Source organism: Sander vitreus, chromosome 3 (assembly GCF_031162955.1).
Source record: "Sander vitreus isolate 19-12246 chromosome 3, sanVit1, whole genome shotgun sequence".
NCBI classification, from domain to species: domain Eukaryota; kingdom Metazoa; phylum Chordata; class Actinopteri; order Perciformes; family Percidae; genus Sander; species Sander vitreus.
This window is the reverse complement of record NC_135857.1, coordinates 35,598,658-35,669,223: the sequence shown is the minus strand read 5'-3', so window position 1 is coordinate 35,669,223 and position 70,566 is coordinate 35,598,658. Positions and strand designations below refer to the sequence as shown.

Below are 70,566 nucleotides of genomic sequence, written 5' to 3'. Positions count from 1 at the left end.
CGGACAAACGTCGGACTGAGCAGTCTCCCCAAACTGGTCGATGAAGTGCAGGCCTTTAATCATCACAAAGCATCAGTCTCGGCTTGAGCGAAATCAAAGTGAAATACAAAGTGACAAAACTAAAATATTAAGTAAAAATAAAGTAAATTAAAAGTCCTGCATGGGAACGTCTACAAATGTCAGGCCTACATGAGCAAAATGTCCTTAAAAATCACCACGTGTGAATATGTTACCTGGCAACAACATGTGAGACTCTTAACGTCTAACGTATCAACAATCCACGCGACTAACTGTATGCACTCAGAGTTAAATGTGTTAGGCATGTGTGCGTGCATTTGAAAAAATGAAGTATTCAAACCTCATAATTAATAATTACAAAATGAGGGGAAAAACTGCAAAAAGGTCCACTTTTTGAAACAAAGGACCCCTCCTTCCACTAGTCTGGCTACAGGCCTGAACATGTGGCTGTTTGCTCATTCTCATGTTCTCAATGAATAAAAAAAAAAAACAACCCACTGCGTAGATACTTTAATATACTTCATACTGGTAGAATGAGGTAGAACTCTAAAACTTGTTTTCATATGTAGCTGTCCATCCATCCATCCATCCATCCATCTTCGTCCGCTTATCCGGGGTCGGGTCGCGGGGGTAGCAGCTCCAGCAGGGGACCCCAAACTTCCCTTTCCCGGGCCACATTAACCAGCTCCGACTGGGGGATCCCGAGGCGTTCCCAGGCCAGGTTAGAGATATAATCCCTCCACCTAGTCCTGGGTCTCCCCCGAGGCCTCCTCCCAGCTGGACGTGCCTGGAACACCTCCCTAGGGAGGCGCCCAGGGGGCGTCCTTACCAGATGCCCGAACCACCTCAACTGGCTCCTTTCGACGCGAAGGAGCAGCGGCTCTACTCCGAGCTCCTCACGGATAACTGAGCTTCTCACCCTATCTCTAAGGGAGACGCCAGCTACCCTCCTGAGGAAACCCATTTCGGCCGCTTGTACCCTGGATCTTGTTCTTTCCGTCATGACCCAGCCTTCATGACCATAGGTGAGGGTAGGAACAAAAACTGACCGGTAGATTGAGAGCTTTGCCTTCTGGCTCAGCTCTCTTTTCGTCACAACGGTGCGATAAATTGAATGTAATACCGCACCTGCTGTAGCTGTGTTTAAATTAATTTGAGATGCTTTTGCAGGCCGACGGCCAGCTGCCGCCACCAGGGAGCGCCCCATCGCAACTGCCCCCACCGCACCAGACATTGCACAGCCCATGTCAGCTCCTGGGATGTTGCCTAGGGTAGCGACTGTCATCCTCAACCCAGACAAGACTGCGCCGCGCATACTGGCAGCTTCTGGTGCCTCAGCTCCACTTGTTCCTGCACCTGCTGCTCCTGTGTCCCGGTACACGCAGGAAATATGCGAGAGGGGTCACCTACAATACCTGTAGCCATTGCTGGCAGCCCAAAACGAAGGAGTTTGGGCATAGTCGTCACGACAGTGCCACCTTCTGCTCACGTGCCTCAAATGGCATAATCTCTTGAAGAGTGGTTGGCAGAACAGACAGCAGTAAAATAAGTTTTTAACTATGTTTTGCTTGTATATATTGTATATTGTATGCTTGCGTGTATAGTTCCCTGAATGTATATAGTTTTTCTGAAGTGTGTGTGTGTGTGAGTGTACATTTTCAATGCTTGTTTATTTCTTATATCTTGTGTTTTCCTGAAGAGTGTGTGTGTTCATTTCAATACATGCTTATTTTACATCCTGTGTTCAGATCCATTAAATCTGATCATACCAACATTTAAGACTCAGCCTGTGCGTCATCAAAAAAAGCTCCATATTGTCCCACAGTCGTTGAAAGCCCCCCAAGTCAGATGATCTTAAAGCCAAAGCAATGTTCTTCATAATAAACACAGAAGAAAAAAAAGTATTAATCAATACAATGACATGAAATTTCATGGCACACTTTTTTTTAAAATTATAAATAGATCAATATAAACGTTACTAGTAATTGGGGGCATATATCTTAAAGCTAAAGCAATGTTCTTAATAATACACACGGAAATAAGAAGTATTAATTAATACAATGACGTGAAATAACTATAGGATTGTATGACATACTATTCTATGACTTTTTTACTTCTTTTGACATACTATACTATGACTTTTTTTACTTCTTTTGACATACTATTCTATGACTTTTTTCGACATACTATACTATGACTTTTTTTACTTCTTTTGACATACTATTCTATGACTTTTTTACTTCTTTTGACATACTATACTATGACTTTTTGACATACTATTCTATGACTTTTTTACTTCTTTTGACATACTATTCTATGACTTTTTTACTTCTTTTGACATACAATACTATGACTTTTTTACTTCTTTTGACATACTATACTATGACTTTTTTACTTCTTTTGACATACTATACTATGACTTTTTTTACTTCTTTTGACATACTATACTATGACTTTTTTTTACTTCTTTTGACATACTATACTATGACTTTTTTTTACTTCTTTTGACATACTATACTATGACTTTTTTTACTTCTTTTGACATACTATTCTATGACTTTTTTTTACTTCTTTTGACATACTATACTATGACTTTTTTACTTCTTTTGACATACTATACTATGACTTTTTTACTTCTTTTGACATACTATACTATGACTTTTTTTACTTCTTTTGACATACTATACTATGACTTTTTTACTTCTTTTGACATACTATACTATGACTTTTTTACTTCTTTTGACATACTATACTATGACTTTTTGACATACTATACTATGACGTTTTTACTTCTTTTGACATACTATACTATGACTTTTTGACATACTATTCTATGACTTTTTTACTTCTTTTGACATACTATTCTATGACTTTTTTACTTCTTTTGACATACTATACTATGACTTTTTTCGACATACTATACTATTATTTTTTTAAACTTTTGATCCATATATCTCACAGGGGAATTAGCTGAAATGGTGGAGCGCGTCACTTAGCAAAGAAGGGAGCTGATCTTTCCGCCCCCTCACCCCCCAGCTCCCAAGGGAAAAAATACGGGAACATGTAGATTAATGAAATACCAGATATATTTTTGCCTGTGACATCCCTGTGCGTTACGGACGATTTCTAGTTATATGTTTATCGAGGCGCCCGCCGTGAGCTGGATTCGAACCTGCAATCTGCCGGACAAGTAAAGCGTCCCCAAATCCTGAGCTATGACGCCCCCTAGTGATCAGAAATTCATTGTTGTTTGTATAATTAAGAACATTGCTTTAGCTCTAATATATACATATATTCCCCCCAATGATTAGTAATGTTTATATTAATATATCTATCTATAATAATAAAGTCTGCCATAGCAATGTCATGTCATTGAATTGATGAATACTTATTATTTTTGTGTATTATTAAGAGCATTGATTTAGCTTCAAGATATATGCTCCCCAATGACTAATGTTTATATGTATCTATAATAATAAAGTGTGCCATAGTCATTTCATGTCACTGTATTGATTAATACTTATTTTTGTGTATTATTAAGAGCATTGATTTAGCTTTAAGATCATATCTTTGCCCCCCAATGACTTGTGATGTTTATTTCTGTTTCTGTTAATATAATGATAATAACAATAAAATGGGCATGGGCTGTGCAATGTCTGGTGCGGTGGGGGCAGGTGCGATGGGGCGCTCCCTGGTGGCGGCAGCTGGCCGTCGGCCTGGCCGCAGAACAGGAGCCTGCCCTTCCAGATTTGGAAGGAGGTCAAATTGATGCTGTGGGCCTGATGCTGATGGAAGGAGCTGCAGTCGTTCCTTTGGTGCTGGAAGCTGGTGAGGTGCCACAGGAATCAGGTTGGTTGGAGCCATTCCCTGAGAAAGGACACTCAACTCCTGGCTCGTCTGCATCTTCAAAGCCAATATCCCACAATGCAATGCCGGTATTCATTCAGAGTATCGGACAGTGATCAGCGGGTCTTTAACAACAGTATCGCTTCAATGTACATATATATAATCAGTGGTTTTGTCACCAACAACACGCTGCTCATTTAATAATCTTCTTCTGACATTTTATATTCCCTGTTTGTATTTTCTGTGACTGAATGTGGTTTTAAATCTGTTGAGGTTTGTTCAGACTGAAAGCAGAGACACTGATGATGTCATACAAAGTCAGAAAATAGAAAGCTAACTGTTTCCAGCAGACACTAAAGAATGATGGAGCAGCAGGAAACAGACCAGGTCAGATAGTAAACAGCTGATTTATTCATCTGACTCGTAGAATAACCTCAATGACTGAATTGTTTTAAATGTCTGGGAATGTGGAACAACTAAATGCAAAATGAATGAAATAAAACAAGGTCACATGCTGATTATTTGTGACTTGATTTGATGGATTTATTCTTCCTGTTGTGTCTGTGTTTAAACTTCTAATTAAAAGGTAAAGTTTCCATCCACTAAAAGTTCTGTTGTTGCTGCTGACAGACTCAGATTATTATTCTAAGTGTCTGACAACATTATGAAAGGATCCCTACAGAGATAGACCTTTTAGTTAAAGAGGAAGATCCTTTTAGTTTAACATGAAACAGCCCCAAAATCACCGTCACCAAACCCACCAGACTCCATGTAAATAATCAGTACTTTTAGCGTGTATAGAGCCAGCACATCTCCACCAGACTCCATGTAAATAATCAGGACTTTTAGCGTGTATAGAGCCAGCATATCTCCACCAGACTCCATGTAAATAATCAGTACTTTTAGCGTGTATAGAGCCAGCATATCTCCACCAGACTCCATGTAAATAATCAGGACTTTTAGCGTGTATAGAGCCAGCATATCTCCACCAGACTCCATGTAAATAATCAGGACTTTTAGCGTGTATAGAGACAGCATATTTCCGCATGGAAATGGGTGAATTAAGAGTTTATTTAAACCAAACCAGAGTGGTGATTTGAACAGTGGAAAGATGAACCAAGACGGCTTTTTGATATATATTTTTTCTTTTTCTATCGACTATAAATGAAGTGTGTTTAATAATCATGAAATTGCTATTTTATTTAAATGGAGTCTGGTGGAAACATACATTTAAATACTTACATTATATTTAGTTATTTCTCTTCATACTTACAAATTGTTTTAATTATTTAAGTGCTGTACATTATTTAATACTCAAGTAAAGTACAAGTACCTCGAGTTAAGTCCAGTACTTGAGTAAATGTACTCAGTTCCAGTCCACCACTACCTGATTCATTAACTGAGTGTGTATCTGTAGTTCCCCTCCTGACCTCCAGGTGGACGCGTTCTTTCATTTTAAACTTTTAATCTGAAAATCCCTGACTTGGAGGAAACCGGAAGTCTCTTTGCTTCACTGTGCTCTCGAGCTGGCGGCGGGATAGTTGTGTTGTTTATCAGTGAGTTTTAAACATAGACAGTATAAGAACGGTTTTAAGAAGACAGAGCTCCAGGTAAACCCGCACACACACACTCAGGTAAACACTGTAATAACTGTTCTTTTACACGGCTATCAAAGCGAATAGAAGCCAGAGCTGCGCATGCGTTAGCTTCCCATTCTGCTGTTGTTACGATACAGGTAAACAGAACGTCCGTTGCTGAGCGACAGTCTGCTCCGTTAGTTGCTCCTCTGTAGTTCGGTGGGCTCGGTGACATTCGGGGCTGAAGTTGTAACGTTGTTGCAGTTTTCATTTGGTTCGGTTTGCGTCACGCTGCACGTTATCAAACGCAGCAAACACTGTAAACACACGTCACGTGGTGGAACCAGTCGCTTGTTGATTGGACAGAATATCAGAGGGAAACTCTCAGAACTAATGAAGCTCCACTACATTTCTACCGTGTTGGCTTCTCTGGTTCTGCTTTAGTGTTTGTAATATTTTAGAGGAAGGTGAACAATGTGAGCAGCTGACAGTGTTGGCTGTATCATTACATGTCTTTAGTTGTGTTAAAGAGGAGTTGGAGCAGAGTGTCTGTTAAAACCTAGGCCACTGTTTGGAGGTAACTGTAATATTACTGGAAGCTGACTCGCTAGAATAGACAAATGTTGTTTTTTTTTACCTATGACAAGGTAACATCGGTTTGGCGTTCTATCGCCCTTTAAGTACGCTTGTACGGTTCGCTGCTCTCTAGGTACGCATTTTGTTGCATTTTTCATTTCGCCGGTTTCAGTTTCTATGCAATCTACATCTATGACGTTGATTCTGCCGCTGAGCCACAGCGTGTAAGTGGAGTGAAAAGCTTTCGCCCAATCAGAGCTCTGTATTTTAACCCTCCGCCCACCTGCCCCTCCTAGCCAAATGCTTCGCGTGTTTAATTCAGTTCAGTGCCTCAAGCAGGCCAGGCTGGCCGGATAACTGTGGGCTTGCATGTCATGGCTGAACCGCCTCAAAAAAAGGGTTCGGAAACCACAGCGATTTGTTGACGGCTATCGGGAGAGATGGCCTTGCCTCCACATGTCCAGGCTACCTCATCACGCGTTCTGCACCGTGTGCAAGACAGACATCGATATCATTCACGAAGGGACAACCGGTAACGAACACAGTCCCACTCTCAAATACTGAGTCGGGTATGGCTGCAGCCTGGAGACCTCCTGTCTCATGCCTCGTACGCTCGCTATCTTAACCGTGACTTCATTTAGAAAATAATTCACGATTTCTTAAGCTATCCTGAACATCTGAGTTTACCGTTGGACATGCCCAGGCATGAGACGGGAGGAGCATGAGACAGGAGGTCTCCAGGCTGCAGACATAATGATATTAAAACTAAAAGGATGATAAGAAAAACACGTTCGTAGTGTCAGTAGGCTAGCCTGTCACACCCGCCATCCTTCCCATTAGTTGGGGGCAGTTAGAAAAGTGGTGGAATGGCTAGAAAACTAGAAGGTTTTAGACAGGCCAGATGCTGATTAACGTAAGATAAAGGTAACAGGCTATTTTTTTAGCCTAATTGAATTTATGAACATAAATAATGACCTTGACATCATAACTGGGAGTCCAGCTGTTACGAGCTCAGTTAATGATCCATAGCAGACAGTAGGGCTGTTTGCTAGGCCAATGTGATGGCGACTGACATAATGCAGTGTCACCCATGTCAACCTTTTAAAAACCTATCTGAAAATATCAGACCCTTGTTATTTATGAGACCATAATCATGTCTCTGCCAGGCTTCAATCTTGTGCTGTTTTAGTAGTTGCTTATGAGGAAATCATTACTTCGACTACTTCAGTAATCAGAAGAAGGCTCTGTGTTAACCTGGTCTGACTCTCATCTTTAACGCAGCAGTACTTAGACCTATTTATTAGCTCACTCCGCCTCCTATTGGCTAGACTAACAAAAATATATGGGCACAAAATATTGCACAGGATATAAGAAAACATTTGTGTAGTTTCACTACACCTACAGCCATTCATCCACTCCATTCCTCTACACAGTGATACTAGTTTATTGTAATCCAGGGGGGTTGTACTCATAAAAAGGTGGCAGGTCTGCACCTAGTCAGCCTCAACCTGGCTCGACCTAGTCTCTCCTCTTCATCCTGACTCGACCTAGTCTCTCCTCCTCCTCCTTACTCGACCTAGTCTCTCCTCCTTCCTCCTGACTCGACCTAGTCTCTCCTCCTCCTCCTCCTGACTCAACCTAGTCTCTCCTCCTCCTCCTTACTCGACCTAGTCTCTCCTCCTCCTCCTCCTGACTCAACCTAGTCTCTCCTCCTCCTCCTGACTCGACCTAGTCTCTCCTCCTCCTCCTGACTCGACCTAGTCTCTCCTCCTCCTCCTTACTCGACCTAGTCTCTCCTCCTCCTCCTTACTCGACCTAGTCTCTCCTCTTCATCCTGACTCGACCTAGTCTCTCCTCTTCATCCTGACTCGACCTAGTCTCTCCTCCTCCTCCTGGCTCGACCTAGTCTCTCCTCCTCCTCCTGGCTCGACCTAGTCTCTCCTCCTCCTCCTGGCTCGACCTAGTCTCTCCTCTTCATCCTGACTCGACCTAGTCTCTCCTCTTCATCCTGACTCGACCTAGTCTCTCCTCCTCCTCCTTACTCGACCTAGTCTCTCCTCTTCATCCTGACTCGACCTAGTCTCTCCTCCTCATCCTGACTCGACCTAGTCTCTCCTCCTCAGCCTGGCTCATACGTCAAGCTGGCGACCGGAGCAGGAAAGAAGGGCAAGAAGGCCGAGGAGGAGGAGCAGCCTGCAGCACCTCCTGCAGCAGCAGCAGCAATGAAGGAGGAAGAGGAGGAGCAGCCTGCAGCACCACCTGCAGCTGCAGCAGCAGTGAAGGAGGAGGAGGAGGAGCAACCTGCAGCACCTCCTGCAGCAGCAGCAGTGAAGGAGGAGGAGGAGGAGTATGTGGTGGAGAAGGTTTTGGACAGCAGAGTGGTGAAGGGAAGAGTAGAGTTTCTGCTGAAATGGAAGGGTTTCTCAGAGTAAGTATGACTCTATAATATTAATACTTGGTGTTTTCTATATATATATATATATATATATATATATATATATATATATATATATATATATATATATATATATATATATATATATATAGTATCTTGTTCATTTAAGAATTGCAGACAATCTACAGCATAAATTCCAGCATTGTATCATGTCCTCAAAGTTGAAGGTTTGGTATTTTGACTCTAAGTTGCAGACCATCAAATAATCTTACAAAATGACAATAGAAAAAAGGAATAATACCAATTAGCAATGAGAGTGAGAATGTATTGCCTAAAAACAAAGCCTGAGGAGATTTTCTTCTGTCTTCACTCACCTTTCCAGTGAGGATAACACATGGGAGCCACAAGACAACCTGGACCTCGACCTTATCACCGAGTACATGCAGAAACACAAGGAGAAGGAGGAGAAGAAGGAGGAGGGCAAGAGGAAAGTTGTCAGTGAGGCCTCGGGAGACTCAGAGGAGCGAGGGAGGAAGAGGAAGAAGGAGAAGGTGAGCCGAGGAAAGAGGTTACTCCAGACTGAAGAGTCCCAGAAATCTAATCTGAATATTAATGAATATTAATACAGCGCAAAAACAGGAGGAATTTAAATGATTTATTAAAAATGTAATAATAATAACAACAATAATAACTAGGGCTGTCAAACGATTCATTTTTTTAATCGCATGTTTTATCACATGATTACAATTCTATTATTTTGCATTTCAGAACAGTTTTTAAGTACATATTAACAATGGGAAGCCATTGTTACCAGAGGATCTTGATTGGGAATCAAATGAATGCAAAGAAAGTGACTTTATGAGCTTGACTTTTTTGTATTTGTATTTGTTTATTATGTATTTACTGTAAACAAAAGAACAATGTGTGAATCTGTCATTATTGCACAATTCCTCCAAGTCCCGAACTAAAAACTAAAGATCCCTATCCTTACCAGAGTCAATCTGGTGTTTAGTAACTCCTAAATAATGTTGATTCCTCACTGACGTCCAGTGGTCACCGGTTAATGAGCAGCTCATTTCTGCATAAGTCCGTGTTAACACAGCCCATCTCCACTCTTACCCGGCGACAGAGAAACAGGCTGGACGGTCCGCTACACTGTTGTTTCCACAACAACAAGAACACCGCAGTCTCTGTTGGGGCGTTGGGAGTTTCGTTGAAGTTGGATGTAGTCCAGTTTTTGTCTAATGAGCGGACACTTGCAAGCAGGATTGATGGAACAGGTGGCCGGCTAGCGTTAGCTTTCCACCTAGCTAGGTTATAGTCCAGCCCCCGTTCGCATTTCACCACTGAGGATGCCCCCCCCCCGTGATCGCCCGCTCCGCCCACCGCTGCTGCCCGCTGGTCAAACTAACCTGTACGGCGGGCCACAGCAACCTCTTATTTCCGAACATTCATTTCTCCCCCGCCCCCCGAGCATCTAGCATCACGTTAACTGTACTACTATGCTTAGCTCGTAGCTGGTAGCTCAAGCTTGACGTGCTTCGGTGATATTTTAATTCAGCTTTACACAACGTGCATATGGCTTTCGACTTGTCTACGAGCCGTCCGGGAGTTTTGGAAAATAAAAAAAACACTATTCAGAATTGTGTTGCTGCTGTCTGCAGCAGCAGCAGGATGTGTTACGAGGAAGTATGGCAGCTTGATGATAAGTAAAAGTGCGGCAAAGGGTCAAAATATCATCGCATCGCGATTGACGCGTTAATGCTGACAGCCCTAATAGTAACATAACAATAATAACTTATTTCACCAGTAACTTGCTGTTAAATGACAAAAACAGATGAGAAAAGGGTATTTTACAATAACTTTGAATGCACCACAACGTTTACCCGTTTCAAGTTAACACAACATTTACCATATATTGTGCAGCCCTAGCTACAACTGTTAATGTGTGCAAATGATTAGTAGCCTAATCCTTGAATGGTATGATTATGATGGTTTCAGTTCTGACCAGTGGTCAGTTAATGTATATTTTTAGGCTGCTTACACATTCAGTCGGTCCGTGGTCGTCTGTCACGCTTTCTCTCGCTGTTTCATTACAGCTGCCGTGTTTCCTTTTTATAAATAATGTGTTTCACGGTATCAGACTTCCACAAGAAGCTGCTGCTCACTCTGTATAAAGTATGAACAATGATTATTCTCCATTTTAGCATCAGTAAATCTGTTATCGACCTCGCGGTCTGGTAAGGAAAGCCATGAACACACATCTATCTGAATTACTTCAGCCTGGCTCGACCTAGTCTCTCCTCCTCTTCATCCTGACTCGACCTAGTCTCTCCTCCTCCGCCTGACTCGACCTAGTCTCTCCTCAGCCTGACTCGACCTAGTCTCTCCTCCTCCTGACTCGACCTAGTCTCTCTTCCTCCTGACTCGACCTAGTCTCTCTTCCTCCTGACTCGACCTAGTCTCTCTTCCTCCTGACTCGACCTAGTCTCTCCTCAGCCTGACTCGACCTAGTCTCTCCTCCTCCTGACTCGACCTAGTCTCTCCTCCTCCTGACTCGACCTAGTCTCTCCTCCTCCTCCTGACTCGACCTAGTCTCTCCTCATCCTCCTGACTCGACCTAGTCTCTCTTCCTCCTGACTCGACCTAGTCTCTCCTCCTTTAAAGTTACCATGGAATTTCTAACTGAAAGTAAAACTGAAGAGAGTGACCAAATGTTTTAGTTTTTAAATTACCAATCATTTGAATGGGGAAACTTGCCCGAAAAATGTAGAATATTTCTGAATATTCTATATATATATAGAATATATATTTCTTATAAAAGTTTTGAAAAGTACATTTGCTTCAATAATAACATGTCTGCAACCGACACATATTTACCTTCATTTTATCATAAATTATTGTATGAAGAGTTAAAATTGTGAGTGACAGCAAGTCCAGGGTTTAAGAAGGTTGTTCACTAACTCTCTCTCTCTCTCTGTTTGTCTGTTGCTATAGAAACAGAGAGGAGGCGAGGGACCCAAACGTCACCACTGTCAACACTGTGACAAATCCTTCACAACATCTGGATATTTAAAGATTCATCAGAGAGTTCACACTGGAGACAATCTACACAGCTGTGATCAATGTGGAGCAGCTTTCACACAACAGAGTAACCTAATAATACATCAACGCGTTCACACTGGAGAGAAGCCGTACTGCTGTGATCAATGTGGGAAAACCTTTTCTAACAGTGGTAGCCTAGAAATCCACCGACGTGTTCACACTGGAGAGAAGCCGTACTGCTGTGATCAATGTGGGAAAACCTTTTCTAGCAGTGGTAGCCTAGAAAGACATCAACGCATTCACACTGGAGAGAAGCCTTACAGCTGTTATCTGTGTGGTAAAACCTTTTCTCAGAGCGGTAGCCTTAAATCTCACCAGCGTGTTCACACTAGAGAGAAGCCGTACTGGTGTAAACAATGTGGGGGAACTTTTTCTGTGAGTGGTGCCCTTAAAAGACATCAACACATTCACACCGGAGAGAAGCCGTACTGGTGTGAACAATGTGGTAAAACTTTTACTGATAGTAGTGACCTTAAAAAACACCAGCGCGTTCACACTGGAGAGAAGCCGTACTGGTGTGAACAATGTGGGGAAATGTTTTCTCAGAGTGCTCACCTTAAAAGACACCAGCTCACTCACACTACCTCGTTGTGAACATGTTTCAGAGCCAAGCTGTTTCCTCCTGCCTCCTCCTCATGCCCTGATAGCTGTGTTGTTATTTTCTGATCTTCTCTCCAGTGCTTGAAGTGGAAACAAAGGTGCCGGTACTCTCTTGCATTGGCAAATCATTATGACATTTGAGATTTCTACAGTGAAAAACAAAACTTGGAGATATTGCTGGTACAACAACAATTTATTGTTATTTATTAATAATATAAATGTATGCATGTTTTTAAACAAGTTGTGTGTGTGTGTTGTGTCAAAACGGAACTCCTCCAAGTCTGCAACGGTGCTGAGATTGGAACTGTACAATCCCTAGGGACACACACACACACACACACACACACACACACACACACACACACACACACACACACACACACACACACACATACACATACACACACACACACACACACACACACACACACACACACACACACACACATACACATACACACATACACATACACACACATACACATACACACACACACACACACACACATACACATACATACACACACACACACACATACACATACACACACATACACACACACACACACACACACACATTTAATTACTAGCGCACACAACATGTTGACGCTTCTGTGGACACGAGACCGTTTATATGCTGTCTATGCCCGCGACTGACGGCCCAGATTACAAATGAAGGAAGACGAAAACAGCGAGGGGTCTAAGAGAAGAGACAGGCGAGAGAAAACGACAAAGTTTGGGATCATTTTAAGCTGCAAACATGCTGCTACATCACCTCAGTAGAAAACATCCAGGCTACTCATCTATTCCACGGAGAGAACCTGACACCAGGTAGCTAACTAACGTCTGCTGCTCACGTCCACCGCGCTGTTTTACACAACTAGCCTACAGCATGCTACTCTGCTAACAGCCATGTTTTACACAACTAGCCTACAGCATGCTACTCTGCTAACAGCCATGTTTTACACAACTAGCCTACAGCATGCTACTCTGCTAACAGCCATGTTTTACACAACTAGCCTACAGCATGCTACTCTGCTAACAGCCATGTTTTACACAACTAGCCTACAGCATGCTACTCTGCTAACAGCCATGTTTTACACAACTAGCCTACAGCATGCTACTCTGCTAATGGCCATGTTTTACACAACTAGCCTACAGCATGCTACTCTGCTAACGTCCATGTTTTACACAACTAGCCTACAGCATGCTACTCTGCTAATAGTGATGTTTTACACAACTAGCCTACAGCATGCTACTCTGCTAACAGCCATGTTTTACACAACTAGCCTACAGCATGCTACTCTGCTAATAGCCATGTTTTACACAACTAGCCTACAGCATGCTACTCTGCTAACATCCATGTTTTACACAACTAGCCTACAGCATGCTACTCTGCTAATAGCCATGTTTTACACAACTAGCCTACAGCATGCTACTCTGCTAACAGCCATGTTTTACACAACTAGCCTACAGCATGCTACTCTGCTAACAGCCATGTTTTACACAACTAGCCTACAGCATGCTACTCTGCTAACGGCCATGTTTTACACAACTAGCCTACAGCATGCTACTCTGCTAATAGTGATGTTTTACACAACTAGCCTACAGCATGCTACTCTGCTAACATCCATGTTTTACACAACTAGCCTACAGCATGCTACTCTGCTAACATCCATGTTTTACACAACTAGCCTACAGCATGCTACTCTGCTAATAGTGATGTTTTACACAACTAGCCTAATAATAATAAATTGAGTTTATATAGCGCTTTTCACAAACTCAAAGTCGCTTTACAGGGTATAGATAATAGAGACAAACAAACAAAACAAAACAAGATTCAGGCACAGATGAAAAGGGGAGGGGCGTGGGGCTAGGGATAGGCAGTGATGAAGAGATGGGTCTTGAGGCGAGACTGGAAGATGGTGAGGGACTCGGAGGTGTGGATCTCTTGGGGGAGGGAGTCCCAGAGCCTGGGAGCTGCCCTGGAGAAGGCTCTGTCCCCAAAACTGCGGAGGTTGGACTTTTGGATGCAGAGGAGACCAGCTGAGGTGGATCTGAGGGACCGTGAGGGTTGGTACGGGGAGAGGAGGTCAGTGAGGTATGAGGGGGCCAGATGATGGAGGGCTTTGTAGGTGAGGACCAGGATTTTGTAGGTGATCCGGTGGGAGATAGGAAGCCAGTGGAGTTTTAGGACTGGAGTGATGTGGTGCCAGGATTTGGAGCGGGTGATGAGTCGGGCGGCTGAGTTCTGGACCAGTTGGAGTCGGTTGATGTTGGTGGAGCTGATGCCGAGTAGAAGTAAGTTGCAGTAGTCCAGTCGGGAGGAGATGAAGGCGTGAATGAGTCTTTCAACAGCTGTGTGTGTGAGTGTGTCCTATTAAACTGGTGCTCAGGTGTCTTTATAAGGGACATTAAAGGTCAAGTCTCTCTCTGGTACTTAACTCCGTCCAGTGTTGTGACACTTTTCAGCTGATTACTGATCTGTTAGTTTAATCAAACTGTAAAAATGTGTTTGTGTGTCGAAGAGTTTAGTTTAGTTAGGGGTGTTAGTGTTAGGGGTGTTAGTGTTAGGGGTGTTCAGGGTTAGGGGTGTTAGTGTTAGGGGTGTTAGGGTTAGGGGTGTTAGTGTTAGGGATGTTCAGGGTTAGGGGTGTTAGTGTTAGGGGTGTTAGTGTTAGGGGTGTTAGAGTTAGGGGTGTTAGAGTTAGGGGTGTTAGAGTTAGGGTTGTTAGGGTTAGGGGTGTTAGGGTTAGGGGTGTTAGGGTTAGGGGTGTTAGTGTTAGGGGTGTTAGGGTTAGGGGTGTTAGTGTTAGGGGTGTTAGGCAAGGCAAGGCAACTTTATTTGTAGAGCACATTTCAGCAACAGGGCATTTCAAAGTGCTTTACATGAAAACAGATTAAAAAATTCAAAATAGATAAAATACGAGAAAAGAAAAAAAAAAGTTATAGTGCAGTATAAGAAATTAAACATTGAAGAGCAGTTAAAACAGTTAAATATATAAAAGCAGATAAAATAACTTTCCTGGACTCAGTGATCCAGTTTTTGGAAAGCCAAAGCTTTTTGAATAATCATAAATTCAATTCTATTATTTGTTTTAGGAATTTTTCTTTATGTGTTTATATAGATTGTTATACAGTGTCAACAATGCTTATTTAAAGAAAGGCAACATCAAAAAGAAGGTCTTCAGCCTTGATTTAAAAGAACTGAGAGTTGCAGCAGACCTGCAGTTTTCTGGGAGTTTGTTCCAGATATGTGGAGCATAAAAACTAAATGCTGCTTCCCCCTGTTTAGTTCTGACTCTGGGGACAACAAGCAGACCTGTCCCAGACCCCCTGAGAGGTCTGGGTGGTTCATAGTGTAGCACGCCTGTCCCAGACGACCTGAGAGGTCTGGGTGGGTCATAGTGTAGCAGACCTGTCCCAGACCACCTGAGAGGTCTGGGTGGGTCATAGTGTAGCAGACCTGTCCCAGACGACCTGAGAGGTCTGGGTGGTTCATAGTGTAGCAGACCTGTCCCAGACGACCTGAGAGGTCTGGGTGCTTCATAGTGTAGCAGACCTGTCCCAGACCACCTGAGAGGTCTGGGTGGGTCATAGTGTAGCAGACCTGTCCCAGACCACCTGAGAGGTCTGGGTGCGTCATAGTGTAGCAGATCTGTCCCAGACCACCTGAGAGGTCTGGGTGGGTCATAGTGTAGCAGACCTGTCCCAGACGACCTCAGAGGTCTTGGGTGGGTCATAGTGTAGCAGATCAGAAATGTATTTTGGCCCTAAACCGTTTAGTGATTTATAAACCAGCCAAAAGTATTTTGAAATCAATTCTTTGAGGCACTGGATGCCAGTGTAGAGACTTCAGAACTGGAGTGATGTGATCCACTTTCTTGGTCTTAGTGAGGAGTCGAGCAGCAGTGTTCTGAATCAGCTGCAGCTGTCTGATTGATTTTTTAGGGAGACCTGTGAAGACACCGTTACAGTAGTCAAGTCTACTGAAGATAAAAGCATGGACAAGTTTTTCCAAATCCTGCTGAGACATAAGTCCTTTAACCCTTGATATATTTTTAAGGTGGTAATAGGCTGACTTTGTAATTGTCTTAATGTGGCTGTTAAAATTCAGGTCTGAGTCCATGACTACACCAAGATTTCTGGCTTTGTCTGTTGTTTTTAACATTATCGTTTGAAGCTGAGTGCTGACTTTTAATCGTTCCTCCTTTGCTCCAAAAACAGCCACCTCAGTTTTTTTCCATTATTTAATTTAAGAAAGTTCTGGCACATCCTGTCATTAATTTGTTCAATGCACCTAGTCAGTTGTTGTATTGGACTATAGTCCCCTGGCGATAAGGTTATATAAATGTGTGTGTCATCTGTATAACTATGGTAACTTATTTTATTGTTTTCCATAATCTGAGCCAGTGGAAGCATGTAGATGTTAAACAGGAGCATATTTGTATGCTCAGATGTATAATTCCCTATAGACACAAAGTAGTCCCTATTCTTTAAATAAGACTCAAACCACTTTAGTACTGGGCCAGAAATGCCAACCCAGTCTTCCAATCGGTCTAGTAATATGTCATGGTCGACCGTATCAAATGCAGCACTGAGATCAAGTAATACCAAGACTGAAATTTTGCCACTATCTGTGTTTAAGTGGATGTCATTAAAGACTTTAACAAGAGCTGTCTCAGTGCTGTGGTGTGGTCGAAAACCCGACTGGAAGGCATCAAAACGGTTGTTTAGTGACAAGAAAAGGCTGAGTTGTTGAGAAACTGTTTTTTTCAATGATTTTACTTAAAAATGGAAGGTTTGATATCGGCCTATAGTTGCTCATTAGTGACGTGTCTACATTGTTCTTTTTTAAGAGTGGCTTAATCACTGCAGTTTTCAGGGCCTGTGGGAAGATACCTGAGAAAAGAGACATGTTTACAATCTGTAGGAGATCAGTAGCCAAACAATTGGAAACATTTTTGAAAAGGCCCGTTGGTAGAATATCAAGGCAGCAGGAGGAGGTTTTCAGATGTTGTATAATGTCCTCCAGGTTTTTACGGTTGATCGTATGAAATTGGGTCATATTGGCATATGTTTTGCCTGGACACTGTGACAACACATACCCTGTACTCGATATGGAAGCACTGATTGTTTGTTTAATTTTCAGAATTTTGTCTTTGAAAAAGGTGGCAAACTCATTGCAGGCCTCGGTAGATAAAAGTTCAGATGCTGCTGGTACTGGAGGGTTTGTTAACCTATCGACAGTAGCAAACAAAGCACGTGAGTTATTATTGTTTTTGGCAATAATGTCCGAGAAGAAGGACCCTCTTGCAGTCCTCAGTTCCAAATTACAAATACAAAGTCTCTCTTTATAGGTGTTGTAGTGGACCTGGAGATTAGTTTTTCGCCACCTGCGTTCTGCTTTTCGACACTCTTTTTTTTCTGTTCTTACCAGTATGGCATTTCTCCATGGAGATCTTTTCTTATCAGAGACAGTTTTTACCTTAGTGGGAGCAATGACAATTGAAATTGTCTACAAGCTCAGTGACTGAGACCCCTGAGAGGGCGGGTGTGGACGAGAAAAGCTGAATGAATGTTTCACTGGTGTTGTCAGTGATATACCGTTTTCTTATTAACTTTGTTTGGATACTTTTGTGCACAGAGATAGTGCCATTAAAGGAATGATCAGAGAGAGCAGCTTCAGTCACCACAACCTTGGAAATGTTCAAACCCTTCGAGATAATCAAGTCCAGAGTGTGCCCCTTGTTGTGTGTGGGCTCCGTCACATGCTGAGTCAGTCCATAGTTCTCAAAAAATACAACACAGTTCTTTGGTCCCTCTATCCTGGGGGTTGTCAACATGAATGTTGAAATCACCAGCAATAACTACACAGTTAAAGTTAATACAGATTATAGACAGCAATTCACTAAAGTCATCAAAGAAGGATGCACAGTATTTAGGTGGCCTGTAGATAATTAGAAATATAGGTTGAGCCGGGGACCTTAGCTGAAGAGCCACATATTCAAAAGAAGCAAAGTTTCCATAAGATATTTGAGTACATTGGAACGAGTCATTAAACAAAATGGTGACTCCACCTCCTTTCTTATTCGCTCTATTCTCACTCATAAAATTGAAGTTAGGGGGGAGCTGACTCTATAAGAACAGCATCACTGTTATTATGGTCTAACCAGGTTTCAGTTAAAAACATGAGGTCAAAATTGTGCTTAATAATAAAATCATTGATTAGAAATGATTTACCCGCCAGAGACCTGACGTTTAGTAATGCTGGTGTTAGTGTGTTAAAATAATTATCTGTCTCGTTTTTTGGGACAGGCTGTGGCTGACGAGGAATGGATGCTAAATTTGCTAAGTTGGCTGTCAAGTGCTTCTTTTTTCTTACTTAGCGGATTCACCATTCTTTTTCTATTACCTATCACAACATTGATTGACAAAGAATTGAATACACAGGGCCCAGGCTTGTCCTGGAAAGAGTCATGAGTGTCACTAGGCATGCAGCCTGGGCCCAGCACATATCAGTTAAAGCTTGTTTCATTTTGTACACAAGCATTCTTATCAGTCTGGTGAGAAGGAGTTAGCTGCCGTCCTTGAGGGGGGCAGAGGTGCCTGGCGTTTTACTTTCAGCGGTTTCAGTCAAAACAGGGTCAGTTTGATGCTGGGGGGCGAATGATGGGAGAAGGTAGTGGGGCAAACTTGATTCCAGCATCTACCAGCTGCTCCATCCGGTCAGTGAACCCCAACATGTGGCAGGGGGGAAACAGGGGGAAAAGGCGGATGGGGAGAGCGATGGATCCTCAAAGGCGTCGGTGTTGGTAAGGGGGTTTGAGGAGTGTTGGATGGGTGAAAAGGGAGGGGTTGAGATTTCTCGTCTCCGTTCTGTGGTCCTCCATGGTCAAATCTTTGCTCAGGTGGGGGGCTGTGGTGGATCACTGCCGCACTTTGTTGTGTCTTCCTCTTGTTTTGTTTGTTTATCTTGTCTCGTGTCCTTGGCCGAGGGAGTAGATGTGTGGTGCAGAAAGTAAAGTAGGCTAGAGGTGAACAGCTTTACTCCTGGCTTGTTAAGAAAAAGTCCATCTGCTTTAAAAAGATGTCTGCGGTCCCAGAAAATGTTAAAATTGTCAATGAACCGCAGAGAGTGGACGGTACATGCAGCTGAAAGCCATCTGTTCAGTGCCAACAGTCTGCTGAATCTCTCAGCTCCTCTTCTGACTGGCGGTACAGGGCCACTGATAAACACCTCTGAGTTTAGGGAGCTGACTGTGTTCAGCAGATCCATAAAGTCACGATTCAGCACTTCAGACTCTTGCTTTACAACATCATGTGACCCTATATGCAGTATAATGTTCTTCACAGTTGGGTGTGCTGCCACGATATCTGGGATTCTTCGGGCCAAGTCAGACACCATGTCTTTGGGAAAACAGAGTATTGTGGTGTTTTTATTGCTTTTTATGTCTTTTACAGCAGAGTCACCCACAATCAGAGTTTGGTGCCCAGTCGTTAGCTTTCCCTGTAGCTTTTTACTTTATGAATTGCTCTCAGTCCTTACCCTGCTGTGGGACGATGAGACGCAATCCAGGTCATGTCCAGGGTCCTGCAGCAGAGGAGCAAATCTGTTCTCCAGTTGCACACTCAGTTGTTGGGCAGGCATTTTGTTGCTAATTCTCCCTTTTGCAGCTGTCCACGGCTGTGTCCTACTGAGTACAGAGGTTGAAGAGGCGCTCTGCCTGGATGATAATGCAGGCCAGCTGGTCGTATCACAAATCTCAGGGTGCCCTGCCCGTTAGTCGGCCTCCCATTTCCCAGGAAAATGATTTACTCTTTGGCTTTGCACCAAACGAGTTCCAGGGAGGACTACCACTTGTTGATTTATTACCCATTTCACAGCCCTGCTGTTTGTTTGTAGTCTTGCTGGTGCTAGTTAGCCGTGTGTTGGCATGCTTTTGTCCATTGTTTTGGGTCAATGGTAAAGTGGTGTCATTTCCACATGATCCGTTCACTTCCACGTTTACTTCTAACCGGTAAATTTTGGTTTCCAGAACTGCAATCTTCTGAAGGAGTTTGTAGTAGTCCTACATGGAGAAGGGAGGCATCTTGCTGCTAATTACCTTTAGCTACAGTCACTTTAGGACAGGCTTGAGCTATTGGTAGGCCACGCTCACGCAGAAAAATGTTGAAATATGGCAATAGCCTACTATGTCTACAAAACATGCATAGTCCAGTGATGTATAAGTATCCAAGAGCCGCTGCTCATAGTTTCTCTCTGAGGAAAAGCAAGATTATCAGCAGAAATATGCAAGCAGAGGCAGGAGAGGCAGGAGCAAGCAGCAAAGCGTCTGCACTGTAAGAAGCAGGAAGAAAGAGCATGTTAGGGTTAGGGGTGTTAGTGTTAGGGGTGTTAGTGTTAGGGGTGTTAGGGTTAGGGGTTTTAGTGTTAGGGTTGTTAGTGTTAGGGAGTGTTGGTGTTAGGGGTGTTGGTGTTAGGGTTAGGGGTGTTAGTGTTAGGGGTGTTAGTGTTAGGGGTGTTAGGGTTAGGGGTGTTAGTGTTAGGGTTGTTAGTGTTAGGGGTGTTAGGGTTAGGGGTGTTAGGGTTAGGGGTGTTAGTGTTAGGGGTGTTAGGGTTAGGGGTGTTAGTGTTAGGGGTGTTAGGGTTAGGGGTGTTAGGGTTAGGGGGGGTTAATGTTAGGGGTGTTAGGGTTAGGGGTGTTAGGGTTAGGGGTGTTAGTGTTAGGGGTGTTAGGGTTAGGGGTGTTAGGGTTAGGGGTGTTAGTGTTAGGGGTGTTAGGGTTAGGGGGGTTAATGTTAGGGGTGTTAGGGTTAGGGGGGTTAATGTTAGGGGTGTTAGGGTTAGGGGTGTTAGGGTTAGGGGGGGTTAGTGTTAGGGGTGTTAGGGTTAGGGGTGTTAGGGTTAGGGGTGTTCAGGTTAGCATTAACAGAAACAGCTCTTAGTGTTCAGGATCACCATCTACTCTAACAACAGAAGCTAACCATGATGGAGCAGATTCCAAATCCATATTTAAGAAGTCAAGTGTAGCTCTGCTGACAAAGTGAGACAGGACTGGAGGTGATCCGTATTACTGTATTATAGCATATATTGATATTCTATCTTGCTTTTTTATATGATGTAGGCTACTAAATTATATCTGATATTTTATTGCTGCACTATTCTATACTGTATAAACTGATATATTGTATTAACGTAAGAGTTCTCAGAGCAGTAAAATGTCCCCTGTGTAATTTAATATTTGTTATGATGAGATTATTTTGATGCGTTCAGGAAGCACTGTGGAACAGAATGCAGCGTCTCTCGCTCCCCCTCCCTTCCCCTCTCTCTCTCTCACTGGTGTACTCCCTGCTCTGTGTGTGGGAACAGTCTTTTACTTTGACTTTGTCTCGCTGTGACGCAGATGTTTCCTCCACGTTAAACATCTGGTAAGTAACACCTTTCAGCTGATTTTTGATCTTTCATTAAACTGTAAAAATGTGTGTTGTTGGAGAAGAGTTTAGTTTGGTTAGGGTTAACTGTAACAGTTATCAACTCGTAACCCTAACAGCTGTGTTTAACAGCCACCGTGTTCAGGATAAGCCCGACCCTACCCAAGCCTGTGCACGTTGTGTCTGAGCCCCGCCCGACACATTAACTGTATTATGAGCCAGAGCCCGATTTAAACCTGACAATTTCATATGTGGGACGTTATAGCTGACGTTCTCAACTACAATTCGGACTTGTTTGAACTACAGTAATCTGTTTGGAATTATATTAATGAATAATGCAACAAGGACGAAGCATGTAAACTGCGCTGTTTGTTTATTCAGAATAGATGGATCGCAAATGGATCCGAATGAAGAAACGTTAATAGCTGAATAGTGAGGGTAACAGATCAAGGCAGCAACATAATGAAAGCCCTGGAACCATATAGGAGACTGTCTTGTCTCGATCAGCTAATTAATACCGTCCTTCGCCACGGTCTGCATGCTGACGCACTGGCCGACAACGGGGGAGACACGATTTAGCCCAGTTTACCTTACACTCAAGTCAGTGCAGGACATACGCGCAGAGCTACGAGAGAAGCTGGAGAGGCAGAGCTTTCTCCTCCACCCAATTAGGCTAATCAAATAATGATTAAAAAAACACAAATGCTTGATCAAGGGCCCGGCCCGGTCCGAGGATTGTGGCAGGAAATATCGGGTCGGGTCAAGTTCGGGCTCGGGCTTGGGCAGAGAATCTAAACTCTAGTTCAGGATCACCAGCTGCTCTAACAACAGGAGCTAACCAATGCTAACCATGCTAACCATTATGGAGCTGTTTCCAAATCAATATTCGAGAAATCAAGTGTAGCTCTGCTGACAAAGTGAGACAGGACTGGAGGTGATCTGTTAGCGTGAGGACGAGAAATGACTCATCAAACATTACTGAACCTCACTTATTATTCATATTTCAAACCCACAGAATCTGAGGCCTCTGATGTCTATTCTGTGCTGCTGTAAAAGTACTAATACACACTGCCAAAACCTACTGCGTTACTACAAGTTAAAGTTCTGAAGACATTAATGAGTTAAAAGTACATATTATCAGCTAAATGTACTTAGTTTGTGAAAGTAAAAGTACACAATTATTATCGGCTAAATTCATTAGTTGTTCTACTACCGCTCTTCCACCTCCCCTCAGCCCTAGATATTAGGCTACATAACAGCATACATCACACTGCTGCTCACAGCAGAGAGTTGATGTTTCTGATCTTCAGCTCATTAGATGGTCAGTTAGCTCCATCTAGTGGACAGATAGTAGAACTCCATCATCTGATGTGTGACAGCTTAAGTCATCAGTGAAAAATGAAGGATGTGTCAGCACTTGTCAGACAACGATCCATGATGTATTGTATTCAACCCACAGCCATCTTCCAACTACTGAGACAGACTTGGTTTGCGTGTGCCTGAAGGAAAGAGCTGCTGATTCACTGTTTTCTACACTGTTTGTGACATGTTGGAGAGGAATGAGAGACTAATGTGTCCTGTGATGAAAAGCTTGTTATAGTGACAGAGGTCATCTCTCCCAGCAAGGTGTGGACTCTGCTATGAGTCAGTGTGAGGACAGAGAGGAGGGAGCCCCTCCCTATAAAAAACCCACTCTGTGTGGGGACCATGACAGCCAGACCAAAGCTCAGAGGTGAGATGATGATGGACTCTTCTCCATGTTAGAGCTCAGCACTCACATCACTCCTCCATCATGATTCACACTGAAAATATATGTATAAAATACTAAAGAGCCCATATTATACTCCTTGTTTAGCATCATAGTTGTACATAGTTGTACTAGAATAGATTTATATGCTTTGATGTTCAAAAAAACATGTTTCTCATACTGTGCCTCTAGCTGAAACACTATGTCTGAGCTCTTGGCCCGCCTTCTTAAAAAGCCAAGTCTGCTCTGATTGGTCAACCAAAATTCAATCAAGCCACTGGGCGGGCTGTGCATGCTCAGGCAGCACCTATGGGCAGCACATATGAAAAACTGGGCTGGCTTTCTCAATCAATGACATCATTAAATTGAGGAATTTCAAACAGGAATGTGGGCGAGCTGTTTTCAGGCATTTGAGAAAAAGTGCTGTCTGTGGGAGAGAGAGCTACATTTGGAGTGAAAGTTTTTTTTTTTTTTTTTTACTTTATACATCTATTACAGACACAAAAACTATAGAACACTAAAAGACGGGGAAAATCCCAAAAAAGCATAATAGTGGTTCTTTAAATACTAACTTTATTAGTCAACAAAGCGACTGATCATCAACTGAGATGAGACAGCATCTTTCATCAGATTACGTTTTGATGAACACAGACATTACTCATCCACTGTCTCTGTATCAGGATGCAGCAGCAGAATCCAAACTCTCCTGGACCTAAACCTCAGCTTAAACCTGGACCCAGCTGTGTGTCCATGAAGAGTGACTGGTCTATGCGTTCTCCTATTTACTTTAAAGTTGGGAAAGCTCCTGAAGAAAGGTAAGAATTTAAAACTAGACTCGCTTTAGCCTATTTTAAGTCTCTCTGACTGTCTGCTTTGGCTTCAGATCGTCAATAATTATAAGTTTGAATGCATTTTAGCAGACCACAGTGAAAATCAAAAACAATTAACGTTAATAAGCAACAGTTAAGGCAATAATCCACCTGAGGGTTTGTCATTTACACCACAGAAAAAGAATTAAGAGTTCTGGGACCTCATTTATATAAGACTGCATAGCTTTCATACTAAAATATGGCATCTGCACAAAACCTGAAAAGTACGCACGCACAGAAATATTCACATTCATAAAACTGGACGTATGCCAGGTTCTGGGCATCTGTCCTTTATACATGACATTAAGTGTCAAATTGAGTGCATGTGAATAAGCCACTGACGCTGCCTCGCCTCCTCCCATGAATTAATATACAAATGACTATAAATGCGCCCCTTGTTATGAAGGACAGAATGGACCCAAGTGCAAAATTCAAACAAAAACTTCATTAAACAAAGTGGGGAAGGAGGTGAGGGGAGGAGGACGCCAGGAGCGGAGACACGTGGACTAGGGAAGGTTGGCGAGGGACTCGAGAGCCAAACCTAGGAGGGCGAGGGACTCCGGGGTACAAGCTAGGAGGGTGAGGGAAGACAGGATAGGATGGTGAGGGAGCGTACTCCGGATAAGATGGTGAGGGAGCTAGGGGAGCGCGGGGGAAACCGTGGCCGAGGGACCCGAGGAGGAAGTGCTCCAGAGACAACGATCCAGTGAAGATAGTGAGTGGAGCCGGGGTTGAAATACTGAGCTTGATTGTAGATGACTAGCAGGTGTGTGTGGCGGGAGAGCGGTGATGGTGGAATGAGGATCAGGTGTGCATCGTCAGCTGGCAGTAGCAGGCAGGAGCAGGCAGGAGGAGGGAAAACACAGGAGACAGAGAAAGGCAGGGCCAACAGAGAAAGACACAACATAGAACAAAAAAAAAAAAAGCCCAACCACGACACCCCTGACGTCATCTTTTTCCAATCACAAGGCTAATCCTGCTGCAGAACAGCAGGATTAGCCTTGAGAACAGAAAAAACAAACACCGGCTGAGATTAAGGTGTGATCAGGAAGGTGAAAGTAAGGAAAATCATGGTTTATCATCTCTGATAAGCAATAAAAGAAAATCTGCAGATTGTGCAAATTTGCTGGTGTAGGTTGGTGTATGCACCGGGTTCAGAGAACCAAACCATGGCAGAACAAAAAAAAGGTTGATATCAAAGTGGGAATCAAGAGAAGAAGAGTGGCGGCGCCACACAAAGGCACAGTGCATGTTAATCCAAATTACACACAATAAGCAGTTTGAACCCACTGATGTAATGTTATCAATTTTGCAGATTAAAATAATTAAATGTTCTTAAACTTTCCTAAAAGTTTTCTCCACAGAATTCAGCAGAAGATTTCAGATGGCCTTGGTTGTCAGTCTGCCCAGCTGCATCAAACAGACCTGGACTCCATATTTATGGTGTGTACATGTACAAACTCAGTTTTCGCTATTAGCTACAGATTAAATGCTAAACTACCATTCAGATCCCAACAGTCTCCATGCTGCTCTGTTCAGACCAGCATACCTTCAGCCTGATGAATCATATGTTGTGTTCTTTATAGAGGTGTACGCGAGATTAAAACGTTATGATATTTCTACATGAGGTTAAAAGTTGTCTTGTGATATCAGTACACAAGTGCAAAATTACGTTGGTACTACCGAGGACCAATTCACTTGAACTCAATCGGTGCCAAATTTCTGTACCTTAGATCGTCTTTCACAGAGAGCGGGGCTTAGCTCGGTCTCACACACACACACACACACACACACACACACACACACACACACACTCTGCAGTTTGTTAAAGTCACAGTGAAATGAATAATTTTTGATTAATAGGTTGTAGGCATGGGTTTGGGAGTAGAGAGAGATGCTGCAGTTAATTTTGCAATGCCCTGCTATGCCCTGCCGCTCCCTGCAGTGCCCTGCTGCGCCATGAACTACTACAACTACTATTTCTAGTACGGATGCACCGAACCCAGAGTTCGGGTTCGGGTTCGGCCGAACTTTGGAATTTGTTTCCACCAATCCGAACTCTACCAAAGTAGTACAAAGTAACAAAGTACAAAGTAACAAGAGGCGAAACTCGAGAAAAAGAGGCGAACGCTGTGTTGAGTTTCTGCTCTTGTCAAAGAGTATAGAAGTAACAAGAGGCGAAACTCAATAGAACGTTCCATTGCAACAAACGCACCCATGACCGAGCTGCAGCTCCGCCATCTTGGACTGAACGCAACTCAACACTATTGAGTTTATCCTCTTGTTGCTTCTATACTCTTTGTAGAGTTACGGGTGCATTATGCGCACTACGCTGGTCGACGTAATGACGGCGCCGTTGATTACGGGAAGGTGTTTACGTAGGTAGAGCATTCAATGCAGCAGGCTGTGAGAAAGTGGAAATGGCACTGGTGAGCAGAAAAGAAAAGTGCTGTTTGGCAGTACTTTCAGTCAAAAGAAGGCCATTCAAGTAGAGCTACATGTTCAATTTGTAATGCTAATTAGTCTGGTGGTGGCAAGGACCCTAAACAATACATAACATCGCTGCTGTTAAGTTCCGGGGACCATCACCTTATCGTGGTGGAGAGGTTTGTGTGTCCCTATGAACCTGAGGGCTGTGTTGTCTGGAGCTTTGTGCTCCTGGTAGGGTCTCCCAAGGCAAAGTGGTCTCAGGTGAGGGGCCAGACAAAGAATGGTTCAAAAACCCTATGAGTGACCGAGGTAGAGATGGAGTGACCCTGCCCGGAGGAAGCCCGGGGCCCCCGTCTGGAGCCAGGCCCAGATGGAGGGCTCGTCAGCGAGCGTCTGGTGGCCGGGTTTGCCACGGAGCCCGGTCGGGCACAGCCCGAAAAAGCTACGTGGCACCTATCTCTCCATCCAATGGGCCCACCACCTGTGGGAGGAACCGCTGGGGTCGGGTGCGCTGCCACATGGGTGGCAGTGAAGGTCAGGGGCCTCGACGGACCAGACCTGGGCAGCAGACGCTGGCTCTGGGGACGTGGAATGTCACCTCTCTGTGGGGGAAGGAGCCGGAACTTGTGCGGGAGGTGGAGCGCTACCGGTTAGATCTGGTGGGGCTTACCTCTACGCACAGTCTCGGTTCTGGAACCATACTCCTGGATAGGGGTTGGACTCTTTTCTTCTCCGGAGTTGCCCAGGGTGTGAGGTGCCGGGCGGGTGTGGGGATACTCACAAGCCCCCGGCTGAGCGCCGCTACGTTGGAGTTTAACCCGGTGGACGAGAGGGTCGCCTCCCTACGCCTGCGGGTTGTGGGGAGGAAAAACTCTGACTGTTGTTTGTGCATATGCACCAAACAAGAGTTCGGAGTGTCGGCCTTCTTGGAGACCTTGAGTGGAGTCCTGCATGGGGCTCCAGTCGGGGACTCCATAGTTCTGCTGGGGGGACTTCAACGCGCACGTGGGCAATGATGGAGACACATGGAAAGGCGTGATTGGGAGGAACGGCCTCCCTGATCTAAACCAGAGTGGTTGTTTGTTGTTGGACTTCTGTGCTAGTCATGGATTGTCTATAACGAACACCATGTTCGAACATAGGGATGCTCATAAGTGTACTTGGTACCAGAGCACCCTAGGCCAAAGGTCAATGATCGATTTTATAATCGTTTCATCTGATCTGAGGCCGTATGTTTTGGACACTCGGGTGAAGAGAGGGGCGGAGCTGTCAACCGATCACCATCTGGTGGTGAGTTGGGTCAAGGGGTGGGGGAAGACTCTGGACAGACCTGGTAAGCCCAAACGGGTAGTGCGGGTAAATTGGGAACGTCTAGAGGAGGCCCCTGTCCGACAGACTTTCAACTCACACCTCCGGCGGAGCTTTTCGTGCATTCCTGTGGAGGCTGGGGGCATTGAACCCGAGTGGACAATGTTCAAAGTTTCCATTGCTGAAGCTGCGGTGAGGAGCTGTGGTCTTAGGGTCTTAGGTGCCTCAAGGGGCGGTAACCCACGAACACCGTGGTGGACACCGGTGGTCAGGGAAGCCGTCCGACTGAAGAAGGAGTCTTTCCGGGATATGTTATCCCAGAGGACTCCGGAGGCAGTTGCAATGTACCGAAGGGCCCGAAGGGCTGCAGCCTCTGCCGTGAAAGAGGCAAAGCAGCGGGTGTGGGAGAAGTTCGGAGAAGACATGGAGAAGGACTTTCGGTCGGCACCAAGGTGCTTCTGGAAAACCGTTCGCCACCTCAGGAGGGGGAAGCGGGGAACCATCCAACTGTGTACAGTAAGGATGGGATGCTGTTGACCTCAACTGAGGAGGTAATAGGGCGGTGGAAGGAGCACTTTGAGGAACTCCTAAATCCGACTAATACGCCCTCTATGGTAGAGGCAGAGCTGGAGGATGATGGGGGATTGTCGGCGGCTGGGATGAGGATCAGCACCTCTAAATCGGAGGCCATGGTTCTCAGCAGGAAACCGATGGAGTGCCTTCTCCAGGTAGGGAATGAGTCCTTACCCCAAGTGAAGGAGTTGAAGTACCTTGGGGTCTTGTTCGCGAGTGAGGGGACAATGGAGCGGGAGATTGGTCGGAAAATCGGCACAGCGGGTGCGGTATTACATTCAATTTACTGCACCGTTGTGACGAAAAGAGAGCTGAGCCAGAAGGCAAAGCTCTTAATCTACCGGTCAGTTTTTGTTCCTACCCTCACCTATGGTCATGAAGGCTGGGTCATGACCGAAAGAACAAGATCCAGGGTACAAGCGGCCGAAATGGGTTTCCTCAGGAGGGTAGCTGGCGTCTCCCTTAGAGATAGGGTGAGAAGCTGAGTTATCCGTGAGGAGTTCGGAGTAGAGCCGCTGCTCCTTCGCGTCGAAAGGAGCCAGTTGAGGTGGTTCAGGCATCTGTTAAGGATGCCCCCTGGGCGCCTCCCTAGGGAGGTGTTCCAGGCACGTCCAGCTGGGAGGAGGCCCCGGGGAAGACCCAGGACTAGGTGGAGGGATTATATCTCCAACCTGGCCTGGGAACGCCTCGGGATCCCCCAGTCGGAGCTGGTTAATGTGGCTCGGGAAAGGGAAGTTTGGGGTCGCCTGCTGGAGCTGCTATCCCCGCGACCCGACCCCGGATAAGCGGACGAAGATGGATGGATGGATGGATGGCTGCTGTTAAGACATTTGCGTGTGAGTAGTGCATGAAGGAATCTACAGACAGCAGCCAAAATGCAGCAACTTCAGGTACGGCAAAGGAAGGACAGTCACAGCTAAAAACTTGTGTTAACCAGACAGTGCCTCTCCTGGGCTGTCAGCTGTTCTCTTGGCAAAGGAGTCTCCCCACAGTGGGAGCGGAGCGACTGCTGCTCGTTAGCTAACGTTAGCTTTCTAATTTCACCCACCCAACATGACTTCATCATACACTGGTTGGCGAATATTTGCCAAACACAATTGTCACTCAGCTGGCGATAGCGATGTGCTTTCCTACGATGTGAAAAGAGCGTGTGAATTCAACATTAAGTTGTTACATTTAACTATTTTAGAGGCTGTGGACGTTGTTTACTTCATTAATGTGTTTACTGTGTTAATGGACTGAGGATCAGAATCAGAATCAGAATAGCTTTATTGCCGTAAAGTAAAGAACATTTTTAACACATAAAAGGAATTAGTTTTGGTGTTGTTGGTGCATGTCACACATTCTCTAAATAAAGAATATAAACAATATAAGTAAAGTATATGTACACAGTATACAGTATGTATTAACTTAAAAATAAAATATTAAAAATAAACGATAAAAGATGGGAGTAGAGGATGGGAGTAGAGTTCGGTTCGGGGTTCGGCAGAATCTTAACCAGTGGGTTCAGTATTCAGCCGAACCCCAAAAATCTGGATTCGGTGCATCCCTAATTTCTAGTCATAGTTCCATTATCGTTATTGTTACTATAATTGCCACTGTTCATCGTACCCTCAACCGGCACCGTCAAACACCGCCTACCAAGAGCCTGGGTCTGTCCGAGGTTTCTCCCTAAAAGGATGTTTTTCCTCACCAGTGTTGCACTAAGGCCACATCCACACGTACCAAAATAATTTCTTTTTCCCTATCTTCCCTGGCATTGTTCCAAGAATATGTGCGTCCAAACCGAACCATTTGTAAATGACTCAACACGCTACTTTATATTCCAGGCCTATAGGTGGCGCTGTTTCTGCTACAGAAATTCACAAAAAAATGCACAAGAAGAGGCGGAGCATGCGCATTATGCTTGCATGCTGTATACAAACAGACAGTAGAGGACGAAACCATAACACAAGAAGATGATGATGAAAATGGTAAGGAAACCAGAATCGTTTGTGTGCTGTTGTCAGTGTTGGGAAGGACACTTTCAAAATGTATTCCGTTACAGAATACAGATGCCCAATGCCCAAAAATGTAATTTGTAACGTATTCCGTTACGTTACTCAATCTGAGTAACAGATTCTGAATACTTGGATTACTTCCACATTGAATTGTATTTTATAAGTAGGAATGCGGCCATAACATCCAGCTTACTAAACAGGCCTACTCTGGTGTGTTCTTCTGGTCCAACTGGCTGAATGTGTACCTGAACAAGCAGCTAGGTTTTTGTATTTGTAGTCACACGTCAACTATAAAATAGCAAGGTGACCAGTAACACTACAGCAGATGACTACCCTTAGCTAATTAAAAAAAAAAACTTACTTTAAGATGCTTCTTCAGGTTGGAGGTGGAGTAATTTGGACGCTGAAAGGAGGTTGGTTGCTGGCAAGCAGAGGTTGCACTGCACAGTCATCTTTCGTTCTCCCTGTTCTTTCTTTAATGTGAAATGCTGTTTGAATTTCCAAGATAGAAACGTATTCCTGTCTCTGTTGTGCCGGTTCCGACTCCGTTGTGACTGATCACACAAATAGCAAATGTTTTCGTTTTCATGTTGGGGCTTCTGGGAAATGCATGGAGTTGCCTTAATTTATTCAGTATTCATGGACAGTCATAAGTATTGTCATTTAATTCATTGATTTCAACAATGTAACTGTATTCTAAATACCAACTATTTAAATTATAACTGTAACGGAGTACAGTTACTCATCACTTGTATTCTGAATATGTAACGCCGGTACATGTATTCTGTTACTCCCCAACACTGGTTGTTGTTATGAGATGTCGTCGCGGGGTAAGAGGTCGAAGGCTAGAGGTCGAGGGGTGTGGCGATAACATCATCGATATGCAAGTATGCGGCTTCACCGTCCAAACGAAGACGCAAGGGCGCCGTTTTTGAATTTTTTCACCCTGGGACCAGGTTTCATAAAAGTATGCTTAAGGCAGTGCATTCACAGGATTTTTTTAGACAATCGGCCAAAATGATTCAAACGTGCGTTTGCACCAAAAAGCGTTTCCGTGTGGTTGGCCCCTAAATGCTTGCTCTTGGGGGAATTAATGTAATTCTTGGGTCTTGAGATAACTCTTGTTATGCCAGAGAAGCCATTTGAGTTTGTGGCAAAACCTTTCACGGTGTTCATTTTTCATTTTGTGACTTTCGATTGAATAAAAGTAAAAAATAAAAGAAAAAAAATTTCTTCCAAATAGTTAAAGTTAAAATCTCGTCTCATTCTCGTGAACCCAATCTCGTGTCTTGTCTTGTGAGCTGAGTGTCACATCACACCCCTAGTTCGTTTATCGTTCTGTTTTAGCTGCTGGAGGAGAACATCATCACCTTTGTGAAGAATGAACTGAAGAAGATCCAGAAGGTTCTGATTCCAGATTACCCAGAAGAGGCTGAGGATGTGTTGGACGGTGAGGATGAAGAGCAGAGTAGGAGCAGCAGAGACGCATTTCTGAAGATTACACTGCACTTCCTAAAGAGAATGGAGCAGGAGGAGCTGGCTGTCTGTCTGCAGAACAGTAAGAGTATTTAAGAATTAACATGATGGAAAGGAAGAGGAAATGAAGTCAAAATGGGAAAAACTATATATACAGTTGTGTTCAAAATAATAGCAGTGTAACATCACTAACCTCATAAATCTTTTTTTTTGGTAGAAGTGATATTTCTACATGGCAAATAATTTACAAGTAAGCGTTGTAGAGTCATAGAAAACCAACAGACCCAACAGTCATGACATGCATGCTGCTCATTCTGTGTAATTGAATCTGTAAATGAAAGGGGCATGTTCAAAATAATAGCAGTGTTGTGTTCAATTAGTGAGGTGATTGATTCTGTGAAGAAACAGGTGTCAAGTGTGGCCCATATTTAAGGAAGGAAGCAAATATTGTGCATGCTGGTTATAGTGCATTTCACACTGAAATACTCAGCAAAATGGGTCGTTCCAGACATTGCTCTGAGGAACAGCGGACTTTGATTAAAAAATTGTTCTTTTTGGGTCTAGGGGCCGCAGACAGTTTGTCCGACGACCCCCATGCACTGAAGTCAAGCCACAGTACACTGTGAAGACAGTAAAGCATGGTGGTGCAAAAATCATGTTATGAGGATGTTTCTCATACTCTGGTGTTGGGCCTATTTATCGCATACCAGGGATCATGGATCAGTTTCAATACATCAAAATACTTGAAGAGGTCATGTTGCCTTATGCTTAAGAGGAAATGCCTTTGAAATGGGTCTTTCAACAAGACAATGACCCAAAACACACCAGTAAGCGAGCAAAGTCTTGGTTCCAGATGAACAAGATTGATGTTATGGAGTGGCCAGCCCAATCCCCAGACCTCAATCCCATCGAAGACTTGTGGGGTGACATCAAAAATGCTGTTTCTGAGGCAAAACCCAGTAATGCAGAGGAATTGTGGAATGTAGTTCAATCGTCCTGGACTGGAATACCTGTTCACAGGTGCCAGAAGTTAGTTGACTCCATGCAACACAAATGTGAAGCAGTTCTCAGAAATAATGGTTATGCAACTAAGTATTAGTGCAGTGATTCAAAGTAAAGCAAACCCTTGAGACAGTTTTCAGTTCATACAGTAAATGTTTGAGTTTGTAAAGAACAGCCTAATATTCCTTTGTCTTCACTTTCTGTAAAGGTATAACACACACTTGATTAATTTTGGTCATGTTATGATTTGGAATTGAATGTGCAGGGTTCCCAGTGCATTGATATAATGGAATTAAGAGTTATTCTAAGGATTTTGAGCATTATTCACTTTTTTTAAACACACTGCTATTATTCTGAGCACAACTTCATATAGTATACTGCACACATCTACATCAGATCCAAGGCTGTTTTTCTTAAAACTGATACAGCCTTAAATGTTTAGATTCTCTGATGTTATTTGTTGTTTGTTTATTCAGGAACTCGTGTTGCAGTATGCCGCCCCAAATTCAAGTCCAACCTGGAGAAGAAGTTCCAGTGTGTGTTTGAGGGGATTGCTAAAGCAGGAAACCCAACCCTTCTGAGTAAGATGTTCACAGAGATCTACATAACCAATGGATGGACTTTAAAGGTCAATGAAGAACATGAGGTCAGACAGATTGAAATAGCATCCAGGAAACCAAACAGACCAGAAACAACAATCAGATGTGAAGACATCTTTAAAACCCCACCTGGAAGAGATGAACCAATCAGAACAGTGATGACTAAGGGAGTGGCTGGCATCGGGAAAACAGTCTTAACACAAAAGTTCACTCTGGACTGGGCTGAAGGCAAAGCCAACCAGGACATCCATTTCACATTTCCATTCACTTTTAGAGAGCTGAATGTGCTGGAAGAGAAAAAGTACAGCTTGGTGGGACTTGTTCATCACTTCTTCAGTGAAACCAAAGAAGCAGGAATCTGCAGGTTTGAAGAGTTCTCGGTTGTGTTCATCTTTGACGGTCTGGATGAGTGTCGACTTCCTCTGGATTTCCACAACACTGAGATCCTGACTGATGTTACAGAGTCCACCTCAGTGGATGTGCTGCTGACAAACCTCATCAGGGGGAAACTGCTTCCCTCTGCTCGTGTCTGGATAACCACAAGACCTGCAGCAGCCAATCAGATCCCTCCTGGGTGTGTTGACATGGTGACAGAGATCAGAGGGTTCACTAACCCACAGAAGGAGGAGTACTTCAGGAAGAGATACAGAGACAAGCTGCAGGCCAGCAGAATCATCTCCCACATCAAGACAACACCAAGCCTCCACATCATGTGCCACATCCCAGTCTTCTGCTGGATCACTGCTACAGTTCTGGAGGACGTGTTGAAGACCAGAGAGGGAGGAGAGCTGCCCAAGACCCTGACTGAGATGTACATCCACTTCCTGGTGGTTCAGTCCAAACTGAAGAACATCAAATATCATGGACAATCTGAGACAGATCAACACTGGAGTCCAGAGACCAGGACGATGATTGAGTCCCTGGGAAAACTGGCTTTTGAGCAGATGCAGAAAGGCAACCAGATCTTCTATGAATCAGACTTGACAGAGTGTGGCATCGATATCAGAGCAGCCTCAGTGTACTCAGGAGTGTTCACACAGATCTTTAAAGAGGAGAATGGACTGTACCAGGACAAGGTGTTCTGCTTTGTCCATCTGAGTGTTCAGGAGTTCCTGGCTGCTCTTCATGTCCATCTGACATTCTTCAACTCTGGAGTCAATCTGCTGTCGGAAGAACAATCAACATCAACATGTTTCTACCAGAGTGCTGTGGACAAGGCCTTACAGAGTCCAAATGGACACCTGGACTTGTTCCTCCGCTTCCTCCTGGGTCTTTCACTGCAGACCAATCAGAAACACCTACAAGGTCTGATGACATATGCAGGAAATAGCTCACAGACCTATCAGGAAACAGTTGAGTACATCAAGAAGAAGATCAGTGAGAATCTGTCTGCAGAGAGAAGCATAAATCTGTTCCATTGCCTGAATGAATTGAATGATCGTTCTCTAGTGGAGCAGATCCAACAGTCACTGAGTTCAGGAAGTCTCTCCACAGATGAACTGTCTCCTGCTCAGTGGTCAGCTCTGGTTTTCTTCTTACTGTCATCTGAAAAAGATCTGGACGTGTTTGACCTGAAGAAATACTCTGCTTCAGAGGAGGCTCTTCTGAGGCTGCTGCCAGTGGTCAAAGCCTCCAACAACGCTCTGTACGTGCACACAGAACTATCCAGATTAAATGGAGTTTTTCTTTAATTAGAATTTATTTTTGTTTGTAGCTGTGTTCTTATGTGTTACTGATTCCTCTTCAGACTGAGTGGCTGTAACCTTTCAGAGAGAAGCTGTGAAGCTCTGTCCTCAGTTGTCAGCTCCCAGTCCTCTAGTCTGAGAGAGTTGGACCTGAGTAACAATAACCTGCAGGATTCAGGAGTGAAGCATCTGTCCTCTGTATTGGAGAGACCACACTGCAGACTGGAAACTCTCAGGTTGGTGCTCAGCAATTTGAAAATGATGAACCTCTAAGTTGTTATTTTTTTCATGTATTAATTATTGGATGGCCTTTCTATTGAATCTCCTTTAGGTTGAGTGGCTGTACATTGTCAGAGAGAATATGTGACACTCTGCCCTCAGTTCTCAGCTCCCAGTACTCTAGTCTGAGAGAGCTGGACCTGAGTAACAATGACTTGCAGGATTTAGGAGTGGAGCTGGTGTCGGCTGGACTGAAGAGTCCACACTGCAGACTGGAAACTCTCAGGTTGGTGTTCTGTTAAGACCTGAGTAACATGCAAGTTAAAGCAACATTGTGTAACATTCATATTTTTTTTCGATTTGTGTCCCTACAGTGTCAGTAATTTATTTCTACACTGCTGTCATAAATATTGATACCTCTACACGTGCATTTGTTATGATTACATTACTTATAATCAAAATCTAGCGAGTCAACAACTCTAACCACCAGCCAAAGGTGCAACAACACAAGACATAGCAAGCCAGCTAATATTACTTAATAGTCCAACAACAAGAAGGCCAGCTCGCCGTCCTGCCCTTTTTTAATTTCGCGAAACCTCTGTAACGACTTTTTTTTTTAGCTTCCTTTACTCTTTTCAGCTTACCTTTACTATATACCCTGAGGAAGGCTCAAGCCGATGTGACAGTCCCCTTTGTGACAGTCTCACTACCTGGTGTATGTGGATCTGCATCTGCACATGGGGAAACCAGACCGAATCAGGATAGGCATTTCCCCATCACAAACAGAGACATAGAAGCCCACAGTAGTTATCAGGAGTTCTGCTCTTCATTAAACTTGTTTTAACTGCTTTTGTATAGTGGAAGTTGTTATTTTTAACACAAGTATGGCAATACATGTCTTACAATACTTTATCTCTCTCACAGTATGATATAAAATTAATGAAATAAAACCTCAGCTTCTAAGGCCTTTCTGCTCTATGAAAATACAGTATATGAAATAGTATAGTGTCTTTGACACCGGAATGTAGCTTCTACAGTAACAGTAAACATTTTTCACATTTTTAAAGTCAACATCAAATACAGTGACAGTTACCTGCCCATGGGGAAACCACACCAAATCAGGATAGGCATGTTGACATCATAGACAGAGACATAAAAGACCTACACAATGCACAGTAAGTCAGAATGGAGAAATAGCATTAGAAGCAATGCAAAACAGGCTACATTTAGCATTCAGCTCTGAGCCTAAAATTAGTGACTCACTAATTATGCTGGGTTTTTACAGGCAGCTTCAACAACAGAACGGAGCGATTAAATGCATTCCCAGTCAAAAAATCGATACTAGCGTAATCCTACTTCATTATCCAGCTGCAGCAATAAATATGCAGAGGAGGGGAAATCAGTCTCCACAAAATCATCTGATGTTTATTTGTGCTTTAGAATGTAATCACTGTAAAACAATGATAAAATAAGGTTTATTTCTCTCTCTCTCTCTCTCTCTCTCTCTCTCTCTCTCTCTCTGTCTCTCTCTTGGGCAATGAAAATTTCAAGTAGCTACACAACAGTAGTTCTTGTTGTGTACAGCTGGACTGTAGAGCCGCCCATTTCTAGCACTCAAGATAATTGTTATGTATTGTTCCCGGGTTGTGGCCCAGGTTGTACCTGAATTGTCATGACCAACTGTGTGTGTGTGTGTGTGTAGTCTCTCAGGCTGTATGATCTCAGAGGAAGGCTGTACTTCTCTGGCCTCAGCTCTGAGCTTCAACCCCTCCCATCTGAGAGTGCTGGACCTGAGCTACAATCATCCAGGAGACTCAGGAGTGAAGCTGCTTTCTACTTTACTGGAGGATCCAAATTGGAGACTGGACACTCTCAGGTATGGACGGACGAACACTTTTTTTGTCACTAACTGAGAAACTCTGGTTCATGTTTAATGGAGGATCTAAGTGAACGTGTATTAAAGGGGTTCTCAATCTTATAACACAAATACTTGTTGAAGGTCAGAGGTCCAGAACGATTCGATTGGCATTAAAAAAAAAAAGAATTAATCAACTTACATATCACTTTTATGCAACATACTTTCAAGTTGAGTACTCACTTTTCCTAGTCAACTTTTGTAGCGATGCAGGTAGATGAAATTCGGTACCAAACAGGAGCTTTTATGGTAGCTTACTTATCTCTAATAAAATAATTTAAGTAATGTCAGGACCGGTGACCAGAACTCAAACGCAGACCAGAGGTTAGTTGCAATTAAGGTGATTTTATTGAACTGAACAAACAGAATGTGGTTTGAGAGGCAGGTGGTTTGGATGAGTCAGAGAGAGGGAATGGGGTCCGGGCTCCAGAGCTCTTGGTCTAGCGGTGCTGGCAGGTAGATCAGGTTTCAGGCACAGGGCGAGATGGTAGGCTGAGGTGAGACAGGACAAAACAAGTTAGCAAAATGTTATTCACAATAGTGAAAGTTTTTAGATTGGCTGGCGTGTTATCATACAGGCAGATTCAACGATCTGGCGGAGACTGGAAGGAAGCAGGAGCTCCAGTGACCACGCCTACCTGTGGCTTCCAGAGCATGAGGGAGAGAGCAAAACACAGAGACAGCCACCAAACTAAAACACACCAAGCATACAGCAAGCACACCAAAAGGGGAAAAAATAACACAAAACTACATTCACACACATACTATGAAGGAGGCCAGGGTCACGGTCAGCGGGCCGTGACAAGTAAGGTGGTAAGGTTTTTTTTTTTTTTTTTACATGACATCTAAATAGCATCCTATTTAGATGTCATGTAAAACTCCTCCAAACCTCCAGCCTGTCAGTCTGTCACCAGGGCATAGAGAATGCTGTTGTGCATGTCTCAGAGTAAAACTGCCTGCACATGATAGGCGGCAAAACCGCTCTGCGCCGGCCGTTCCATTGATTTCCTACAGGGAGGGCGGTGGCGCCCAACTATGCACTGCGCTACCCCTGGCTTCGCGCACTGCTTGGATTTGCCGCTTTGAGCTGTGCTCAAGGTTACAGTTATTTAAACTTTGACCTAGTTGCCGCTGACCTTTCAAAGGCGCAACCAATAACATAATGGCATGTCGTTACCTAGCAACGGGAAATAGCTTCCTTGCCACCCTTGATGACCTTTACCTGCGCTGTGCTTTGCTCTGCGCCCTACCTAGCGGTGCACAGAGAGAAAATCGCATATCATTTGTAGGCGGCTTAAGTGTAACCACACTGTAACAGCTTTAGCAACATTGCCCTGAGTTTGACTTGAACAAGCTGCAGAATCGACATAGTCTCACTCTGTCTCATTTCACATGATGGTTAAACCTTGCATTTATCCACAGCCCTGGAGTATGAAGTTGATTGTGACTTTGTTTCTTCCTGCAGGGTGGACCATGGTGGACCGCAGAGACTGAGACCTGGTCTGAGGAAGTGTGAGTGTGTTTTAAGTTTGCTCTAAGAGAACTCAGCTGGGTGTTACACTAGTTTAACCCCTTCCTGGCACTGGAAGTATGATATAAGATGAGGTTACTTATTTCAATGTTTTACTGAACAGGATGCTGAGTGCTTAGCAGTTCATAGTGAATTGGCTAAATCTCCCTTTACCAGTGGATGTTATTATTATAAGCATAAGTAACTATAAAGAAATAATCAAGAATCAATAGCGCGGTGCCTCCACTGTGGAACTATTTAACTTACACACTATGAGTTATATCGGTATTTCCCCAGAAACAAATGTCAAGTATTTTAAATGTAAACCTTAGTAAAATGAAATGTTCAGGACAGCCAGGTAACATGTATAACACAAAGAAATGTATTTTACTATTCTGGTTTCTCTTTCTGTGTTGTATAAAAAATATTTTCTTTTAGTCTTTTTTGAAGATATCACTTTATGTTATTCATAAACATCTTTACTGCTTTTACAGTCTCAAATAAAACTCTAAACACGTGTCACACAAATCCGCAAACTGATAACGTTGATCCAACAGAACTAATAAATACATAAATACATTAATCAATAGTCGAGCCAACAGAAAGCTAACTTTGTTTCTTTATTTTTTATGCGTGCATAAGTTTTTGTGTTCAAGTAACCTTCAGTTTTCTTCTCTGGATGTTTTTAATAAATAAGCGTTGAAAAAACTCACAGTTCATAAACACAACACGGCATAATTAATGTCACAAAGATGTTTAAAAGGTGAATAAAGTGAGTTGAGGTAGATGTATCTTCCAGTTCCTCCCTGATGGGAGACCTGGTATCAGATATACGACACAGACGCAAACATACCATAAATACTCATTTTTCATACATAAACTGGTATTTCTATAACGTGAAGATCAGCTAATAGCAGTTTTAGAAAGCAGATGGTTCAGAGCTGCTTTGTGCTGCAGTAGAAGAAGCTGTGACAGTTTTATTAGTGAGACTTTATTCAGTTCATGTTTCTAGATTTGGATCATCAGCTGTCATCATCGGGTCAACACGAGGACGAGAAGCTGAACATTGTTGACGTGTTGACTTTCATGTTCAGTAACTGTTCATGTTAGAACTGGATTGTTAAACATCACTCACAGCTGAATATGAAATGAACGTTTGAATGGTTTTCTTTCAGTTATTGTCAGTGAAGTTGTTAATAAATCATCAGATGATAACCTGCGGCTGGATTGTGTCTTGTTCTCTCCATCAGATGTCTGTGAACTGGAAGTGGACACAAACACAGTACACAGAAAACTCAAACTGTCTGACAACAACAGGAAGGTGACATGTGTGAGAGAGGATCAGTCATATCCTGATCATCCAGAGAGATTTGACTCCTGGTCTCAGCTTCTGTGCAGAGATGGTCTGACTGGTCGCTGTTACTGGGAGGTCGAGAGGAGAGGAGAGGTTTCTATAGCAGTGAGTTACAGAGACAGCAGACACTGTGGGTTTGGATGGAATGATCAGTCCTGGAGTCTGAGGTGCTCTGATGATGGTCGTTACTCTGTCTGGCACAATAAGGGAGAGACATCCATCACCACCTCCTCTTCTTCTGACAGAGTAGCAGTGTATGTGGACGTTCCTGCTGGCTCTCTGTCCTTCTACACAGTCTCCTCTGACTCACTGATCCTCCTCCACACCTTCAAAACCACATTTACTCAACCTCTTTATCCTGGGTTTATGGTCTTGTCAGCTGGTTCCTCAGTTTCTCTGTGCCCTCTGCAGGACTGAGAGTCTCTCCTGTGGACAGACATTCGTATAGTATATGTCACTGCTGTATATATCTCAGTTGTCACAGAGTTTGGACAAATCAAAGCAAAGCCTCTGCATTTCATTTTTTTTTACCCCAGAGCACTGTAACTGTACCATCTGGTGTGTCTGAGTGTGTGAGAACTGATGGAAATATTTTTCGTTATTATAATAAAAATATGGCTAATCTGATGCAGCTCATAATCACGTTCTGTATTGGGTTTAATTTATACAGAAATGCTGATTTACGGGATAGTCTTACCAAAAGTGACATAGTTGACTGAAGAAGTATTAAACATGTCAAAGTAACAATAATATACATATATACCTGTAAATGTGTTTATTTTAAAGTATAAAAAGTTTTTTGGTCTGAGTCTCTGAGTTCATATTGGAGTCTTCACTACCTTATGATTTATGTCGTGTGTGTGTGTGTGTGTGTGTGTGTGTGTGTGTGTGTGTGTGTGTGTGTGTGTGTGTGTGTTTAGAGGCACTCATGGGGTTAATTGTTGCGTAGGAGACTGCAGCAGTTAGTATGTTGGTATAAAGTTACTCATCATTACAAAGAACGCCATGAAGACTCATTAACCATTAAACTGAGTATGAACACACACACACACACACACACACACACACACACACACACAGTGTTTCCTCTGAGAGCTTCAATAGAAACGTGGCATGATGCTTTCTAACAGCAGTCATATGTATACATTTGATACCAATAACTGCTGTATAAGTGTGTCATTGTATTTACCTCTCTGATTGGGACCTCCACAAGCTGCACTGCAGGTTTAACTTATTTTTTTTCATTCTCAAAGTATAATCTGACTAAAACACTCTTCTTATTGTCCCACTAAGCTTCTCAAATAGAGCATGAGTGTTCGTCAGTCAAACCTGTGATTATTATGGACGGCGGCCGCTAGTGCAGCCCAGTTACATTGTGGATGAGTTTGGTTTTTGGTGGCACGTTGAATCAGTGTTTTGCGGGACTGCTTGCATGGCTGCAGCAGCTGCATCTCCGTCTCTGCTGGCCTTAGCCTTACACTAGGTGTATGGTCGCTGTGGTGTTCCCAGCACAAGATGTGAAAACCATAAAATGATGTCACCAAGTCTGTCGTTTCCAGCGCGAAGGCTCGGCAAGTTGTCGCAGCGTGTGGTCGTGCACCTCTTGAATTTTTGTAACTCTGCGTGCGTTTTCACTTCAACACGGTCGGACATGTGGTCAGAGAGAGACACCACACTGGGAAAAGGAGAAGCATTTTGCTGGATTGCGTGGAAATCGCTTTGTCAAAGCTACAAAAACGGCCTCATGTAAAGAGTCTTTGTAACATCGAGAGGCAGTCATTTGGAGTTGGAGATAAACAACAGTCACGCTAATGATAAGAGTAGATAAATGTAATGTTTGGCGTTACATCTGTGTTTATTAGGGATGTTAACTCAGTGTTTCCCCAGAAAAGTTGTTTAGTCCAGTAGCAAGTGTCTCTGTGTCCTCTGCAGGACTGAGAGTATCTCCTGTGGACAGAAACACTGACTGAAGATCAGCTGCTGAAACCAAAGTTCAGTCTGTTCACCATCACACACACTCTGCACTGTGAAGCAGATCTGAGACTCAAACACAAAAACATTCATCTGTAATAAAATCTATATGTTTCATCTTGAGGGCGATCATTTGTTCATTTGATCATATCATGATTTCATTCATCAGCTGACTCTCTTTACTGAGGTTGATACACCCCCCCCCCCAATAATCAAAAACTATGGAACTCAGTGCAGTCTACTCCAAAAACCTGTTATATTTCCTTTACATACATTAAGACATTTGCACCATAAATTAATACAGAAAAAGCACAAATTGTTGCAGAAAAATAAACCAGAATGCAGAAAATGAAGAGTTTGATGTTCAAGATTCTCGATAATAAGACTTGTGCCTAAAGATAGAAAATATATCATCTTTCAGAACCTTGAAGGCTCCATAATTTCACACTCTGAAATGTACACAGTGAGTACTTTTACTTTGAATACTTCAAGTTAGTGCTGAGTAAGTATGTAGCTTACTTTGACTCCAGTAGACTTTCTACTGCAGGATCTTTACTTGTAACAGAGTATTTCTACACTGTGGTAGCCTATTGCTACTTTGACTTTAATCTTTAGTTTAGTTTTGTCACTTTTATTCTGCTCAACCTGAGGCAGATTATTTAGATGATTAAGACATGAACATGGGTCTTGTTTGCTCGCTCTCATGTTCTCTTCAGAAACAACCGTTCAAACACAAGCTAGGAGCTACGATCACTTTTTGGCAAGTGGAAACGTGCATTTTATGGATGTATTGCTTCTTAAAGAAGGTATTTAAACTGGTTATGTTCTTGTGGGCTATACTCTGTCAGATAGAATTGAAATCCAGTATTTTTGAGGCAGAAACAACCTTTCAGTGTAAAGGTAGGGGCTGCGATCACTTTTTGGCAGAACAGCTGAAGGCGTGTCCCTCCCTCCCGCTCCAGGTGACTGATGGACGGACAGGTGCTGCTGTCGGTTCACTTTCCTTCTTCAGTTGTCGGATGGAAAGTTGGAGATGTTTCCAATCAGCAGAAATCAGCTGGGACAGCCAACCAACACACAAACTGGGAGTACAACCACTTTAATGATGACTTTGTGAATATTATATCTGAACTTTTACCTTCAGTCTTCACCACAGACTCCAGCAGTTTTGGACAGTACCGAAGCCAAGTGAATGTAAAATCAATCTGAGCATCACAACCAACTGTTTTAGACACAGATATGGTCATAATAATGCTCCAAGATGCTGTCAAATTGCATTTTTGTTTTTTAAATCATCACATTTTCTTAAGGGGAGGAGCCCTAAACCTCCTGCCAAACATGGTCACCCAAGTCTTTTCACCAACCTGGGGAAAAGTGCCCAGTGTAGTTAAACAGGAGGAATGGGAGGTAGAACAACAGCCTGTTAACTGCTACTGTTGATTCTGCATCAAGCTGCACAGTTTGGACATGTGCAGCTAACTGACTGCAGCTGGAACATCTGGTGGAGCATCACAGCTGTCTAAAAACAAGGACAGATGTTGATGACTGCTACACTTGATTATATCAATAATTCATAATCAATTAGCCTCGTGTGATGACAAAACCCAAAGTTTCTAAATGTCTGACTTGTTTTCATTCCTGCAGAATGACTCCTCAACAATACATCCCATCCCAATACTGGCCTTACTTCCTTCACCTTTTAATGGTTCTGCTATTACCTTCTGCTTTGGTAGCACTAGGGTTACAACCTTTCTGCCTAATGTCTGTCTCATCTTATTACTTTTCCCGTCTTTTATTCCTGTTGGCCAGTCAGACTCTTAACGTTTGGATTTTAGTTCTCTTACAAGCCAGGAACTGACACTCTGCAGATATGACAAGTTTTGTCATTGTGGAACAAACAATCCTTCATGTACATAGACTCTTTGTCCCAAAAACTCTAAGGATTAATATTATTATAACATCTAATTTCATTTTACTTTGTAGTTTGAATTGAGGATTAAAAAGTATAAAATGAACTTGACGTGAAAGTATAAGCGGAGCGTCTGTTTGATATAGTTATTTATTCCATACATGAGCACGGCTCTGTTCATCCGTCTCCATCATTGAACACAAGTGAACTGGCATACATGGCATACATGCAGGTATGAGAAACCGTAATACCTCAAATATAACGACCAACACTATTACCGTAATGCATTGATAAGAGTGTTATCCAAAAATTATATTTAACACACAGAACAGTGTTACAATTTATGACACAAATAAATGGGTAAAAACGACTTTCTTCAGATTTCTCCTCATAGAATTTAATGTGAAATGTAACATATTCACAACACCCTGTGTATCATCTGTTACGGCGTTCTTTCATTTTAAATTTTTAATCTGAAAATCCCTGACTTGGAGAAAAACCGGAAGTCTCGTCTTCACTGTGCTCTCGAGCTGGCGGCGGGATAGTTGTGTTGTTTATCAGTGAGTTTTAAACATAGACAGTATAAGAACGGTTTTAAGAAGACAGAGCTCCAGGTAAACCCGCACACACACACTCAGGTAAACACTGTAATAACTGTTCTTTTACACGGCTATCAAAGCGAATAGAAGCCAGAGCTGCGCATGCGTTAGCTTCCCATTCTGCTGTTGTTACGATACAGGTAAACAGAACGTCCGTTGCTGAGCGACAGTCTGCTCCGTTAGTTGCTCCTCTGTAGTTCGGTGGGCTCGGTGACATTCGGGGCTGAAGTTGTAACGTTGTTGCAGTTTTCATTTGGTTCGGTTTGCGTCACGCTGCACGTTATCAAACGCAGCAAACACTGTAAACACACGTCACGTGGTGGAACCAGTCGCTTGTTGATTGGACAGAATATCAGAGGGAAACTCTCAGAACTAATGAAGCTCCACTACATTTCTACCGTGTTGGCTTCTCTGGTTCTGCTTTAGTGTTTGTAATATTTTAGAGGAAGGTGAACAATGTGAGCAGCTGACAGTGTTGGCTGTATCATTACATGTCTTTAGTTGTGTTAAAGAGGAGTTGGAGCAGAGTGTCTGTTAAAACCTAGGCCACTGTTTGGAGGTAACTGTAATATTACTGGAAGCTGACTCGCTAGAATAGACAAATGTTTTTTAAAGCTATGAATTGAATAATTTGCCTGCTGAGAAACGAGTTTCAGGCATTCCCATTTGTTGGGGGAACTAACCAGTGGTGTAGTCTAATGTATTGTAGTGGGTATACTGTACTGTATATATTGGTCAGAATCTGCCTTTGGGGAAGGGGGGGGGCATATCATAGTGGGGGGTCTGGGTGTCCTCCCCCAGGGAAGTTTTGAGTGTCAGCAACTGCATTTTTGTTGCCTTTGGATACGGTTTAATGCTCCAATTTATGGTGGAAATACCTTTTATTTAGCATATGTGAAGAAGAAAATAACAGATGACAATTCAAAATATATCAAAAATATAATGGAAAGTATGTTGTTGCGTATCATTGGGCATTTTTAAGTGGGTATATGGAAATCCTGGAGCTCTCTTAGTGGGTATACTGCGTATTCCTGCGTATCACGTAGACTACACCACTGGAACTAACCTGCACACGCATTACATATGGATCTGAAAGTTATCATCCCTTAAACCAGACATTTAAGTCAGTAAACTGTGTGAAAGGTGTAAACTGCAGGCTAGTAAATGCTCTGAGTGAATTAAATACAAATAAGAAAATGTTTATCTTTTGTTGTGCAGTTGTTTAGATTTATTCACAGTTTAATATAATGCTGTTTTCTCCAAACTACTCTGAGTTCATTGTGTAGCCAGGAAGGAAATGGAACAGTTTCACAGCCTCTGCTTTGAGTTTTCCGACTGTTGTTTCAGTTGTGTGTGGATGTGAGGAAAACGAGAGGAGACAGCAGCTCCTGAATATCTCTGCTGCTTTGATTTGTACTGAACAGAATCCAGAGTGAGTCCAGCAGCCCCAGTGGACATCTGCTGGATTTCAGGACCAGAGAGGAATGGAGGAGGACAACCAGAACCTGGAGCAGCGGAGCAACGAGGTCCCCAGAAGACAAGCAGCAGACTGGGACTCTGATACCAGCCATGTTCAGGTCAGTGTTCAGGGGGGTATCGCACAAAAGCAGAACTTATAAATCCAGGATAACTGATAAAGCCAGGCTTGACCTAGTCTAATCTGGACAGCCTGGCTTGGTGCGTTTCAGGAGGAGGAGGAGGAGAGACTAGGTCGAGTCAGGAGGAGGAGGAGAGACTAGGTCGAGTCAGGATGAGGAGGAGAGACTAGGTCGAGTCAGGAGGAGGAGGAGAGACTAGGTCGAGTCAGGAGGAGGAGGAGAGACTAGGTGGAGTCAGGAGGAGGAGAGACAAGGTCAAGTCAGGAGGAGGAGAGACTAGGTCGAGTCAGGATGAGGAGGAGAGACTAGGTCGAGTCAGGATGAGGAGGAGAGACTAGGTCGAGTCAGGAGGAGGAGAGACTAGGTGGAGTCAGGAGGAGGAGGAGAGACTAGGTCGAGTCAGGAGGAGGAGGAGAGACTAGGTCGAGTCAGGATGAGGAGGAGAGACTAGGTGGAGTCAGGAGGAGGAGGAGAGACTAGGTCGAGTCAGGAGGAAGAGGAGAGACTAGGTGGAGTCAGGAGGAGGAGGAGAGACTAGGTCGAGTCAGGATGAGGAGGAGAGACTAGGTCGAGTCAGGAGGAGGAGAGACTAGGTCGAGTCAGGAGGAGGAGGAGAGACTAGGTCGAGTCAGGATGAAGAGGAGAGACTAGGTGGAGTCAGGAGGAGGAGGAGAGACTAGGTCGAGTTGCCAGAAGACACATTTAGTTTCAAATGAAGCTGGAGGCAGCAGAAAACCCCCACAGCTGGCTGAACTATTTAAAAATAGCAGGTTCGTTCAGGACACCCCCGTCTGTCGCTTTCACGTGTGATGGAAAAAGCACCATATAAGTCACTCCCACCTCCCATTAGTTCTTCTAACCCTTGTATCATTATCTCTGCATGTTTCCCCCTTGGGTCTACCAAAGGAGCCCTCAGCAGACGTCAAGCTGGCGACCGGAGCTGGAAAGAAGGGCAAGAAGGCCGAGGAGGAGGAGCAGCCTGCAGCACCTCCTGCAGCTGCAGCAGCAGTGAAGGAGGAGGAGGAGCAGCCTGCAGCACCTCCTGCAGCTGCAGCAGTGAAGGAGGAAGAGGAGGAGCAGCCTGCAGCACCTCCTGCAGCTGCAGCAGTGAAGGAGGAAGAGGAGGAGCAGCCTGCAGCACCTCCTGCAGCTGCAGCAGTGAAGGCGGAGGAAGAGGAGGAAGAGGAGGAGCAGCCTGCAGCACCTCCTGCAGCTGCAGCAGTGAAGGAGGAAAAGGAGGAGTATGTGGTGGAGAAGGTTTTGGACCGCAGAGTGGTGAAGGGAAGAGTAGAGTTTCTGCTGAAATGGAAGGGTTTCTCAGAGTAAGTATGAGTCTATAATATTAATACTTCTTGGTCTTGGTCATATATATATATATATATATATATATATATATATATATATATATATATATATATATATATATATATAGTATATATATATATATATATATATATATATATATAGTATATATACTATATATATACTATACTAAGTTTTACTAAAGAAGGTTTGGTATCTTGACTCTAAGTTGCAGACCATCAAATAATCTTACAAAATGACAATAGAAAAAGGAATAATACCAATTAGCAATGAGAGTGAGAATGTATTGCCTAAAAACAAAGCCTGAGGAGATTTTCTTCTGTCTTCACTCACCTTTCCAGTGAGGATAACACATGGGAGCCACAAGACAACCTGGACCTCGACCTTATCACCGAGTACATGCAGAAACACAAGGAGAAGGAGGAGAAGAAGGAGGAGGGCAAGAGGAAAGTTGTCAGTGAGGCCTCGGGAGACTCAGAGGAGCGAGGGAGGAAGAGGAAGAAGGAGAAGGTGAGCCGAGGAAAGAGGTTACTCCAGACTGAAGAGTCCCAGAAATCTAATCTCAATATTAATGAATATTAATACAGCGCTAAAACAGGAGGAATTTAAATGATTTATTAAAAATGTAATAATAATAACATAACAATAATAACTTATTTCACCAGTAAATTGCTGTTAAACGAGAAAAACAGATGAGAAAAGGGTATTTTACAATAACTTTGAATGCACCATAACGTTTACCCGTTTCAAGTTAACACAACATTTACCATATATTGTGCAGACCTAGCTACAACTGTTAATGTGTGCAAATGATTAGTAGCCTAATCCTTGAATGGTATGATTATGATGGTTTCAGTTCTGACCAGTGGTCAGTTAATGTATATTTTTAGGCTGCTTACACATTCAGTCGGTCCGTGGTCGTCTGTCACGCTTTCTCTCTCTGTTTCATTACAGCTGCCGTGTTTCCTTTTTATAAATAATGGGCCTCATTCATATAATATCTTCCTAAGTTTTCTCTTAAACATGTTCTTAAAAAAGTCCCTAAGAATAGTCTACATTGGATTCATGTGCATTCACGTGTTTTTTAAACAACAGAATATTTCGCACCTGTCTCCTTAGGATTGATGAATCCCACGTCTTCGTAATGATGAAATGAAAGCACGTGCCAGTTGTTCCTAATTAGCATAAGAAAACGCCCCGCAAATTCCCATATAAGGACATGCCACTTCCTCTGCACCTCCTGGGAAGCGGGACACTGCGTTCAGGAGATGGTTGTCGGAGTCACAGATGACTTGTACATTGCAGTGGTGGAGGAAGTACCGAATCTCAGTACGTAAAAGTAAGTAAAAGTACAAATAACCAGACACATTTACTGTGGTAAAAGTCAAAGTAGCCTACCACGATGACAACCCTACTTAAGTAAAAGTAAATAAAGTGCGTGAAGCAGCGGAAATGGGGAGGAGATGTGAAGAGGTCCAGCCAAATGAATAAGATATGAATGCGTGTTACGCTGCCTGGCGGAGGACTAAACGACGCTGTGGAGAGAAATAGATGGCAACCATGATTTAAAACGGAAATAATAAAAAAAAAAAAACATTTTCACTTTTACCGGCGGCTGTGTTACCGAGGGTCAGCGGCGCTGCGGCCGGGCTCTGGAGCACCGGAGCCGGCTTGGAAGCCGATGAAGGATCGGCGGTGCCCCGTATATACTGTATCTATGGCAACCAAACTTCAGTGGTGAGACAAACGTGTGACGGTCAGGAAGACGTTTTGGGCGGGGGGGAAACACTGATCAGAAGATGTAACGGAACGTTGTAGAAATGTAGTGGGGTAGAAAGTATACATAATGCTACAAAATGTAACAAAGTAAAAGTCAAAAGTATGCACTATTGATTCTACTTAAAGTACAGATACGTGAAAAATGGACTTGCAGTACAGTAATGAAGAATTTGTACTTTGTCACATCCCACCACTGCATGTTGGCCCTATTAATAGCGCGATCAGTCACCAAATAACGCAGGATTTAATCAGATTAATTGCTGATGTAAATTGCAGTCTTAGTATTTCTTTACATACTATGATTTTCTTTTTTCAACAGATGATCAGAAATACATGACAGTACAATACTATCATTGGAAATGACTGTAGAATTAAATAAAACGCAGTAACCAATTATTTGGAGCAAACTGTCATCACTCAAATGTGCGTAAGAGTGCTCTTGAGTGTTCGTAGATTTTGTTCTTAGCTAAGAACAAATCCAAGATAAGAAAAAAAATAGTGAATGTCAGAATCTTCGTAAAAAGTGCGTAAGTGGGGTTTAAGAACACATTATTAGTAAGAAAGGTTGGTGAATGAGGCCCAATGTGTTTCACGGTATCAGACTTCCACAAGAAGCTGCTGCTCACTCTGTATAAAGTATGAACAATGATTCTTCTCCATTTTAGCATCAGTAAATCTGTGATCGACCTCGCGGTCTGGTAAGGAAAGCCGTGAACACACATCTATCTGAATTACTTCATCCTGACTCGACCTAGTCTCTCCTCTTCATCCTGACTCGACCTAGTCTCTCCTCCTCCTCCTGACTCGACCTAGTCTCTCCTCCTCCTCCTGACTCGACCTAGTCTCTCCTCCTCCTCCTGACTCGACCTAGTCTCTTCTCCTCCTCAGCCTGACTCGACCTAGTCTCTCCTCCTCAGCCTGACTCGACCTAGTCTCTCCTCTTCATCCTGACTCGACCTAGTCTCTCCTCCTCCTCCTGACTCGACCTAGTCTCTCCTCCTCCTCAGCCTGACTCGACCTAGTCTCTCCTCCTCAGCCTGACTCGACCTAGTCTCTCCTCCTCAGCCTGACTCGACCTAGTCTCTCTTCCTCCTGACTCGACCTAGTCTCTCCTCCTCCTCCTGACTCGACCTAGTCTCTCCTCCTCCTCCTGACTCAACCTAGTCTCTCCTCCTCCTCCTGACTCGACCTAGTCTCTCCTCCTCCTCAGCCTGACTCGACCTAGTCTCTCCTCCTCCTCAGCCTGACTCGACCTAGTCTCTTCTCCTCCTCAGCCTGACTCGACCTAGTCTCTCCTCCTCAGCCTGACTCGACCTAGTCTCTCCTCCTCAGCCTGACTCGACCTAGTCTCTCCTCCTCAGCCTGACTCGACCTAGTCTCCCTCCTCGACTCGACTCAGTCTCCCTCCTCCTGACTCGACCTAGTCTCTCCTCCTCCTCAGCCTGACTCGACCTAGTCTCTCCTCCTCAGCCTGGCTTTGCCGTCATGAAACACAGAACACCAGGATGCTCTGATCAGCCTAGGTCAAGCCTCGCTTTATCGGTTATCCTGGATTTACTGTATAATGCATGACAGCACCAACGTTGCACTTGCTCAGAGAGGCTATCGTTACGTTAGTAGTAGCATGCTGCTGCTGGTCTTGCAATGGGATCAACTGCACTAATAAACCGTAGAAACAACAGGGCCACGCTGCTGTGAAAGCTCCCTGAACATCATTTATCAGAGTCTGGTTGTTACCTCTCTCCGCAGCAGGCTCCTCCGCTTCATGTCTTTATAACGGAGCTAGCTAACCGGAGCTAACTGCTAATCAGAGCTAATGGTTGCTAACCGAGCCTTCAGTTCTCCGTGCCTGTATCTGTTAACTGTATTTATGGACCTGAGACCGAATAAAAACTCTTAATTTTATTAAATTGTCTGTAAAGGTTTTAAACTACAACTCAGAGTTGTTTGAATGAAATCTGCTCAGATGAAAACTTAATGAGTGCAGGACATGTGTAGTACAGAACAGTAGGCTATGTTTAGGAACCCCAAAACACGGATTAATACACTATTAATACAAAATTAACAATGATCTAACAAACAAAATGAACAATAATTTACTTTAGATATTCCTAGTCTTATGTGATTTAACAGGAGTTAGGAGGAAACAGTGTTGAGATTAATAATAACATGTAAGTTTCTGTATGGAGTATAGTATTATGAGTATTTTATCTGCTGAACCGTTAACATTTGGCAAAAAAAACAACTGATTTAATTGTCAAGGCACATCATGGCTAAACTTTTTTGTCATCTATAAATTGCAGGAACGTCTGTCTGTCTGTCCAACTGTTATGCACATATCTCTCGAACCGTTAGTCCGATGGATTTCAAACTTGACAGGTGTCTTGCTACGGGCACGAGTGAGTTCAGTGCCAAGTTTGACGTAGTTTAGATTACAAATGCAAAAGATATCGTTAAATATATAGGTAAAAGAAGCACACATTGTCTTTTGCCGCTCTAGCCGCTGGCCACTCCCCCTCTCACCCTGAGGACCAGAGACAGAGAGCGGCGGAGCTTTGGCAGCTAAAATGTGACATACCCCTCAGACCCACAAAAATGTGCAAAGTAGCACTACTTTGGACTGTCTTTGACTTTGAATAAATAAACGACAATTCCCGAATTTAAGGATGTTTCAGAATCCCACACATGCAAAGCACAACCACAGACAACTAGTGGCAGACAGAGCGTGATGCCACTTATAGGCAGGCTATCTATCTTATAAAGCGAGACGTACAGTGGGGCAAAAAAGTATTTAGTCAGCCACCAATTGTGCAAGTTCTCCCAATTAAAAAGATGAGAGAGGCCTGTAATTTTCATCATAGATACACTTCAACTAGGAGAGACAAAATGAGAAAAAGAAAATCCAGAAAATCACATTGTAGGATGTTTAATGAATTTATTTGCAAATTATGGTGGCAAATAAGTATTTGGTCAATAACAAAAGTTCATCTCAATACTTTGTTATATACCCTTTGTTGGCAATGACAGAGGTCAAACGTTTTCTGTAAGTCTTCACAAGGTTTTCACACACTGTTGCTGGTATTTTGGCCCATTCCTCCATGCAGATCTCCTCTAGAGCAGTGATGTTTTGGGGCTGTCGCTGGGCAACACGGACTTTCAACTCCCTCCAAAGATTTTCTATGGGGTTGAGATCTGGAGACTGGCTAGGCCACTCCAGGACCTTGAAATGCTTCTTACGAAGCCACTCCTTCGTTGCCCGGGCGGTGTGTTTGGGATCATTGTCATGCTGAAAGACCGAGCCACGTTTCATCTTCAATGCCCTTGCTGATGGAAGGAGGTTTTCACTCAAAATCTCGCGATATATGGCCCCATTCATTCTTTCCTTTACACGGATCAGTCCCAGAGCATGATGTTTCCACCCCCATGCTTCACAGTAGGTATGGTGATCTTTGGATGCAACTCAGCATTCTTTCCCCTCCAAACACGACGAGTTGAGTTTTTACCAAAAAGTTCTATTTTGGTTTCATCTGACCATATGACTTTCTCCCAATCCTCTTCTGGATCATCCAAATGCTCTCTAGCAAACTCCAGACGGGCCTGGACATGTACTGGCTTAAGCAGGGGGACACGTCTGGCACTGCAGGATTTGAGTCCCTGGCGGCGTAGTGTGTTACTGATGGTAGCCTTTGTTACTTTGGTCCCAGCTCTCTGCAGGTCATTCACTAGGTCCCCCCGTGTGGTTCTGGGATTTTTGCTCCCCGTTCTTGTGATCAGTTTGACCCCACGGGGTGAGATCTTGCGTGGAGCCCCGGATCGAGGGAGATTATTAGTGGTCTTGTATGTCTTCCATTTTCTTATAATTTTTCCCACAGTTGATTTCTTCACACCAAGCTGCTTACCTATTGCAGATTCAGTCTTCCCAGCCTGGTGCAGGTCTACAATTTTGTTTCTGGTGTCCTTTGACAGCTCTTTGGTCTTGGCCATAATGGAGTTTGGAGTGTGACTGTTCGAGGTTGTGGACAGGTGTCTTTTATACTGATAACAAGTTCAAACAGGTGCCATCAATACAGGTAACGAGTGGAGGACAGAGGAGCCTCTTAAAGAAGAAGTTACAGGTCTGTGAGAGCCAGAAATCTTGCTTGTTTGTAGGTGACCAAATACTTATTTTCCAGAGGAATTTGCAAATAAATTCATTAAAAATCCTACAATGTGATTTTCTGGATTTTTTTTTTCTTCTCATTTTGTCTCTCCTAGTGTACCTATGATGAAAATTACAGGCCTCTCTCAACTTTTTAAATGGGAGAACTTGCACAATTGGTGGCTGACTAAATACTTTTTTGCCCCACTGTATCTGTATATACAGTATGTGTGTCCGTGTTTGGGGGGGGGAGGTAACCTGCACATCAGCAGACGCCACATGCAGAACGCTTTAGAACAGCGGTGGGTCTCTTTTCCTGCTATTGTATTAAATTGCTTTGAGCTGGCAGAACATAACGTAATCTCGGAGATTATTCCTTCAGAGTTGAACCGGGCAGATACATCAGTTTTCATCAGACTCACCCTGGGTCGGGTTAATTGAGTCGCCAAAATACCCGCGTGAATCAAATCCCCTACTTCACCTTTAACCGTCAAGCCACTAAACCTGTATGGAAATGAACACGTCTGCTGAAATGTTAAATTCCTTAACGATCCGACACGAGACAACACCGTCTCTCTCTCCCTCTCTCTCTGTCTCTCTCTCTCTCCCTCTCTCTCTCTCTCTCTCTCTCTCTCTCGCGCTAATGTCTGATTACTCCACATTGTCATTGTGATATTTTGTGATTACATTCTGAATCTGCAGCGTTTTCTGTCAGGTAAATATAATAGTACAATGTCTTCCTCTGATGCTACTGAAGAAAGCAGCAGAACTGAGTAGGCTACATTTTAATATCTGTTTATTTATCACAAGTTATATCATTATCGCGATATTCAACAACGTTACGGCATATCACATATTTTCCTCATATCGTGCAGCCCTAATAACCCTGAAATTGTGTCAGATAGTGTCGCAATATTTTCATCTGTATCTGTTTCATCTTTCAGTCTAATTTGTTTAATATGTAAATAGTTTTTTCTTTCTAAATGATCTCATAATGTTGTGTGGTCATTGTTTTCACCTTCGTTTGACTAGTTTATAACTGAACCCATTATTACTAAACCCAGCCATCACGCACCGCGCCGTCACATCCTGCGCCACATCCCACCACCAGTAAAGTCTCAGCCTGTGGGAAACACTGAGAAGAGCCCGATGGCTTCCATAGTAACATGTCTCCAACCAGAAGAACTTTACCTTTATTTTGACATCAAATTAATGTATTTTATCATAAATTATTGTATGAAGAGTTAAAAATGTGAGTGACAGCAAGTCCAGGGTTTAAAGAAGGTTGTTCACTAACTCTCTTTCTCTCTGTTTGTCTGTTGCTATAGAAACAGAGAGGAGGCGAGGGACCCAAACGTCACCACTGTCAACACTGTGACAAATCCTTCACAACATCTGGATATTTAAAGATTCATCAGAGAGTTCACACTGGAGACAATCTACACAGCTGTGATCAATGTGGAGCAGCTTTCACACAACAGAGTCACCTAAAAAGACATCAACACATTCACACTGAAGAAAAGCCTTACAGCTGTGATCAATGTGGGGCAGCTTTCACACAAAAGAGTAACCTAAAAAGACATCAACACATTCACACTGAAGAAAAGCCTTACAGCTGTGATCAATGTGGGGCAGCTTTCACACGACCGAGTACCCTAATAATACATCAACGCATTCACACTGGAGAGAAGCCTTACAGTTGTGATCAATGTGGTAAAACCTTTTCTAGGAGTGATAGCCTAGAAATCCACCGACGTGTTCACACTGGAGAGAAGCCGTACTGGTGTGAACAATGTGGTACAACATTTTCTCAGAGTGGTCACCTAGAAAGCCACAGACGTTTTCACACTGGAGATAAACCGTACAGTTGTGAACAATGCGGGGCAGCATTCACATATTTAAATAGGTTGCAATCCCACCGACGTGTTCACACCGGAGAGAAGCCGTACAGCTGTGAACAATGTGGAAAAACGTTTTCTCGGAGTCGTGCCCTTAAAAAACACCAGCGCGTTCACACCGGAGAGAAGCCGTACTGGTGTGAACAATGTGGAAAAGCTTTTTCTGAGAGTAGTGACCTTAAAAAACACCAGCGCATTCACACTGGAGAGAAGCCGTACTGGTGTGAACAATGTGGTAAAACTTTTGCTCAGAATGGTAGCCTTAAATCTCACCAGCGCGTTCACACTACCTCGTTGTGAACATGTTTCAGAGCCAAGCTGTTTCCTCCTGCCTCCTCCTCATGCCCTGATAGCTGTGTTGTTATTTTCTGATCTTCTCTCCACGTTGAAGGCTGACCAGCAGTAACTTTATCTTAATAGCATGTATGTTATCCTGGCTACGACTACACATCGCTGTTTACTAAGGTTATGTCAAGTTGCTGAAATCCTGTCCATGACCATGATGGCTATGACCATCTTTAATCAGAACATGGCTGCTGCTGCTGCTTTAAAAATTACTTGAACAGTTAATGGGCCCTATTTTAACGATCTGACACGCAAGTATCAAACGTGAAACGCTTTGTGGCCGGGTCTCAGGCGCTGTTGCTATTATACCGGCGGTATACTTTTCGCTGAACCGCCCCCTGGGAGCGCAAATTCATTCCCCAATTTACCGACGTGCATCTGTGGAGGGAAAAGTCAGCCGTGCGTCGGGTGCAAAATAGGAATTATACATGCGTCGGTGTACAAAGGCAATTACGCTGAGTGCAAGATAGGGCCCAATGTGTCTAAACTGCGTCTGTGCCGCCGCCATCTTGGGACAGACAACTGATCTTAAAGACTCAGAAAAAGATTGTTGTACTGCTTTTGGATGTTCATGTGAAAGAAATGGTAAACTAAGCAACATGGAGTAACATTTCACAGATGAAAAATGTGTTTTACAATATTATACTATTACTAAAGTGTTGAACTTAATATCACAAAAGGTAACATTAATCCTTCTTTTAAGCTAACAGTAAGTTAAGTGGCTGTCCTGATACTGAATTGAGCTAATGCTAGCTTGTGTCAGGTCATGTATGTCTTATTTAAGTGATTATTAATATCTCAGTAAGATGCTGAAAACGATATTTGTTATGTGTGTCACTGAACAGTTCCTCACGTCATTCCCCTTAGACCCCCATGTGAAAAAATCCAGACTTTACATCAGAAATAAACATGTTTACAGCCTGGTACAAAAAAATGGTGTTGGTCTATGAAGCTAATCTCACACTTCATAACAACTGTTTATATAACTCACCTGTTGTTTCAAGGCTTAAATCAGCAGACTGTCACTAGCTTGAAAATATATAGTATATATGGTATCCCAGAGGCTTCTTCAGTGGATTAGACACATGAGAACAGCTGGTTGTATTTGGGGGGGGAAGTTTGCGAGTGTTACGGTTAGGACAGAATGGACCCAAACGCAGAGCTCAGCGAAAGTTGTTTTATTAGGGATAATTGGGGAGTGAATGGGGAAGGTGGATGCCAGGTGCGAAAGCACGGGCGTGGAGACTGAAACAGGGAACAGAGAGGGAGCTCCAAAGGCACGGGGAGACCGGAGCTGAGAGATCCGCGGGGGAAGCACTGAAGCGCGGGGAGGCGTGAGCTGAGGCAGGCTGGAGCAGAGAACCGCGAGGGAGGGACTGGATGGAGGAGCCGGCTGACTGGAGGCAGAGTGACGGGAAGGTAGTGACTGGAATGAAAAGACAGAAAACAGGTTACAAAGGCACAGGCAGGGGAAACACAGAATAATTATCTGGAGCTTGAGGCACGTGTCACCGAAGAGACTGGAGCAACGATGAAGCGATGATGGTGAGTCAATCCGGGGGTTTAAATACTGAGCTTGATTGTAGTTGATGACATGCAGGTGTGTACGGCGGGAGGAGTGGTGGTGAGGAGGCGAGCAGGTGTACGCAATCAGCTGGCTGACACAGGCAGGAGGGGGGGAAACAGAGAGAGACGGAGAGGCAGAGCCAACACAGATATTGACAGCAGAACACAGAAACTGACAGCCGAACATAACGGAGGGAAAAAAGCTGGACTCCAACCATCACAGCAAGCTTTTGGCTAATTGTGGGATTTTTAACCCATGTATAATCATTTGTTTTAATAATTTGATCTGTCCTCTTCTTAAATAAACTGAATTGAGTTGAACTTCGACATTTAGTTTCTTCTTATTTTACACGTTTATTCTTTTTTTATGACACTCTTATGACATCATACTTCAGTTTATCACAGTCAACATCAATACACATATGGAGATACATGGTTTTCATTGGACAGGAAGGGAAAAAAAATCATCTGAAAAGTAACTAGTAAATGCATTTTCTGCAGAAAATGCTTGTGAATGCTGAAAAGCTAAAGTATAACTAGATTGCTGGCTTTAATGTGAAAGAAGGGGAAGCAGTAAGAATAGTTGGAATAGTTTAAATTAGTTTAAATTTCCTTAACATGTTAAATCCCATGGGCCCACCACCTGTGGGAGGAACCACTGGGGTCGGGTGCGCCGCCACACGGGTGGCAGTGAAGGTCAGGGGCCTCGACGGACCAGACCCGGGCAGCAGAGGCTGGCTCTGGGGACGTGGAATGTCACCTCTCTGTGGGGGAAGGAGCCAGAACTTGTGCAGGAGGTGGAGCGCTACCGGTTAGATCTGGTGGGGCTTACCTCTACGCACAGTCTCGGTTCTGGAACCATACTCCTGGATAGGGGTTGGACTCTTTTCTTCTCCGGAGTTGCCCAGGGTGTGAGGTGCTGGGTGGGTGTGGGGATACTCACAAGCCCCCGGCTGAGCGCCGCTACGTTGGAGTTTAACCCGGTGGACGAGAGGGTCGCCTCCCTACGCCTGCGGGTTGTGGGGGGGGAAACTCTGACTGTTGTTTGTGCATATGCACCAAACAAGAGTTCGGAGTATTCGGCCTTCTTGGAGACCTTGAGTGGAGTCCTGCATGGGGCTCCAGTCGGGGACTCCATAGTTCTGCTGGGGGACTTCAACGCGCACGTGGGTAATGATGGAGACACATGGAAAGGCGTGATTGGGAGGAACGGCCTCCCTGATCTAAACCAGAGTGGTTGTTTGTTGTTGGACTTCTGTGCTAGTCATGGATTGTCTATAACGAACACCATGTTCGAACATAGGGATGCTCATAAGTGTACTTGGTACCAGAGCACCCTAGGCCAAAGGTCAATGATCGATTTTATAATCGTTTCATCTGATCCTCCTCTTCATCCTGACTCGACCTAGTCTCTCCTCCTCAGCCTGACTCGACCTAGTCTCTCCTCCTCCTCAGCCTGACTCGACCTAGTCTCTCCTCCTCATCCTGACTCGACCTAGTCTCTCCTCCTCAGCCTGACTCGACCTAGTCTCTCCTCCTCCTCAGCCTGACTCGACCTAGTCTCTCCTCCTCCTCAGCCTGACTCGACCTAGTCTCTCCTCCTCAGCCTGACTCGACCTAGTCTCTCCTCCTCCTCCTAGTCTCTCCTCCTCAGCCTGACTCAACCTAGTCTCTCCTCTTCATCCTGACTCAACCTAGTCTCTCCTCCTCATCCTGACTCGACCTAGTCTCTCCTCCTCCTCAGCCTGACTCGACCTAGTCTCTCCTCCTCAGCCTGACTCAACCTAGTCTCTCCTCCTCCTCCTCCTCCTAGTCTCTCCTCCTCAGCCTGACTCGACCTAGTCTCTCCTCTTCATCCTGACTCGACCTAGTCTCTCCTCCTCAGCCTGACTCGACCTAGTCTCTCCTCCTCCTCAGCCTGACTCGACCTAGTCTCTCCTCCTCAGCCTGACTCGACCTAGTCTCTCCTCCTCCTCCTAGTCTCTCCTCCTCAGCCTGACTCAACCTAGTCTCTCCTCTTCATCCTGACTCGACCTAGTCTCTCCTCTTCATCCTGACTCAACCTAGTCTCTCCTCCTCATCCTGACTCGACCTAGTCTCTCCTCCTCCTCCTCCTGACTCAACCTAGTCTCTCCTCCTCCTCCTGACTCGACCTAGTCTCTCCTCCTCATCCTGACTCGACCTAGTCTCTCCTCCTCCTCCTGACTCGACCTAGTCTCTCCTCCTCCTCCTGACTCGACCTAGTCTCTCCTCCTCCTCCTGACTCCACCTAGTCTCTCCTCCTCCTCCTGACTCCACCTAGTCTCTCCTCCTCATCCTGACTCGACCTAGTCTCTCCTCCTCCTCCTGACTCGACCTAGTCTCTCCTCCTCCTGACTCGACCTTGTCTCTCCTCCTCCTGACTCGACCTAGTCTCTCCTCCTCCTGACTCGACCTAGTCTCTCCTCCTCCTCCTGACTCGACCTAGTCTCTCCTCCTCCTCCTGACTCCACCTAGTCTCTCCTCTTCATCCTGACTCGACCTAGTCTCTCCTCCTCAGCCTGACTCCACCTAGTCTCTCCTCCTCCTGACTTGACCTTGTCTCTCCTCCTCCTGACTCGATCTAGTCTCTCCTCCTCCTGACTCGACCTAGTCTCTCCTCTTTTGTGAAACAGTCCCCAGGCCTGCCTTGTTGCACGATAAAAACATTTTTCAAAACTTGTCATTTTCAGCGTGTAGCTCGCTAGCTCAGAGTTTGTTGTTGTTTCCCGAAACGAACTGAGTTTTGCAAGGCGAGGAACATCTGGTGATTTTCTGGTAAATGAACTGTCGTTGATTGAGGTTACTGTGCATATAGCTTGTAGCTCCAGTTAATTTATTATTATTATTTGTTATCAGTTTTAATGCAGGAGATACTCTGAAGTCCTATGGATTGGTCACCTCATCAGTGTTTTCTCCATTCAAACAGATCATTTTAATATAGTAAAACATGGTAAACTATAAGTCACTCCCACCTCCCATTAGTTCTTCTAACCCTTGTATCATTATCTCTGCATGTTTCCCCCTTGGGTCTACCAAAGGAGCCCTCAGCAGACGTCAAGCTGGCGACCGGAGCTGGAAAGAAGGGCAAGAAGGCCGAGGAGGAGGAGCAGCCTGCAGCACCTCCTGCAGCTGCAGCAGCAGTGAAGGAGGAGGAGGAGCAGCCTGCAGCACCTCCTGCAGCTGCAGCAGTGAAGGAGGAAGAGGAGGAGCAGCCTGCAGCACCTCCTGCAGCAGCAGCGGAAGAGGAGGAAGAGGAGGAGTATGAGGTGGAGAAGGTGTTGGACCGCAGAGTGGTGAAGGGAAGAGTAGAGTTTCTGCTGAAATGGAAGGGTTTCTCAGAGTAAGTATGACTCTATAATATTAATACTTGGTGTTTTCTCTCTCTCTCTCTCTCTCTCTCTCTCTCTCTCTCTCTCTCTCTCTCTCTCTGTCTCTCTCTCTCTCTTTCTGTCTCTCTCTCTCTCTTTCTGTCTCTCTCTCTCTCTTTATATATATATATGACAATAGAAAAAAGGAATAATACCAATTAGCAATGAGAGTGAGAATGTATTGCCTAAAAACAAAGCCTGAGGAGATTTTCTTCTGTCTTCACTCACCTTTCCAGTGAGGATAACACATGGGAGCCACAAGACAACCTGGACCTCGACCTTATCACAGAGTACATGCAGAAACACAAGGAGAAGGAGGAGAAGAAGGAGGAGGGCAAGAGGAAAGTTGTCAGTGAGGCCTCGGGAGACTCAGAGGAGCGAGGGAGGAAGAGGAAGAAGGAGAAGGTGAGCCGAGGAAAGAGGTTACTCCAGACTGAAGAGTCCCAGAAATCTAATCTCAATATTAATGAATGCACACAGAGGGTTTCACAAATGTCTTTTAGGATTCATATATAAATGACTCTCGACATTGCAACATGCACATGCATATACATACATGTAAAATAGTAGGGGTGCAATGGATCCCCAAACTCAAGGTTCGGTTTGGATCACGGTTTTGAGATCACAGATCGGATATATTTTTCAGATCAGCACAAAAAAGGGAGGAATTTAAATGATTTATTAAAAATGTAATAATAACATAACAATAATAACTTATTTCACCAGTAAATTGCTGTTAAACGACCTAGTCTCTCCTCCTCAGCCTGGTTTGGCCGTCGTGAAACACAGAACACCAGGATGCTCTGATCAGACTAGGTGAAGCTTGGCTTTATCGGTTATCCTACTATTCTACTGTTGTACAATACCACTTTAACAACACATTGATTTCATGTCATTCTGAGCCATTTGGTTACTTGTAGGGATGTAACGGTTACCGGTGTAACGGTAAACAACGGTAAAAATGTTGACGGTAACAATTACATCCGAGGCTCCTGAAGACAGAATGTAGCATCATGTAAACAGACTTTTTATCTTTATCATCCCTACCCATTTTTGGACTTGTTGAAGTGATGTGTGTAGCCCAGAACGTATATTAAAACTATTCTGTAGCTTGCTAAACTGTCATGGGTTTTACTGCCTCGTTATCTTCAGTAAGTGTTCTGCTACGATGTGGAAGTTTAGCCCGTGTTACGACATGACATTTGGAGAGCGAGAGAGAGAGAGAGAGAGAGAGGAGATATATTATAGCTTTGATAATATTGCTGTTGCTGTGTTTCTTATTGCATAGCTGATAGATGTGCAGATTGTTAAATACTACTTGTGCAGCCACGTGTTGATATTCTGTTTGTGTTAGGGCAATTTGCTAGCAAGGTGCAATCACCAGTGAACAGACTAGCCTTTGGAGCCACATGCTTAGCTATTAAAGCTATTAACACTGTGTGCTCCGTTATGGATATGTGTGCTGTAATAGATGTGGCTTATTCTCAGTTTGTGTTACTGAGCAATATGTTACATTTATGTTAATTATTACAGAGAAATCAATGTAATTCTTAGTATTGTTTCTTGTTATATGCTGGTGGCTATAACATTTAGTTTTGGTAAATAATGTTCATAGTAAGTCAGATGCTTATTAATGTGCATTATTATTTGCTTATATTTCAGAACCACCTTGTGTAGGCCTATCAGTGCTTTCTGAACATATTGAACACACTTTTAAAAATACCGCGATAATACCAAAAACCGTGGTCATTTTGGTCACTATAACCGTGAGGTTACATTTTCATACCGTTACATCCCTAGTTACTTGTCAACAATCCATTTCTGTAAGCCTGGGGGGGGGCTACCTAACACTATTTAACATTTTTTATCGCCTCACGTCCACACTACTGAGGTTAGAAGCAGTTTCCCATACATTGGTTCTACTTGGGCGCACCGGCCAGGTAGAGAAAATCAAAATTAAATTTTCTTTCCAAACAACGGCTGCCTCCAGCCCCCCCACACCCCCTCGCAAAGTTGCATGCCGTGTGCATGACAGCATCAACGTTGCACTTGCTCAGCGAGGCTATCGTTCAGTTCAGTTCAGTTAAATTGTATTTATATACCACGTTTAAATACAACCGTAGTTGACCAAGGTGCTTAACAAGCTAAAAAACCAAACAAAGTGATAATATACACAAACAATACACAATACACAATAACCAACAGTAGAAAAAATAAATAATGGTAAAGGTATCAAAGCTCAAATTGAATTCAAAGCCAACGAATAGTAGTGGGTCTTAAGCAAGAACTTGAACGTTTCAACGGTCCGAGCAGTTCTTTAAATAATTGGTAAACTATTCCAGAGGTTTGGAGCAGCCACTGCAAAGGCTCGGTCACCTTTATTTTTTAAAGTCGAGCTGCTGCGTTCTGGACTGACTGTAACCAACATAGGGATGACTGATGCAATCCAACATACAAAGAGTTACAGTAGTCCAAACGAGACGTAGCCATAACTGTCTGGCTTGATTGATAGGTATAAATGGGTGTCATCCGCGTAACAATGAAAGTTAATTAAGTGTTTCCTAATAATACTGCCTAGAGGAAGCATATATAAGGTGAACAGAATTGGTCCAAGCTCTGAGCCTTGTTAACTTTAGCGTACCTGGAGGATTTATTGTTAACATTGATGTTCATTTGAAAACCCAAAAAACAGCTAAAACTATATTGCTGCTTAAAATGTATTAATCTGTACTGCATTATACAAAACAGATAGCATGCTATGACTATTGCATTAGCTTGTGGAAAAAATACTTACAGCTTGTGTAAAGTACTGACAGAGGAAGAAACCCATAGTAGGTCAACCACGGATGTTAGATTTCTAAATGCATATCCTGTATGACACATATGACTTTCCTGTAAGCATCTTCTGCATTACCTTACATTATGAATTATTAATGGACGTGTCAGAGGTGTAAAACACCTCCATAACCTAGTGGAAAGACCGCTAGACACCTCCCTACCAATAAGGAGGGTAAGGGCGATGCCTAATATAGGCAGTAACCAAGGAAGGCGTAATGAAATAATATAATAGAACCATGCCCTTTTCTGTTTCCTACCCAGTCTAATCCGGACAAGGGCCACCAGTTGATATTTTTCCATATCCGTGCTGGACAACTAGGCTCAGTAAAAGATAGGAAAATTACTAGCCACGGGATATTCACTTGTAAACTCTTACTCCAACCAAGGATGGAAGGCCAGATACCAGTGACAATGGAGATGGGCATCCAGATGAGCTACTCCACACCGCCTTTGAAGATATCGACCAAGGCCAAGAACCCATTCAGGCGGTGGCCCAAAGCAAACAACCCGCAGCGGCACCGGTAGCAGGTAAGCCAACACTGGAGCAGAACTCCTCCTCTTCTATTCTATCCCCTTCGCAATTGCCTGCTGTCCTTGAAAACCCTGAAACCAACCCATATGCCAAGAAACGCAAAAGGAAAAAAAAGAAAAAACAGATTCAAGCCCCCTCTACTACCTCTGCCAAAGTGTCCAGAGGTACCCAGACTGAACCAGAGGGGTCTGAAGAGACCCCTGTTCTTGCACCGGTCTTGGCCTCTGCCCCTCCTAGACCCCAGGAACCAGAAGGACCAGCCTTAAAAATCTACCAATGTGGTCACGTGAGGGGAAGATGGAAGAAAACCAAAATTCACCCGCAAGCAACTGGGCATCCAGATATGTGGAAACGCTTCACCCATGTGAGGCTTGGACAGTTCCAACACCCTTGGATGGTTCCCCCCCACCCAAGAGAATATGGATTACTTCACCCAGAAGTCCACTCATCTGAAGACAATGAACTTTGACTTCTCTGCTGAAGAAGGAGGATGCATCCTTGTTAACAAACACTGGCATGTGTTTACTGCAACAAGCAACGAGTTCCTGATACTCACAGACAGTAACCACAACCCATTGGCGATCATCCTGGACCAGAATAAAGTCTGAACATTACAACTTTTGGTATTTTCAAAGGAGAGGAGGATGTTGAACGGAGGTTCAGTTGAAAACCCCAAAAACTGCTTAAAATGTATTAATCTGTACTGCATTATACAAAACAGATAGCATGCTATGACTATTGCCTTAGCTTGTGGAAAAGTACTGACAGCTTGTTTAAAGTACTGACAGAGGAAGAAACCCATAGTAGGTCAACCACGGATGTTAGATTTCTAAATGCATATCCTGTATGACAAATATGAGTTTCCTGTAAGCATCTTCTGCATTAGTTGTTGAACGGGAGGTTCAGTTGAAAAACAGGGGGATGAATTGTGTATAAAAAGAGAAGCTTTGCAAGTCAAAGCACTTCTTTTTTAGGGCAGGACCAGACTCCTCATGCTCACAGCACAAAGGTTCAGTGCCTCTAATCTGGAGGGAACACTCGTCGAGCCTATCCGGTTCTGAGTATGGCACTTAGGGACAGAATAGGGTATCTAGTGCCTTCGGGCAGCGGGACTTAGAAGATGTATTACACCTCTCAGCACTGGGAGGGAAACTCATAGAATCAGATTGGCTTTGACTGCAGGTCATTTTATTTTTTACACTGCTGTTATAGCGGGAAAAATGACTCAGATAGGTCAGGGTCCGCGTTCTATAGCAAAAGTGACGAATTATATCTCTATAGAATAATGCAAGAGGGAGCGTTAACTGCCAGACATCCGTATAGGGTCATTACCCTGTTCGGTGATGGGATTTTTCAGTACTTACAACAAGACAGTGTGCGGGCGTTGGCTAAACTGCTACGTAAACACGGGAGCTGTGAAAGGGTGGTCTGTTGCACCGAGAAGGCTATGGCTATATAAAGTGGGCTCTGTTGCAAACAGAGAACCTGTATCCTGACCCCTTCTTGCGTCCGGACCATAACGTTCACATGCCCCGTGTTGGAGTGGTGGTGTACATGCCAGGCCGTACCGGAGATCAGGGTTACGGGGGTATCTCCAGATACCTAGGAGGAGGGCCGAGAGGCACCTCACTGGGGGACCAGGAAAAGACAGACACAGAACCCTTTTTGGGGCATTTTGTACTTCAAGGATTTCAGTATCTCAGCATTCATTGAAGTTACTCTGTTAGGGACTCTGCATTTTTGTTCATTTTCTTTTAGTTTAGCTTATTTGCTTTTTTAACTTTCTGCTTCAAATAAAATAAAAATACCTGAGTTCGAGTTGAACTAGGGAACCAAAAAAAAAAAAAAACCTTGTCAATCTTTTGTGCCTTTTTGGAAGACTTTTTCTTTTTTCTTCTTTCTTTTTCTTCACCCCTGCCTTCCAGGCAGCTAACCCTAACCTTAACCCTAAACATAACCATTGCAGCGCTGCCTTGGAGGAGACGTTGGGGGCAAAAAAACACCAAAGACCAAAGCATTTCCCTACCCACTCGGCCGGTCAAGCTAACAGTAAGTTAAGTGACTGTCCTGAAACTGTCCTGCAATTGAGCTAATGCTAGCTTGTGTCAGGTTATGTACGTTTTATTTTAGTGATCATTAATACTATATAGATGCTGTGATGCTGCAGTAAACAATGTTTGTTATGTGTGTCACTGAACAGTTCCTCGCGTCATTCCCCATAGAAGAAAATCTGTCACTGTCTGTCTGTGACCGTCACTAGCTTCACAATATTTTTAAAAGGTTTGGTAAGAAAACCTGCATTTTTAATTTCATCAAGTATCCTGTATTATAAATACATGTTTGGCATTTGTAGTAAACCGCTTGAAAATCAGTTGGAAATTCAGGGAGAAATTATGATTTTAATTGTGGATCGACCTTCTGCCTCCATAGAGACACGCATCAGGAGGAGCACAATGTTCGTTAGGAAATGGCCGCCGTGTCAACGTATCGCTCCAATAAACAGCAGCGGCCAATGTGGTATCTACGTATTTATGTATATATGTTATCCCAGAGGCTGCTTCAGCGGATTAGACACATGAGAACAGCTGGTTGTATTCGGGGGGGGGGGGTTTACGAGCTTTTGGCCAATTGTGGGATTTCTAACCCATGTATAATCATTTGTTTTATTAATTTGATCGGTCCTCTTCTTAAATAAACTGAGTTGAACTTTGACATTTAGTTTCTTCTTATTTTACACGTTTATTCTTTATTCTCTCTTATGACATCATACTTAAGTTCATCACAAACATTCAACATCAACACACATCTGCAGATACATGGTTTTCATTGGACAGGAAGGAAAAAAACTAATCTGAAAAGTAACTAGAAAATGTATTTCCTGCAGAAAATGTTTATGAATGCTGAAAAGCTAAACTGCTAACGTTGAACTAGATTGCTGGCTTTAATGTGACAGAAGGTGAAGCAGTAAGAATAGTTGGAAAAGTTGGAATAGTATTAATTAGTTTACATTTCTTTAACATGTTAAATAACACCAAACATGTATGATACTAAAGTGGAATATTTAAAGGCTTTCTGAGAAGCTGTCACTACACTGAATTGCAGGCTCTAATGTGAAGTTGTGCAAAAGTGGAAACTGTTCTAATTAATATGAATGTCTTTAAAAAGATGAATAATACTAACATTGTATGGAAGTTTTTGTAAAAGCTGAACTGAATTGTCGGCATAAATATTCAATATTTTCAAAAAGTACAAAAATAATTTACAAGTTGTAAAAAAGATTCTTAATGAATGAAAGATGTGGAACATTTTAAGGTTTGAAGGCAGGTAGATAGAAAGGCAGGCAGGCAGACAATAAAGATATTTTTATTACTTTTTGGGGCTTTTCCCTTTAGTGACAGAGGATAGACATGAAAGGGGGAGAGAGATGGGGGATGAGACGCAGCAAAGGGCTGCAGGTTGGATATGAACCTGGGCAGCTGCAGGACTCAGCCAACATTGGGCAAACGCTCTTACTGGGTGATAGAGGCCAATGAAGTACAACATTTCCCTCTGAGATGTAGTGGGGAAAATACTCAAGTAAAGTACAGTACTTGAGTAAATGTACTCAGTCACAGTCCACCACTAACTGATTAATACACTGTATGTGTATCTGTTGTCTCTCCTCCTGACATCCAGGTGGTGACGTTCTTTCGTTTTAAACTTTAAACTGATAAACCCTGACTTGGAGGAACCGAGGGGGTAAACGAGCATCCGCCTATGGGGAAATTCTTAGGCTAACAAGCCATCACCTGCCGTTAGCATCCCATTGACTCCCATTCATTTTGGCGTCACTTTGACAGCGAATAATTCCAAATCGGGGCTGAAGTTGTAACGTTGTTGCAGTTTTCATTTGGTTCGGTTTGCGTCACGCTGCACGTTATCAAACGCAGCAAACGCTGTAAACACACGTCACGTGGTGGAACCAGTCGCTTGTTGATTGGACAGAATATCAGAGGGAAACTGCATAAATGCATTATATGTAAGAACAAGAACGTTAAATTGGATCCTGGAAGGTTTCTAAGATTGGGCTGCACCGCTGAAGAAAGGGGCCCCAAAAGCTTAACAACCTTGGAGGCTGTAGTATCCAGAGCAACAATAAGGACTTCGGTCTTATCTTCATTAAGCTGCAAGCAATTGTTTGCCAACCAATCCTTAATGGAGGACAAACATTTGAGCAATGCTGACACTTTGTTAGTCTCTTCAGGATTAAAAGAGACATAAAGCTGGATGTCATCAGCATTACCATTGAGGCATCAAATACCTACTTAAGTGCAATGATTGTTCCACACTTTTTGTATCGCATGACAAGTTGGTCTCAAGCAGGTAAGACAGTCTTTAGACAAAAAAACACGTCAATATCACCACTGCAAAATACGACGGAGCATTAGGGCCACATCAAAGGGAAAAAAAATAAGGAGGAAGATATTTTTTTACATTTATTTTGCATTTCGAGAATAAAGTCGAAATGTCGAGAATAAAGTCAACTCCTTTATCACTTAATCACATTAGAGCGACTGTCCGCCATGCCAGCTGCCATGTAGGCAGCACCATAGATATGGGTTACATCCTTGGAGTGCCGCGCTCGCCTGAGCCCCACTCCTTCAGGATCAATTGTCTTATTGTGCCTCGTGATACAACGTATCCTCTCTGTATTGCACGTAGGTGTAACCATCGATACCCTTATTGCATCTGTCCATTACAAGCTACTTCAGTTTACAGGAATACGGCCACCTCTTCCAAGATTGTGTGGTTTCTCCTTCTGAAGAGACGCAGTTTTCGGCACAATGTCTTCAAAGTCCTAATACTTCTCACCATACTGTGTTTATGTGCTAAAAGAGAAAGAGTTCATGCACTTTGTAGACTACTATAGGTAGTAGTAGTAAAGTTAGTAGTTTGGTTTTTTCTCGACATTTCGACTTTATTCTCAAAATGCAAAATAAATAAAACATCTTCCTCTGTAATTTTTTCCCCTTGAACTAGAGGAGAGTGTAATATTCCCAATCGCAAAACTTCATGTGGTAAATGATCCTTTTCTTTTGTGGCCATAACTCAGTGGAATACTCTCTCCACACACCTTATTACATGTACAAATACTCAAACCTTTCAGAGTTTGACAAAAGCATGGTTACTGTCACACATTTATGAAGTGTGTGTGTGTGTGTGTGTGTGTGTGTGTGTGTGTGTGTGTGTGTGTATTGGGAGAGGTGAGGACTTAGCTTTGTTGGTATGGGGTGGGGTGGGGGGTTGGTTTTAGGAAGGGGGAACAATTGAGCACATGATAGTTGTAATTGTAAATTAGGTGTGACTGTGGTTGTAAAATTGTATGTTTTAATGTTTTGTATTTCACTTGCCTGGGATTTTTATTGTTTTACTGACCTGCCAATAGACTACGGGCGGAAAATAGCACTTGTGCTACAACCTGGCACAATGCATCTCTCCTTGTTCTTATACAAGGTTAATGTTAACTTGTGCATTGTCCCTGTTTAAATAAAATGACTCCTGAATCCAGAGAAATGATAAAGTATAGCTCGAGGTTAGGGTTGTTAAGATTAGGGTTAGGGTTCTTAGGGTTAGGGGGGTTATGGTTACATTTGGGGGTGTTAAGGTTAGGGTTGTAAAGGTTAGTATTAACACAAACAGCTCTTAGTGTTCAGGATCACCATCTACTTTAACAAGAGCTAACCATGCTAACCATGATGATCCATATTTGAGAAATCAAGTGTAGCTCTGCTGACAAAGTGAGATAGGACTGGAGGTGATCTGTTAGCGTGAGGACGAGAAATGACTCATCAAACATTACTGAAACTCACTTATTATTCATATTTCAAACCCAAAACTCATGATAGTCTGAGTCTGAAGTCTCTAATGTTTATTCTGTGCGGCAGTAAAAGTACCAATACACCCTGTCAAAGCCTACTGTGTTAGTACAAGTTAAAGTTCTGCTTTGAAGATATTACTGATTTAAAAGTACACAAGTATTATCAGCTAAATATACTTTAGTTTATCAAAGTAAAAGTACATAATTATTCACCCTGCTGCTCACAGCAGAGTTGATGTTGCTGATCTTCAGCTCATTAGATGGTCAGTTAGCTCCATCTAGTGGACAGATAGTAGAACTCCATCATCTGATGTGTGACCACACTTTTTCGGCTTGGTTGAAAATGACCAAGTCAAAATGATCTACCTACTATAAAAATGCAAAACATATACTTATATATACACATATTTATTTATAAATATATTTAAAATTCTTTATAAGTACAATATAAGTTGGTGTACCTTGCATAACTGCATGAACCCATATTGCACAATATAACTTGTGTACATTTCTTTGTCATCACCTCACTCTGATGACTTGCACCAAATGGAATCAGCCAGGGATCCATAGTCCAGACAGTAGCTG

At 43.4% G+C, this 70,566-nt stretch overlaps 4 protein-coding genes across 9 annotated transcripts; all 4 read left to right on the top strand.

Annotated features, from left to right (window-relative positions):
• The first annotated feature begins 5,363 nt into the window (after positions 1-5,363).
• Positions 5,364-12,340, top strand: LOC144515978 (uncharacterized). 3 transcript variants are annotated; one of them, XM_078247211.1, is made up of 4 exons: positions 5,364-5,474; positions 8,141-8,445; positions 8,795-8,963; positions 11,410-12,340. In XM_078247211.1, the coding sequence occupies exons 2-4, from the start codon at positions 8,240-8,242 to the stop codon at positions 12,109-12,111; spliced, it is 1,077 nt and encodes a 358-aa protein (XP_078103337.1). In that variant the 5' UTR covers positions 5,364-5,474; positions 8,141-8,239; the 3' UTR covers positions 12,112-12,340. The 3 variants fall into 3 exon arrangements, with proteins under 3 accessions (XP_078103337.1, XP_078103338.1, XP_078103340.1); XM_078247212.1 differs by having other exon boundaries at positions 5,365-5,498; XM_078247214.1 differs by having other exon boundaries at positions 5,367-5,474; positions 8,127-8,445.
• An 8,952-nt stretch (positions 12,341-21,292) lies between these two features.
• LOC144515973 (protein NLRC3-like) lies at positions 21,293-46,234 on the top strand. 3 transcript variants are annotated; one of them, XM_078247198.1, is made up of 10 exons: positions 21,293-21,549; positions 23,980-24,114; positions 25,521-25,611; positions 31,827-32,037; positions 33,434-35,201; positions 35,304-35,477; positions 35,573-35,746; positions 37,163-37,336; positions 38,841-38,887; positions 40,136-41,036. In XM_078247198.1, exons 1-10 carry the CDS (start codon positions 21,413-21,415, stop codon positions 40,654-40,656), a joined length of 3,432 nt encoding a protein of 1,143 aa, XP_078103324.1. In that variant the 5' UTR covers positions 21,293-21,412; the 3' UTR covers positions 40,657-41,036. The 3 variants fall into 3 exon arrangements, with proteins under 3 accessions (XP_078103324.1, XP_078103326.1, XP_078103327.1); XM_078247200.1 differs by lacking the exon at positions 40,136-41,036 and adding an exon at positions 46,143-46,234 and having other exon boundaries at positions 21,297-21,549; XM_078247201.1 differs by lacking the exon at positions 21,293-21,549 and adding an exon at positions 21,606-23,284.
• LOC144515975 (uncharacterized) lies at positions 46,203-57,803 on the top strand. Its single transcript, XM_078247207.1, has 4 exons — positions 46,203-46,295; positions 47,223-47,638; positions 47,981-48,149; positions 54,885-57,803. Exons 1-4 carry the CDS (start codon positions 46,203-46,205, stop codon positions 55,752-55,754), a joined length of 1,548 nt encoding a protein of 515 aa, XP_078103333.1. The 3' UTR covers positions 55,755-57,803.
• On the top strand, positions 57,255-65,958 carry LOC144515977 (uncharacterized). 2 transcript variants are annotated; one of them, XM_078247209.1, is made up of 4 exons: positions 57,255-57,344; positions 60,425-60,726; positions 60,991-61,159; positions 63,979-65,958. In XM_078247209.1, the coding sequence occupies exons 1-4, from the start codon at positions 57,339-57,341 to the stop codon at positions 64,591-64,593; spliced, it is 1,092 nt and encodes a 363-aa protein (XP_078103335.1). In that variant the 5' UTR covers positions 57,255-57,338; the 3' UTR covers positions 64,594-65,958. The 2 variants fall into 2 exon arrangements, with proteins under 2 accessions (XP_078103335.1, XP_078103336.1); XM_078247210.1 differs by having other exon boundaries at positions 63,854-64,201.
• The last annotated feature ends 4,608 nt before the right edge of the window (positions 65,959-70,566 follow it).

What these genes read in the sequence shown, in the direction of transcription:
- LOC144515978 (XM_078247211.1), top strand. Translation starts at nt 8,240, where the DNA reads ATGAAGGAGGAAGAGGAGGAGCAGCCTGCAGCACCACCTGCAGCTGCA. An exon ending in AAATGGAAGGGTTTCTCAGA is followed by an intron (nt 8,446 to 8,794) that starts GTAAGTATGACT and finishes TCACCTTTCCAG; the next exon opens with TGAGGATAACACATGGGAGC. An exon ending in GGAAGAGGAAGAAGGAGAAG is followed by an intron (nt 8,964 to 11,409) that starts GTGAGCCGAGGA and finishes CTGTTGCTATAG; the next exon opens with AAACAGAGAGGAGGCGAGGG.
- LOC144515973 (XM_078247198.1), top strand. Translation starts at nt 21,413, where the DNA reads ATGCAGCGTCTCTCGCTCCCCCTCCCTTCCCCTCTCTCTCTCTCACTG. An exon ending in AAAGCCTCCAACAACGCTCT is followed by an intron (nt 35,202 to 35,303) that starts GTACGTGCACAC and finishes ATTCCTCTTCAG; the next exon opens with ACTGAGTGGCTGTAACCTTT. An exon ending in TGCAGACTGGAAACTCTCAG is followed by an intron (nt 35,747 to 37,162) that starts GTTGGTGTTCTG and finishes GTGTGTGTGTAG; the next exon opens with TCTCTCAGGCTGTATGATCT.
- LOC144515975 (XM_078247207.1), top strand. Translation starts at nt 46,203, where the DNA reads ATGGAGGAGGACAACCAGAACCTGGAGCAGCGGAGCAACGAGGTCCCC. An exon ending in AAATGGAAGGGTTTCTCAGA is followed by an intron (nt 47,639 to 47,980) that starts GTAAGTATGAGT and finishes TCACCTTTCCAG; the next exon opens with TGAGGATAACACATGGGAGC. An exon ending in GGAAGAGGAAGAAGGAGAAG is followed by an intron (nt 48,150 to 54,884) that starts GTGAGCCGAGGA and finishes CTGTTGCTATAG; the next exon opens with AAACAGAGAGGAGGCGAGGG.
- LOC144515977 (XM_078247209.1), top strand. An exon ending in AAATGGAAGGGTTTCTCAGA is followed by an intron (nt 60,727 to 60,990) that starts GTAAGTATGACT and finishes TCACCTTTCCAG; the next exon opens with TGAGGATAACACATGGGAGC. An exon ending in GGAAGAGGAAGAAGGAGAAG is followed by an intron (nt 61,160 to 63,978) that starts GTGAGCCGAGGA and finishes ACTCCAACCAAG; the next exon opens with GATGGAAGGCCAGATACCAG.